Source organism: Macaca thibetana, chromosome 12 (genome assembly GCF_024542745.1).
Source record: "Macaca thibetana thibetana isolate TM-01 chromosome 12, ASM2454274v1, whole genome shotgun sequence".
NCBI lineage: Eukaryota > Metazoa > Chordata > Mammalia > Primates > Cercopithecidae > Macaca > Macaca thibetana.
The window spans coordinates 115,969,169-116,041,257 of NC_065589.1; the positions used below are offsets into that span (position 1 = coordinate 115,969,169).

At 42.8% G+C, this 72,089-nt stretch overlaps 2 long non-coding RNA genes across 2 annotated transcripts; both read right to left on the reverse strand.

Moving 5' to 3' along the window:
* Positions 1-12,340: 12,340 nt before the first annotated feature.
* Positions 12,341-51,085, reverse strand: LOC126933164 (uncharacterized). The gene is made up of 4 exons (XR_007718435.1): positions 50,646-51,085; positions 14,090-14,230; positions 13,785-13,943; positions 12,341-13,484 (listed from the first exon to the last, which is right to left on the reverse strand). It is a non-coding gene; the product is annotated as an uncharacterized LOC126933164 (long non-coding RNA).
* Positions 51,086-57,198: 6,113 nt separating this feature from the next.
* Positions 57,199-60,375, reverse strand: LOC126933166 (uncharacterized). Its single transcript, XR_007718437.1, has 3 exons — positions 59,992-60,375; positions 59,741-59,817; positions 57,199-57,904 (listed from the first exon to the last, which is right to left on the reverse strand). It is a non-coding gene; the product is annotated as an uncharacterized LOC126933166 (long non-coding RNA).
* Between the last annotated feature and the right edge of the window lie 11,714 nt (positions 60,376-72,089).

Consider the following 72,089-nt stretch of genomic DNA (forward strand, 5'->3'; position numbering starts at 1 on the left):
CACTGCTGAAAAGATATCTGAAAATGTGGAAACAACTTTGGAACTGGGTTACAGGCAGAGGTTAGAATAGTTTGGAGGGCTTAAAAGAAGACAGGAAAATGTGGGAAAGTTTGGAACTTCCTAGAAACGTGTTGAATGGCTTTGACAAAAATGCTGATCATGATATGAACACTGAAATCCAGGCGTAGGTGGTCTCAGATGGAGATCAGGAACTTGTTGGGAATTGGAGTAAAGGTGATTCTTGCTATGTTTTAACAAAGAGAGTGGTGGCATTTTGCCCCTTCCCAAGAGATCTGTGGAACTTTGAGCTTGAGAGAGATGATTTAGGGTATCTGGTGGAAGAAATTTCTAAGCAGCAAAGCATTCAAGAGGTGACTTGGATGCTGTTAAATGTGTTCAGTTTTATAAGGGAAGCAGAGCATAAAAGTTTGGAAATGTTGTAGCCTGACAATGCAATAGAAAAACAAATCCCATTTTCTGAGGGACAATTCAAGCCAACTGCATGAATTTGCATAAGTAATGAGAAGCTGATTGTTAATACCCAAGACAATGGGGAAAATGTCTCCAGGGCATGTCAAAGTTCTTCGTGATAGCTGCTCCATCACAGGCCTGGAGACCTAGGAGGAAAGAGTGGTTTCATCGGTCAGGCCCAGGGTCTCTCTGCTGTGTACAGCCTACGGACTTGGTGCCCTGTATCCCAGTTGCTCCAGCCATGGCTGAAAGAGACCAATGAAGAGATGAGGCTGTGGCTTCAGAGGGTGCAAGCCTCAAACCTTGGCAGCTTCTATCTGGTATTGAGCCTTCCAGTGCACTGAAGTCAACTATTGGGATTTGGGAACCTCTGCCTAGATTTCAGAAGATGGATGGAAACGCCTGGATGTCCAGGCAGAAGTTTGCTGCAAGGATGGGACTCTCACAGAGAACCTCTGCTAGGGCAGTGCAGAAGGGAAATGTGGGGTTGGAGCCCCCACACAGAGTCCCTCCTGGGGCACAAATTAGTGAAGCTGTGAGAAGAGGGCCATCATCTTCCATACTCCAGAATGGTAGATCCATTGACAGCTTGCACGGTGCACCTGGAAAAACTGCAAACACTCAATGCCAGTCCGTGAAAGCAACCAGGAGGGATGCTGTACCCTGGAAAGCCACAGGGGTGGAGCTGTCCAAGACCATGGGAACCCACCTCTTGCATCAGCATGACCTGGATATGAGACATGGAGTCAAAGGAGATCACTTTGGAACTTTAAGATTTGACTGCCCTGATGGATTTTGGACTTGCATGAGGCCTGTAGCCCCTTTGTTTTGGCCAATTACTCCCATTTGGAATGGCTGTATTTATCCAATGTCTATACCCCCATTGTATCTAGGAAGTAACTAACCTGCTTTTGATTTTACAGGCTTATAAGTGGAAGGAACTTGCCTTGTCTCAGATGAGACCTTGGACTGTGGACTTTTGGGTTAATGCTGAAATGACTTAAGACTTTGCAGGACTGTTGGGAAGGCATGATTGCTTTTGAAGTGTGAGGACATGAGATTTGGAGGGTGCCGGGGGCACAGTGATATGGTTTGGCCATGTCCTCATCCAAATCTCACCTTGAATTTCCACATGTTGTGGGAGGGACCAAGTTTGAGATAATTGAATCATGGGGGCAAGTCTTTCTCATGCTATTCTCATGATAGTGAATAAGTCTCACAAGATTTGATAGTTTTAAAAAGAGGAGTTCCCTTGCACAAGCACGCTCTCTCTCTGCCTGCTGCCATCCATGTAAGATGTGGCTTGCTCCTCCTTGTCTTTTGCCATGATTGTGAGGCCTTCTCAGTCATATAGAACTGTAAGTCCAATTAAACCTCTTTCTTTTGTAAATTGCCCAGTCTCGGTATGTCTTTATTACCAGTGTGAAAACAGACTAATACATTTGTTTTCAAAAAAAATCCCAGCTTTTCTAGTTGTTCTTAATAGGAAAATCAATCTGTTAAAATTAGGTGCCAGTACTAAAAGTGGAAGTACTTTAAGTTTCAAAATCACCTCATGACTGTAAATGGCTACAAGTCTTCCAGCCAGTTTATGTCCAAGGCCTAAAGCAAGAGGAGGCATCAGATAATGGCCTTCTCTCCCTTTAAGGAGACTTCAAAGAAGTACTACACAATAAGCTGCTTACATCTCATTACCAAAATTTAATCATGGGGCCACACTGAGAAGCAGCAGAAGCCAAGATATGTGGTCTTTTCACTTAGTACATAGCAGTTCAGTTAAAAACAAGGGTGTGCTGCTAAGGGAAAATAGGGGAATGTATACTGGGAGTAAGCAACTAACACTCACCACCAAAAGCAATGCTCTGAAAACACTCTTTGTGGGAAATTTTGAAACTTGGGTTAGAAATAACTGACAAGCTATAAGTATGAGGTTTTTTTGAGAGGGTAAGAGCAGGTTACAATATAAAAATTTACTACATTTATTAAAAATGATATAAATAATGCCTGATTAGCATAACACACAGAAATGCATATCAGGGCAGAAGAAGAAAATATGGCTTTTGGCATATGTGATTGCAAATTTAAACCCTATAACCATCAGGCTGATTATTAAAATGAGTGGAATGCGTGCAGGGTGGAAAATGCTGCATTATTTGTGCTAGTGACTGGGCTGAGCTGAGTGGGGACCATTTTTCCTCAATGAGCAGATGCTCCCCACTTTGCCACAATCTCTAAGGTCTCAGACCATTGAAGCTGGGTCTTCATTTGACAATGGATGCAACTAACAGTGGCAGAACGAAGCCTGGACATTGAGCTGGTTTCCCAAAAAACTATCTTTAGAGCGCTAGGAATAGTGTCTAGATGCTGGCCTGCCAACTGCTTTCTAACATTGAGCATGCTGTTGAACCTCTTTGAGCCTCATTTTCTCTACCGAAAAGCAGAAATAATCATCATAGTAAAAACTTTACAGGATTGTGTTGAAGCTGAAATTAGAGTACAACACTCTTCCTTGCAAGCATCTGCAGCAGGTCAACAGATCTGTCCTTCCTGTGCTTGATTTCATGGATGGGACAGCATGGCAGGCAAAGCCCAAATACCTCCTTTTGAGGGCACTTATTGTTCGGACAAGTGACTGTCACCTGTCAGGTGGTGCCAATCATATGCAGGCTTAGGGATGGCAAACCTGGTGGTCTGGGCCCTGATAAGTCCTCTTTGTTTTACCCTCCTGCTTATGACTCCTCTTGGCTGGTTCCCAAATCTTCAGTATTAGATTGGATAATCCCACTTTTAATAATGCTCAGGATATTTGCCTCCCTTGGGGGACTGTGATCACAGCAGTGGAGGGTATTAAAATGGAGCTGAATGCCATGCGGAGCACTTACCCTTTAAGCCGTGTGTATGTGGGCACAGCGTTTTGCCTGTGTGCACACAAGGGATGTGTGTGTGTGTGTCTACGTGTGTGCATTCTCTTGGCCTTCTGAGATTTTTGTGTAAACAAAATATCACATTGAACACCCAGTTCATTTGCAATATTAAAACAAAGCACTGCAAAGTCAGTTCAAAACTCAGGTTTCCTCAATCAATGAGGTTATTAACTTCCAAATTCTATGTTTTTATTCCTCCTAAATGGCATTAGCTCAGCCTTACCCTTATGGGCATAGTAACACCTCATGAGACCTCAGAAACACTAAGTTAATACATAGTTGAATTTATTCAAAGTTATTTGGATTGTACTTAGTATTTTAAATTTTGCATAAACTAAGTAGTAATCAGGGACATGATTTGCTCCCATTTATAACAATGTTTTGAGGGCCATGTTTTTTACCCCCTTGACCTAACTGTTCCAGTAATCAAGAGGCCACACTAAAAAATAATTGGTAGAGAACAGAGAAAAGAAATATACAGAGTTACTAATATACACCAGGGTTTAAGCTGACATGAAATTTTATCTTAATTATCGGACAAATTTGTACTCCCACTATCTAATTCAATTTGCATGCATCGGTAGACACTTATTAAAGGTAATATTACATCTGTCATTTTAAGACTGGTGAGAATTTTATCATATGAGCTGCATAAAACAGCCACTCTATTATGTACAGAACTCTTTTGTATGGCTTAAAATAACCAGCATTGCATCCTAATTAAGTATTTTTTGTAATTGTCTTCAGGGCAGTCATAGTCTTGTCCATTTTGTGTCCATCTTGTAAGTTATTTGGACACAGAATTGAAGTTTCAGGAATGTACTACTCCTCCCCTCTGCTTCCTGATTCAGAGTGAAAAATGAGAGCTTTACTAATAAAATGTAAACTGGAGGAAAATGTTCAAATAAGGTTTTATGAGAAGCATGCAATACATAAACCCATCTTAGAATTCTCCACTGGAGTTAGAATTCGGCTGTATACAAATATATTAGGCCGTCTGAGGCATTAGCAGTTGAATATGTTGGGGTTATTTTTGAGATGAGTTTATTAGATTTGTATGTTGTATAAAACGAATTGGTAAAGTGCTAATAGACCATTATGAATTCAGGGTAACAATGGCAGTTTCTGAGCATAAAGTCCTAAAATGCCCTTTGATGTGGATATGATATTTTCCAAACAGACCCCAGAATAAGCTTACAGGTTTCTGCTTCGAGCTTCAGGACTCTGAATCCCTCCAGATAAAAATCCACTTCCACAAAGCCCTGCTGTCAATATGTGTTTTGCTCCCTTATTACAGCCATCTTAGTTTCAGAGCTATTTTGTTCCACCAGGGAAAGAAATGCAAAAAAAAAAAAAATGAATTGAGAAATGAAAATAACCATTGACTTGAAAGGGAAAAGAGAAAGGAAAGTCAAATGGGGTGGATGTGCCCAGACAGAGGCTGCCAGTACAGGGCTCAGGAAAGGGTACAAAGTGAGGCTGGGAAACCACTGGACAGCTGGGCCCTCACTCCTCGGCTGCCTTCATTTTTTCTGGGGTCCTGGATGTTCCCAGAAATGGAAGAATCAAGGGTTGCTGCTTTGGACTTGCTCATCTCTGGGTCCAAAAGTGTGTTTGACATGGTCTCAGATGCCTTTATTCTCGGTAGCAGAATTTGGTTTTTCTTGTCCTAACTTTTAAAAAAGCAATCTTCGTGTGTGACTGGGTAAGAGCTCCACAGAGTTCAAACCAGACGTCTCCCACTCACGAAATTGTTGAAGCATTCAGTTGGTTACAACTGCCTTCTTAAACAGGAACTTATTAAAAACTTAAGCCAAAGCATTTAACCTAGGATTTTATTTTTATTATTATTATTATTATTATTATTATTATTTACTGAGACAAAAACCCAGTCTTTAACTGTTTATGAGAGATGGGCAGTTTGACTTGGACTATTAAAGTGCTTTTTTTCATCATTGTTTCATAATGAAGTCTCTGTAATAGGATGCACTTAGTTTTGGACGATAGTGATTCTCATTTTCAACAATCTCAGAATCAAAATATTCTTACACCGCTTCACTGCTTCTTTTCTCCAGCAACCATCCCGTTGCTGATTTTTTAATTCCCCAAATACGTTGCAGTGTGTCTTCCAGGTCTTGGAGGGGAGGGCAGGGAAGGAGTGATTTCATTCTCCCCTCCGTCCTACGGAAGCAGATGAATAATTCATGGAGCCACATGGAGGTCTTCTCTGAGACTTCTCTGGAACACGTCTGAGCAGCCGAAGGGCCAGGAAACTTACAAACAGTCACAGTGTGCCGTGTCAAAGAACAGTCAATCAATCTCCAAAGAAATGTGAAGAGAACAGGTTTTTCATGCCTGTGAGCTGGGAAGGAGCCAAATGTGTGTTGCCATTTGATGGTAGAATCAGTGTACACCTGTTCCGACCAGCTGTCAACATAACCTGTGTCAGAGGCATGTCTCACACCCGCTGGATCCTCACAGCGGGCCATGTCTGTATGACAGTCAGGACAGACAGCACAAGCAACTTGGGGATCAGGAGAGGAGGAGCTTGCAGAGCCATTGCAGGGACACAGATGTGTGAGGAGTGTGATAAAAGAAGGAAACATCTGAGGGAATAAGCTCAAACAAAACAGCAAATGTCATTTGCATTATATAATTATGGCCAACCATTGAGTCCTTTGTAATAACACTCGGTAGGCCGATGTTAAACCTTCAGTGAGTGATAAAAAGGCCTCAGCTTGAAAAAAGGTCAGCGTGAATTAGTATATATTTGCTGATTAATTCAGAGTGTGCCTCCGTAAATTTTATAGTCCAGGGGCCCAGCCTGGTTTGAGACAGCCTCCTATGAAATTCAAATGTGTGTCATTCGGCACAGACTATCATTGCAACCTGGCATTGTGCTTTACGGAAAACTCTATCTAGCAAACATGTAAACATACAGGCCTGTGACAAAGTATAGAGATGGCTGTGTTTGTGAACATGTAGATTCCAAAGAACAAGACGTTCACAGGCACAGACAATAAAGAGGCCAGCTGCGTTAACTCTCTGATCACACACAGAAAACAAGACATGTGACTGTGGACAGCACACACCACCTGACTGCACGTCTGAGGTGACAGGACTGCTGGAGAGATTCTTGCCTTTTCACCAAAACCTTAGTAATCGGGACTGCTAGTGGGAATGTCAGTCTTCTATGATGCTGTTTAGTTGATGCTTAAAGGGAAAAAGCAACTGTTTAGGGAGGTTTAGATAAAAATGCATGTGACAAAAATGTTTAGCCTAAGAGGGGATTGGCCTTCAACTGCTTGGAAGATTGGAAATATAGATTCTGCTTTAAGATGGAACTCTCCTTAATGAACATCTACTATGTGCAAGTTGACTTGTCAACTTCGATTCTCACAACTGCTTCGTGAAATATCAATTATCACATCCATGAAACAACTCTCCCAGAACGGCACAGTTTCCAAATGATGCTGTTTGGATTTGACCACAAGTTTGAATACTTCCAAAAGCTCTGGCTTCCCATTTTACCTTTATTGTCTCTCTTTGCAATTGCTCACTACACACTTGTTGAACTTACTTGCTAAATCTTTTGCCAGATGTTCTGAGTTGGGGACCTGCATTCAGGGCATAGATACTGGCAGATTTCAAACACTTGCTAGTTTATTTCAACCCAGCCCCTTCCCTCAACAAGTTGAGAGCTGCAGCTGGCAGCTCTACCCCATGTGCATTGCTTCAATTCAAGGACCTTTTCTCCTGCCTCCAAACCTGAATTTCCCATTTGCTTCTACATAGTGGCTTTTCTTTATATGAAAAATGAAGACCCCTACTCTGAAACTCTGACTGAGTTCTTCTGTTGAGGGGTCAACAGCCTTCAAACAATGGACCAAGCAACTGGTACTTAAAACTGATGAATCCATTGGTTTCTTTCTCCAACAGAGCCCCTCTCCACAATTAGAGAGGTTTGCTAACACTTCGGGATAGAACAAAGTGGGAGAGGATGGGGGTGTATTCACCCACTGACTCCAGTACCTCATTGGTTGAGGGCAGATCCACAGTATGCTAACCCTCTTACCCTCAGAGCTACTCCTGCACCCAGCCATTACCCTGCTGGGAGCCCCCAGCTGCAGTCACCTGTTAATTCATGGGGGCCAAGAAGAATGATGTGTGGCATGCATAGCACATGCTACACCCTAGGAGACTAGAAAAAGACAAGTCCAGACAGTGAACTTGAGTTAGAATCCAGGAAGGGTTCCAAATATCAGGGAAGCAAAATCCAATATAGATTCAAAGGAACAGATTGAAGTCCAACGGCCCTTATGGATCTTGACCCAGGGTACTGCTGGCCTTGTTTCTCTGTCAGGATTCAGCTCAGGAAACAGAAACCTTCAGAGGATTTTGGATGGAAAAAAATTTACACCATGGAGTCATTGCTTGCAAAATATTTAGAAGGGCTGAGAGGAGCATATGTCAGGAACCACCACAAAACTACCAGTTTCAAGGTCACACCACCCTGGCTGTGGTCCAGAGGTCAGGGAACCAGTGGACTGTTGCTGCCACTAAGTCTGCCTCTCACTGCAGTGGCACTGCTGTGAGATGCTGGAATGCAGAATCGCGTTGCTGCATATTCTTATCTCTGCCCAGCCTTCCTTGCCAGCAGCCATGATGGCCACTGGCTGGCATCTTCCAAATCCCCCATGAATGCATTAGATTAGCAGAACCTATTTTGCATCCAGAATCCTAGCTGCCAGGGTTTCTGGGCAATGTAGATTTTAGTTTTCTAACTTTTCCAAATAAAATGGAGAAAAAATGGAGGTTGAGAAAGCCAATTCTAGCATTTACTAGACCACATACAATCTGAGATGGGTACAGCTGTCTTGACGTAGTTACATTGTACTGTAAGTGAAGCTGACCGAATTCCCATGAGAAACAGAATAAGACCAAGATTTCTTTTTCCTCTATCTTGTGTTTACAGTCCAAATTGACCCATCAAGATAAATGAAGACTTGGAGATAGCAAGGATCACATTTCAAAACGAACCCCACCCTCATGGCCTCCAAGCTGAGACTGACTCCCCTAGTTGCTTTCAAAAAGTTAATAGGGCCCCTCCCCATCCTTTCTCTAGTAAAGCTCTGAGCTCATCTTAGGCACTGCGTGTTTCTCTTCTCGCTTTGCTCATCAGAAGGTAGTCTCCTAAAGGTCAGGGACAGTTCCTACATTGTCTTTGAATGCCCTGCATAAGCACTGGGTGCCCAGCAGCTCCGTGAATGGACATGGAATGGATGCAGCATTTCCTGCCTCACCAGGTGTGTTGGGTTTTGCGGGGGTGCCATCCTTCACTCAGCCCATCCTGTCCTGCTGCCAGCAGCATTCTTACATGGGTCAGAAGCTGGGCATCAGGCTGGACTGAGACAGGACAACCATACAGACATGAAATGGTGGCCTCCCTAGCAGGCTGGATCCCACTGAGCTCCCATGTCTCCAGATCCATGGCAGGCAGGTTTCCAAGGAAGTTGTTGTAAAGCCATCCCTCTCAGCTAGGAGTACCCTGGTAATCAGAACATACCACCGTGGTTTCCTTGGTACAAATCCACTACATTTGAAAGTCAGGACTATCTGTTATATCTGGGGAAACACCCAAGTCCCCACCAGCCTCTCCCTTCCCCATTCCAGCCCACTGTGACGTCTACCCACAAAACCTATGTAAGGATCCCTTTGGCAACCTCATCTTTAGGAAACTGACATCATAAGAAAAGCAGAACCAAACCATACATCCACCAGTTTTGTATAATTTCTTTCCAAATTACTGATCCAGTTTCATATCCATCTGTTTTATCCAAAGAAAATAAAACTACCAATTTAAAAATATATAAAAAATTAGATTTCTACCTGGTTCCAAGCCACCATGCCCACTAAAATGGGCAAATCGCTTTTAACTTTTCTCTCCTCCTCCTCCTCCTTATCCTTCCGTTTTCTTCTCAGAAAAAAAGAAAAAAGAGAGTGGTAAGAAAAAGTGAGTGTTAGGTTATCTCTACATTGTGTGGGAAGCTAAGCTGTTATCGAGTGAGACTGATGGAACCAGATAATACCATTTCATCCTGCAGGCTCTTGTTACTCATTTTGGCTTGGGTTGGGTCTGAATTGTTTATGTAAAGGGATTCTACACTCCCCTTCTTCTCTGCAAAAGCCAAGAGCAACCTATATAAAGTTCTAGCCAGACCACCCGCAGCCCAACCTCTGGTGATTTTCATGTCTGCCCTGGCTCCTTGGCCTGGTTTCTGCCATGCTGAGAATGACTATAGCACCTGAAAAACAGAGGCTGACCAACTGGGCTCCAGAATTCAGGGTAGAGGAGCTTTGCCTATTCCATGGACCTTCCAAAGGCAGACAACAGAAGATTAATCAGTAATACATGAAAAAGCCTTCGTTGCCTTATGGGGTACCTGAATTACACTATTTAAATTTATCCCTTTACATTTCAAAGTCTTCTTGTTTTGAAGGAATCCCTGTTATAATAAGATGTGATTTCAGGGTACCCTAAAAAAGAAACATGCTTTCTGAGCAACCACTGTTTTTCCTCTGTGTCTGTGTACACACAGAACATTCAGGTCAATTTACAGAGGTGTCTAGATTGAAAATGAGGCTCCAGGCATCACTGTGAGTAGAGAGAAACAGAGCTGGCACATCAGCATGGCATGCATAATCCAGTAGCCTTGAGTACTTCTTAGTTACTGACTGAAAAATAAATTCTAGCATCTGCACAGATAGGCTGGCCAGAGAAGGAAAGGAAAGGAAAGGAAGGCAAATATGGAAATTCCTTGAGATGAGCTTTGCTCACTTTAGATCTTTGTTGAGAGTTATCTCTAGCAAAAGACAGTCCATCCTGAGTCACTGTGTATGGTTGTTCAGGTTGTCCTCTATTCACGTGTGTCTGGTCAAGCCAACAAGTTGTGCTGAAATCCAACTCTGTACTTTGTTTGCCCCGATACATTCATTGGTGGTGGGCTGCAATGGCACAGAGGGAAGGAGCCTTTTTTCCAATGCACTTGGAGGTGTCATACACCAGGCCCAGGCTAAGATGTGAGAATCTCCTTTGGATGCTTAGGTTGACACGTGGTCCTCAACATTAGTCCTTACTAAGTGGCACCTGTGGAATTGGGAGTGAATACTTGAAGACAGTCATCACAAATAGGTTCTAATATATTTTTGCATGAGCTTGTTTAAGGTGGGCAGAGAATTATTTTGCTTGGTTCTGTGGATGGTGGATTATAGAATGGAACATGGAGCCAGAAATCTGTAAGAGGCAGAAGGAGATGAAGGCGACGAAGATGACGAAGTAGATGAAAAGTATACAGTACACTCACCCGTTGGTGCAAAGTGTTGGACAACATGACCTCTGCAGTACCTTCCAGATGTGGTTGCTGACCTCTCTGGGTGGTTGTCCCATCCACTTTCAATCTATCCTTGATGGCAGATGTATATTTTATATCATCTAAAATTTACTGGAAGATCTATTCAGGGATGCAAACTCAACTGTATAAGAAGCCAAGTTCAGGCACACAAATGAGTCTCCTTAGAAGCAGCAGAAGTTTTTTGGTTTTTGTTTGTTTGTTTGTTTAAAAAAAAAAGAGAGAAAGAAAAAACACAGTTTTTCTGATAAAATGGCTTCTTTAGCCCGAGTGAGGCAGAGATTCAGACAATAAAATAATGATTTAATAGCCTTGAAGTCAATCAACCAAATACAATAACATTAATTAGCCTTTTATGCCCAACTCATAACTAATTCTGTTGTCTGCTTATTTTAGTTCCAAAAGGATTACTAATGAAATATTTAATATTTCACCAGGTTCTGGATTCAGTTCCACACTGGCTGGTAATTTTCTCTTATATAGCTTGAAATTGTACTTGTGATAATTTTGCCCTAGAGTGTATCTACATCACAAGATCACTGACTGTGCCAGGGAAGGCTACTCAGTCTTTGACAATTGGATAATAGCTTCACTTTTAGCCAGTAGAGGAAGTCAAGAGCAAGAAAGTACAGATAATGTAAGCATAATTCATTATTCAAATCTGCAAGTGATGCACTAAAAACAAAGAGAGAAGAGGAATAATGGTGTCATTATTTTTATTACTCTTATTGGGCAAACCTAGCGTGAAACATTAAAAAAGACGGGGGTGAGCTTTCTGGCTATACAGTGACAAATTAACTCTCAGAGCAATATTGATAAGGGGAAAGTAAAGCAGACAGATTTTTCTGGAGAAGGCTTGCTTTCTTATTAGTGAGCCCATTGGCTATTTTCTTGTTGCTGGGTGCTTATCAAAATTCCCATCGTTTCTTATTCTTTGGAGACCATGCCGTTGACTGAGAAGGAAAGGAGTGTGGTTTCCTGGACTCCTACGACTGGAGACAGAGGCTCTCCAGAGCTGTGGTGCCTGGCGTGAGTGATGAAGGCCAGGTGAGCAGGTATGAGGCCTTCAAGTCATAGACAGCCTCTATGTGAATGAGGCTTTCTGGAGATGCTAATGGGAATGGGAGTACCATGGATTTGTTTTCTCTCACACCTAAAAAAGTCCCCACACCTTTAATCATTTTTTTAAATATCTGTGTTTGTAATTTCTATTTCTGGTTTCTTTCTACACTAAAACATACTCATCACCACTCCACCAAGGGAAGTTTTTTTAAGCTTTGTAAGAAAGCTGGAGGTCTAGATGGGTACATTGGGGATCAAGCTATGGGGTAGGATGATGTAACCAGGTGGGCAAGAGGGAAGAAGGCCCTCATGGGAGTGGGCTTTTTAAAAATGAGGTGTGGGGTTGTCTGATTGCTGTGATTTCAGGGCCATTTGGAAGGGTTCTTATATCACTCTTCCACCTCCAACATGAGTTCATCCTCCAAGGTTCATGGTGCCTGGAACTCAACTATTACATATTTTTCCTTTGGGGCTCTCTCTACAGTGCTTTAAATAAGCAAATAACTCTGAGAAAGTCGTGAGTTAAACTACTGCTTGCTAAAGTTTTAGTGATTAGTCAACATAGCTGATATGGTTTAGGTCTGTGTCCCCACCCAAATCTCATGTCAAATTGTAATCCCCAGTGTTGGAGGTGGGACCTGGTGGGAAGTGATTGGATGATGAGGGCAGATTTCCTCCTTGCTGTTCTCATGATAGTGAGTGAGTTCTCATGAGATCTGGTTGTTTAAAAGTGTGTAACACTTCCCCCTTCTCTCTCTTCCTTCTGCTCTGGCCATGCGAAGATGTGCCTTCCTCTGCTTTGCCTTCTGCCATGAGTGTAAGTTTCCTGAGGCCTCCCCAGCCATGCTTCCTGTACAGCTTGCAGAACCATGAGCCAATTAAACCTCTTTTCTTTATAAGTTACCTAGTCTCAGGTATTTATATATAGCAATGTGTGAACAGGGTAATACAACAGCTTTTCTCCCAACTGGAGGGACAAGGAGAGAGAGAGAGGAACTGTGTGACAGAGGCATTTCAGAGATCTGGGAAGAATGGAAGATACACAGAAAGGGAGGGGAGGTGAGAGGAGACACGGAGAAAATGAAATGTGAAAAGCTGTTTTTAATCGCCTCAGCAGTAAGAAAGCCAGCCAATCTGTGATTCATCCAGCCCCTCAAAACTTGACTGTCCAGCTGATGCAGGGTCATAACAGCAGCAGAGGTGCAAATAAGCCTGTTCGAAATCTGATAAGGAGCTCGCCAACTACCACTGGAGATGGCCCAATTTATGATAGAAAGCTAAGCTCATTAAGCCTTTGAGTAAGCCAGTAGACTCTTATTAGGGGGCCTGGGTTCAGGATAGTTCAGGAGCATAGGTGAGCTTAGGAAACCACTTTACATATCTAAACTTCTCAATTTTTGTCATCCACAAAATGGGCTTATTACATCAACCCTCATAGAAACCAACTCATTCATTCATTTATTCAGCCAATATGAATTGAGCAGTTCCTATGTGCCAAGCACTATCACAGGAACAGTGAATACTAAAAGAAAAACAAAAATCAGGCAAACCTCCTCTCGTCATGGAGATTACTTTCTGGTGACAATGTTTTTGAAAGGACTTTACGAATAGTTAGATGCTGCAAAAAAAGGAAAATTGTATTATTTTGTGGAACCAGAAATCATCTCTCTTTTGATTCTAGTTTTGTGTTCCAGGGTAGCACAGAGCAAGTGTCAACCTCCTGTACAGAACTTCTTTATTCAAGTATTTGAAGACAACTTTCACACGTACCCTAGTTTTTGCCTCTTTGTACTAAACACCCCTGGTTTCTTCCACTGTTGCCCCTGTGACTCACTTTGCAGACCCTCCCCTTCCTGGATGCACTTATGTCCCTGATAGGGTGGGGACCTTGGGCAAAGCACAGGACTCCAGAACGTACCTTGGCAGAGAGTACTGCCTGTACTGCAGATCCCAGAGTAGAAGAAACGTGCTTGCTGAGCAACCGCTGTTTTCCCTCTGCGTCAATGCCCGTGTACACACAGAACATTCAGGTCAATTTACAGAGGTGTCTAGTTTGAAAATGAGACTCAAAGCATCACTGTGAGTAGAGAGAAACAGAGCTGGCACATCAGCATGTAATGCATAATCCAGTGGCTTCCATAATTTAATAGAGAAATAACATTTCCCATTCTCATCACCAGAAAACAATCACCATATGAATGCACTTTAGCTATTAATACTTACTCCTTGATGCATAAACAATCTCATTTAAAAATTCTCGCTCCCAAAGATGCTTATCTTCTTCAAGGGGAGGCATGCAGGTGGGGGAAGGCAAGGTAAGCATGATCCATCACGTGCAGCTGAATTCCCAGCCAAACTCATAGTCTTAAGAAAAAAAAAAACAGTTAATGAGTATCACACAGCCAGCGCCCCAAATAGTGAGATACAGAATTCCATTCACTCTATCATGGCCGTGACTGACATTTAATTATTCTCTATTTTTTGGTGCTTATAATTCCATTCTTATCATTCATTGTAAATCCTTTGGAACCCCTAGAAAAAGTGAGATCGAGTGACAAAACAGAGATAATGAAATCAGAGGCAGTAGAATAAAATTATATCTTGTAGGTAAAGCGATGATTCAGTAGAGCAAGTTATTTCATAAGGTTGCAAAAACTGGGGGAGGGAATCAGAATTAATGTAACAGCCTCTGAGGAGAGCTGAAAGGGAATTCATGGTTGGGGGGTGCATAATAGACAAGACAGCAATGCTGTGGAAAGAATATTTCACTAAGCACTAACCCGGCCGGGCTTCTGCCGGGTCCAGCTATGTGACCTTAGGCGTATCACTTAACTCTCCCTGAGTTTTCATTTTCTCACCTATGAAATGCCACCATGTACTTAGCATTGCTGCAAACCCCCCAAATGATGCACAATTGCTGTACAAATATAGGATTGAAATTATTTTATAACATGAGGCAAAGTTGGAAGGTCATGAACAACATTCAAAGATGAAGAGTATAGTCCAATTTAACCCCAGAGGTACAGGACTGTGGATTCCTCTACTCTCTTCCAGGGTTCTCTGGGACTCAAGCGCTCTGGTCAGCACGCTGTTCCCACTGTCTCTGACTTGCCAATAACACTGGGGACTGGAGGTCAATGGCCTGGATAGGCTCTGCTGGGTAAAGGCAGAAGAGAAAATGATCTCCAATTCTAGCTGTGGGTGCCACTGAACCCAAGAGAACATGCCAAGTTGAAAACCCACCAGTGTGGAGGTACCAAAGTCACTAAACCAAAGAAAGAAATGAGAATATGTCATCATCCAAGAATCACAGTCCAAGGCAATTATGAAAATTTAAAGTGTGAATGAAATCAAGGGATCAAAGATCCAAGGATCAGGAGTGGCAGTGATGGGTGCAGTGGGCCTTTAGGAAGTTAGCCCAGCTTTGCAAGTGGCTGCTTTTCAAAGGCTCAGAGGTTTGGGGTTTTTCAAAGATAGTTTGGTGGACTAGCATGGGGGCATGCTGATTGGTTGAGTCAGAGATGAAATCATAGGGAATCGAAGATGTCCTCTTCTGCTGAGTCAGTTCCTGAGTGGAGGCCACAAGACTGGTTGATAGGTCCATGTGGAGCCATCCGGTTGTCAGAAATGTGAAAAAGTGAAAAGACATCTCAAAAGGCCACTCTTAGGTTCTACAATAGTGATGTTATCTGGGATAGAAATTGGGGATGTTGCAAATCTTAAGACCTCCAGAATAATGACTGGTAATTATTCAGAATTCAAGCCCCTCTCACCCTCCTAACTTGGTGGCCTTTTGTTAGTTTTACAAGAACAGTTTAGTTTTTGAGAAGGGCTATTACCATTTAAACTATAAACTAAATTTCTTCCAAAGTTAACTTGGCCCACACCCAGGAATAAGCAAAGACAGCCAACCTGTGAGGCTAGAAGCAAGATGGAGTCAGCCATGTCAGATTTCTCTTACTGTCATAATTTTGCAGAGGTGGTTTCATTCACAGTAAAAGGGATACATGGGTGGGGCATCTCCACTTAGTTCAAAATCATAAACCCAGTTTCATCAGATACCTGGCACAAGAGTTTACCTTTCTTCTTTGCTCATCTTTTCTCCCTTTTCTCTCTGCGTCTCTGCTCAAGAGGCAGGTTATAGCTTTCTGCTCATTGATTTTCTGTTTAGGAACAGGTTATAATTCAGTCCTACCTTCCAGAAGGATAGGTAACTATTCTTACCCTTCTGCTCATGGGGCATCCAGGAGAAGGCTCCTCTCAGATCCTTGACTTTAGGAAACATAATTAACCCATGGCCCAGCTGCTGTGCCCTGAAATCCACCATCGTTTTGAGTCCTGTCTTCCTACAGCTTCCCCCAGCCAATGGCTGGGCAGGGTGGGAGTACTGCGGAAGGTCCATTCCTGGAAGACAGGGAATGAGCGACTGTGGCTTCGGACTCACTGAAGTCCTTGCCAAACTTTCCTTAGAACCGCTCTGCAGTGTGAAATGCTCCCATTGCCCTGCCTTCTGCTCCTCTCTCCTTCCCTCTGGGTTAGATCTGCATCACAGTCTGAGGGCTCTTCTAGCTTCTGCCTCCCCATTTCCTTACATGGCCATTTCCCCTAATATATTTCTTGCCTGTCTATCCTATCTTGATGTCTGATTATCAGAGGCTCCAAATGTACACAAAATAAGAGTTCCAAGAGTGGTCCCCACTCAGTCTCAGAAATCCCCCTCACCTATGCTCTTTCCCAAGTCTAGAACCCCTTAACACTCCACTCTTCTTTTTCAAGCAAATGTTCCAGGGTCCTTTGAATCAGAATGCTCTCCATGACAGTGGGTTATCAAGTTCCACAGTGGAAACAATGAAGATCATTTCATTCAAAGGGGCTTATTAGAATATTCAAATGCAAGCTAGTCTTTTCTTCCTCTTCTGTTCCTTCCCTTCCTGAGCATTTCAATGCTCAAGCCTTTTGGTTGGGCAGAAGGAGGTAGGTGTTCACGTTGGGGGGTGCAGGGGCAGGGGAGCTCGGGTCAGAGCCTAGCAGGAAGGAAGGGCATCCAGGTTGGGAAACGTGGCCCTGCATAGGGAATTGAACCCAAGAGGGGTGAGGAGGGCACCACCTGGGATTTTATAAGGAGAGAGAGGGGAAGGAAGGGGGCAGCCCATGTTGTTGGCCACCCCAGGGCTCCAGAGACTGAATGGATTTGGTGGGAATCTTTGGTGGAAGGGGTGGCCATCAAGGTAGGAGATCAGTTGTACACAGGAGGAGTAAATATTACATATTGACTTATTATAAATAGGTAAATAGAGTTAGAGCAATAGGATTCTAGCTTCTTGTTGTCAGAAAACAGAGTGAAACATAAGAAAAGGAAGAAAATCAACTTGACCCTTGTGATGGTGGGTTGGAAAGGGAAGATTCTGATACAGGAGTTAAGAAATTACTTAGGCAGATAGTGAGGGTATGGAAGTCTTTGGCAAGGTTTCCCTTTTAACAAAAAGCAGCCCCAAATTATTTTCCTTTCTAACAAAGAGCAGCCTGTAAAATTGAACTGCAGACACAGATGCTGGCAGTTGTGCCCATCATGTTCAAGATGGTGGCTCCATCTTCCCTCCTCTTTGTCAGCCACATGTACAGTAAGGAGCAGACAAGATGGTGCTGACCAAGGGGAAGGTTCATTTGCATAATAAGATAAGCGCAGGCTGACCAGCCTTCCCCAGGCTATGTAGATGTCACACCTAATAGAACCAATCTGTGATCCCTATGTAAATCAGAAATCACCTCCTCGAGCTGGACTATAAAATCTGGGGCATCTGCTGCCAGTCACAGGTCTTTTCCTCTTGGAAGTACCCTCTCTCTCACTGAAGAGAGAGCTGTTTTCCTTTCTCTCTCTTTCTCTTTCTCTTACCTATTAAACCTCTGCTCCTAAACTTGTGTGCGTCTGTGTCCTAAATGCTCCTGGCAAGAAACAACAAACCCCAGGTATTTACCCTAGACAATGTAGCCACTTCAGTCCCATTGTCAATGGGTTATTTTCAATATGTGTAGATAGATATAGTGATGAACATCAATGCAAGTGTGTCTCTGTGTGTGTGTGTGTGTGTGTGTGTGTGTATCGTTCTCCATTAAAAGTAACCAGGGCCTGTTGGAGAAGCAGTTGGATCCAAGACTGAGAGAAGGAATATGCAAGATGATTCAGGAACATCTCACCATGGCGGAAAGCAAAGTGCTCAAAAACTGAGGCAACCTGATGGAAAGGACACAGACACCAGCTTGTAAGGGCTCCCTTTGCCCAATTTGAATAGCAAATAAATAATGATTGTAATGGAATATGACCAACTGAATAAGATAAACATATTAAAAAATCAATAAATAAATACATTGAAAGTCTGATGAGAAACGGGGTATATTTTCAAAATTCCTCCTGACAAAATACTAATTAGGCCTAAGGAGAAAAGGAGTCACTTCACAGTGAAGAAGCTGAACAGCCACCACCTGCATCAAGTGATCAAAGTGAACATCAGCAGTGACAGAACAAGTAAAAACCATGTACTGGGATGCACTGAGATCCCAGTGTCACTTCTGTGATATTCCTGCTGAAGATGCATCACCTGAATCTAATCAGAAGGAAACAGAGAATCTCAAATTGAGGGACATTCCAAGAAATAACTGGCCTTTAACCCTCAGTTGAGGAAAAACTAAAGGACTCTTCTGAAAAGGAGGAAGCTAAAGAACCATGAAAACTAATGCAGCAGTTGATTTCAAACTAAATTTTTTTGTTTGTTTTTTTGTTTTATTGCTATAAAGAACATTGTCGGTGGCCGGGCACGGTGACTCACACCTGTAATCCCAACACTTCGGGAGACTGAGGCAGGCAGATCACCTAAGTATATCTGTGTAGAGGGGGAAGGTATACCTAAAAATATATCTGGGAGAATATTCCAGAAATGGTTAAGAGTGGTTTTCTATTGGGATGGAAAGGGTTATATACCTTTTGTATTGTTTGCATTTTTAAAAAATCATAATCATTTTTATCTTTTGTAAAAACAGTAATTAACATTTGACAAAGGTAACAGGAAAATTTGCCTATAATCCCTGCAAAGAGAAAAGTATGTTTGTAATAAGTGTTTGCCAAACTTCTCAGGTATCCGGATCTGCTCAACCTCTGTGTCCCCTACCCCCTTGTCCCTTGTACATCAGTTCATCACTCAGGCCACCACTGTCCCATCCCATGCCTGTGGCAGACATTGCTAGATGATCCTGGCACTCATCCCACTGAGCCCAGGCACAGACCAAGAATCCTTTCCAGTGCAGACCACCCAGCAGCTCCTATGTGTTCATCAGAGTTTGGTAAGGAAGAAGCTTTTACATCCCTGACCTGAAGGAAGCATTTCACAGAAGGTGAGTCTTCAGAGGATGCTGTGTATTCAAACAGGCCTAGCATGGGTTCTAGCACAGTGGCAAGGGAAAGCAGCAAAGTCCAGGGCCTGACCTAGACATTCACAGTCTAGCCCAGTCCTGCTCACTCACTCTCACCTCTACGCTTCATCTGGATGATATGAGTCCATTCCTTGAACTTGGGAAGAACCTGCTTATAGCTTGGCTCACAGACAACAATATGGATTCAGCAATACCTTCAACCAACAGAGCTGTGTACATCTCTAACTTTCATAGTCCCTTGAATTTCTGGGAATCCTATGAACATGAAGATTCAGAGTTGGGGGCCAGGATAGGACCTGGGATGTTGCGTTTCTCACAAGCTCCCTGGAGATGGCTTGCTGCTGGTCCTGTGCCTGCACTTTGAATAGCAAGGCCTTAGAGCAGTGGTTCTGTTCTGAAAGCTTGGCTGCAGTCAGAGTCACCTGGAAGGGGTGTTAAGACACAATTTGCTGGACCCATCCCTAGAGTTTCTGATTCAGTAGGTCTGGGGTGGGGCCCAAGAATTTGCATTCTTAACAAGTTCTGTGTGCTGCTGCTGGTGCAGGACCTATGGGTTCTGTTCTCCAACCTCAATCTTGGGGAGAGATCCTCCAGCAATGCCTACCCTATGTCCTCTCAAGAAGCCTGTAGACCAAAAAAAAAAAAAAAAACAGAAAGAAAAAAAGAAAAAAGAAAGCAGGGGATTTGGTGATGCTGGGCACACCTGATCTGAAACCCTCATTTGTCACACTAGGAAAGTCACCTCAGGAAAGCCACCTAACTATCCTGAACCTTAGTGTGATTGTCAATGAAATGGGCCTAGTCAAATCTTTTGTCATAGAGTTTGTGAAGGGAAAATAAATCTTGGGATTCTAAAATCACTAAGCCAAAGGGAAAGGTCAAGCTGAGAACTGCATCAGGCAAACCTGCCTCCCATTTTATTCCCAAATAAGATAGCTACGAAGATTAAAAAAAAAAAAAGCTGCATACCTGTCTCACAAATTGTCCAGAAGGAAATTCTTTGTGGGGCTCAAGAGCTTTACCCTAAAACAGTTCTGTTAGATTTCACCCTGGCAGTGTCAATTGCTGGCTTATCTTCACAGGTGCAGGACAAAGGACAGAACTCAAAGTCATCTCTCTGCTCACCTGAGACAAATGCATATGTGATTGTTTCCTATGCCCTATTGTTTATGTAAAAATGCAAATTCACTGAGCCAGACTAAGGAATAAGTAACTATTCCTCTAATCCCTTCTCCCATATAAATTAGGTGTTCAGTGAAAGACTGACCAAAGATTTGAAAGAATGCAACCATTTGCCTCTTATCTACCTATGACCTGGAAACCCTCCACTTCAAGTTGTCTTGCCTTTCCAGACCAAACCAATGTGCATCTTACACATATTGATTGATGTCTCATGTATCTCTAAAATGTATACAATCAAGCTGTACCCCAATCACCTTTGGCACCTGTTGTCAGGACTTCCTGAGGCTGTGTCACAGGTGCCTTCTTAACCTTGGCAAAATAAACTTTCTAAAGTGATTGAGACCTGTCTCAGATACTTCTGGTTCACAAGCTATTGTCAGGACTTAGGGAACAAATGCAGCTGAAGGGCTTAGCACAGTCCTTGGTTCCCTCCCCGACCCTGGGCAGCCATTCTGCAGTTCCCAAGAGTCTGGAAGGACATCGGGTGAATCCTCACCATGAGGCCACACCTCCAAGCAGACCTCGGACTGAGAGTTTCTCACCTTTTGATATTTACCGGTTCCTTGAGTGCTAACGTGGCAACATCAGCTGATTTTTTTTTTCCCTGAAGAGTCTTCCCATTGCTTCCTCCCAGCGCTGTGTCTGTGAAGTGGTGTCCAGACTTTCTCCTGGACGCATGCTGAGGATGCCTCTCCGCTTTTACAAGCACTTGTTGAAGGAAAGCGTTACCACAGGTAACAGGAATCCAAACCTATGTTTTCTTGGATCTTCGCAAAGGATTTCAGGCCCAGGCTCCTGCCCACTCTCACCATCCTGCAACCCCGCTCATAATCAAATCCATAAGCTTTGCTGCCAACTTTTGGCCTCTGCAGCAGAATGATGGGGAAGAAAAGCAAGGACAGGCACTGTCTGGCGTGAGGCGGCTGGGGTTTCAGTACTGCCTTCTTTGTGTATCTTCCCAAGACAGCACCAAATAGAGACAGACAGAACTCCTGACAACATTGCAGCCTCGCTCAGATGCCTGGCCATTCCAGGCATGGAACACACGCCAGAGACCCCTGGAGCCAGAATCTGGTATACCACTAGTGGGAGGAGAGTGCCCAGGGGAAGCCCGCACATTTGGGGGCATTTCAAGAAGACTTTCCAGATAACTAAGTGTTAACCTTTTAAGAACCAAAGGCTGACACCCTCTTCCCTCCGCAGATTCACTCTTTTTGTTAGAAACCTTCCCAGATAGAAAGAATAGGCACTCCCGGCTTCCTTCCTTCAGTAGATGCTACACAGCATCATCTATTTTTATCATAATGGCCCAGGCTCGTCACCGGAACATGAATGAATGCATCTCATTGAACCACTTAAACAATCTTCTCGACACTGGGTCCCTGGGCTCCACGTGTGCTTTTTACTTTGTGCTTTTCTTAAGTCCATTTTTCTCTTGGACCTCAGATTTGACAGCTTGGCTTTTTGAAACAAATATTTGGTGTATCCCTGCTTTGTTTCTTGGCTAAGTCATCTATTCTAACTTGGGAGCCAATTTTTTAACTGTCTTGGATTCCTCTGGATTTCACATTAGCTGAACTCCTGCCAGAGAGGAAGATGGATATAACTAGATTGTATAAAAATATTTGCTCCTATAGTCAATGATCCCTTTCTTCAAGTGCTTTTAAATTCTTATGCCAGCTTCTTAATACTTTTCACCTTTTGCATTTCTACTAGCTTGGTGTCAGACTATCACTTGTGCAGCTGCGTAAGTACCTGCCCTACCTGTTTCTTTCCTGCTACAGGGTTTTCTGCTGCAGGCTATAACATCAATTAGCTGAGCATGTTGGAATTGTACACAAACTAAGAATTAGTAAGGTCTTCTGTTCTTGCGATAGAAGACCTTACTAATTCTTAGTTTGTGTACAATTCAACATGCATGTTCTCACTCATAGGTGGGAACTAAACAATGAGATCACTTGGACTCGGGAAGGGGAACATCATACACCGGGGCCTATCATGGGGAGGGGGGAGGAGGGAGGGATTGCATTGGGAGTTATACCTGATGTAAATGATGAGTTGATGGGTGCAGCACGCCAACATGGCACAAGTATACATATGTAACAAACCTGCACGTTATCCACATGTGCCCTAGAACTTAAAGTATAATAAAAAAAAAAAAGAAAGAAAAAACCGTTAAAAAAAAAAAAGAATTAGTAAGGTCTGAGCAAGAACTTGGGTTCATGCCTGTGGAGATGGCTTGGAGGCCTGATTCCCTGTACCTGGTCGCGGTCTGCATAGCTGATGTGATACTGGGCCTTGCTTTTTAAGTATTAGTTAAATCATTCACAATACATTTTATCTGTATTCCTATAATTCTCATGTAATGAAGAAATATCATCTCATCACTAGAAGGGACACAGATCATCTATTCAAAGCCAAGCGTGTGACAGATGAAGAAGCAGGGGCTCAAGGTGAGGATGAATGGCTTGCTAGAAATCTCACAGCTTGCTAGGACAGATCTAGGACTCTCTTTTATGTTCTGGCTCTCGGTTCAATCTCTTTACACATCACCAGTGGTTTAAATCTTCAGGCATTCATTCACTCATTGTGTATTTGCAGCAGAAGCCCAATATGTATCAATACAATGGATTAAAAGGGATCTGCTCAGACACTTCTTACCCATGGGGAGTCCCTGAAGCATCTCCAAAGAAACTCTGGAGCTTTTCGGACCCAGTCTGAAAACGGATACCCTTGATTATATGCACTATGTAATCCTGCCCAGATTTAGATGAGCAAAAATTATATTATCTATGTTTGGGAAATGGTAAAACTGACCAAAGAGGTCAGGTTGTGTGTCCAAAGTCAAAGAGAAGAGATGGCACAGAGCCTGGAATCTGGCCCTGCCTCTCAGTCCTCTATGCTTTTCATATATTCTCCATTCCTCTCTCCACAGCAGAGAGGGATCCTATATCCCTAAGAGGAGCAAGCCTTTGAAGTGGAGGTGCTAGTCTGGAAATGATGAGGCTTCTGGATGAGCCACTGGAGAAAAGCACGCGGTACCTCTTGCTTTGTTCACATCCTAGTTGGTACCCAGATGCTTGGTATTATTCAGACCGTGGAGACCTGCTGGATTCTAAAGAATGATTTAAACTAACTGACGTAGAGTGCCTAAAACTTCAGGCGTTTCTGTTAATGGACATTAAGAAAGTCATTCACCGCAAACGGCAAAGCCAAAAAATGTAACAGAAGTCAAACAATCTACAAGGTCAAGATCCTCAAAAACTGGATTACCACAATAGCCCCCTAGCTTGTCCTCTGCCTCTTCTCCCTGTCTTTCCCAAATAGCCTCTACATTGTCACAAAAGTAAGCTTTCTGGTGGCACATGACTGTAGTCACAACTACTCAGGAGGTTGAGGCAGGAGAATCGCTTGAACCCAGGAGGCAGAGGTTGCAGTGAGCTAAGATTGTACTACTGTACTCCAGCCTGGGTGACAGAGAGACTCTGTCTCAGAAAAACAAAAACAAACAAACAAACAAACAAAAACAAAAGTAAGTTTTCTCAATTATATACTCACAAACCTCCACTAACTCTCTGTTGCTTATAGGGAAATAAGCGGCTCTACTCTTCATCAGATGTTAGAAGATACACATAGCTTAAACTCTGAACCTGTGCAAATTCATTTCTCAATACCCCTGTTTGGGTAGCTGATTCCAAATTCAGCTACAAACATACCTCATGTTGTGTTGGCTGGGACCTTTGAACACTCCATTTATCTACAGAGGAGTCCTTTCCTTCTGGAGCCAAAGACCCAAATCCTACTGATACTCTGAGTCCCATTGCAAATGCCCATGCTACCAAGAAGAGAAGCAATCGCTGGGTTCTCTAAATCCTTTCATATTTTATTTGTACCTCTCTCTAGGCATTTATCACACTCTATTTTGTATCACTATTATTTATAGATATGTTAAATCTCAACTTTCAGACCATTTTTTTAAAAACTAGGATTCTCCTTTGGTTTATTTTTACATCCTTTGCAGGATTTAGTAGTGCCCTAGTCCCAGTACATTTATTGTGGCAGAGTAGGAATTGCATGGAACTTTGAATCTCAGAGGCTTGGGTTCAAATTCTGACTCAGCTACCTACTAGTTGCATAACCTTTACCAAGTTGTTTAACCATCCTGAGCCTCAGTTTCCTCATCTGAAGAGAGGGAATAATAATATCTCCCTTTCAGGAAACTCGGTGAGAACATAGGTAAGATGCCTGGCATAGTTCTTTGCATAAATAAATAGATAAATAAATGGGCAGGTTAGTAGATATTTTGGGGAAAAAAGTAAATAATTCAGAGAGAATGTGTGAGACAAAGATCCAGCTACATTGGAAGTGACATGTGGGAGTCCTCCTCTGCTGAAATTCAGAAAGCCTGAACAATAGTCTTTCTCCCTTCTGACTAAAACAAAACAACATCCCCAGATAGGAAATCTTGGTTTGCTTGGCTGCTGCTCCTTCCCGAAGCCGACCCTTCACTTCTTCAAGCTTTGGGGTGGTACATCTAGTTCCCCCAGTTCTCTCTCTAAACCTCAGAGTGCAGATATTTAAATATTGCCCCCAGATGGTGCAGAGAAGAAGAGGACAGCATCATCCTTCCCTCCCCATCCTGCCTGCCTCACCCAACAGGCCCAATGAGAAACAGGCAATTGCAGAGGGTACCGGGAGAGGCTTTTGATCTGCCGGCTGCACAGAAGCCAGCTGAGCCCAGAAGAAGCAGTGTCAGATTTATGGCGGCCCTGAGAAGTACAGATATTAGGTTGGCTGTAGCTCACTGACCTCTTCAGGCTTTCCATTTTGGCCCAAGATTTATTACCTCCTTGGCTTTTTAAATTCCCAGGGATCTGTGTCTTTAACATTTCTGCTCGAGCCCCCCAATTCACAAGGACTTCCTGTTTGCCGGGACCACAGATAAAGAAGACACAAACCACAGAACACCAACACTATGTAATTTTTTTGTTCCTGACTCCTTAATTTCTCAGCCATCCTAGGTGTTCTGTCAAGATGCAGTCTGAAAGTCTAGACCAAGAGATATCTAGGATAGAAAATGTACATCAGTATTTCAAGTCCTCTGAATTTATTCTAGCCATTTGACAGTTGCTTGGAGATACAATCTCAATTTTTGCAATGGCCCCTTCAGCAAGATATTTATGGCAGATACAACTGTAATTATTTACCTGTAACAAAGTCCAGGTCTGTCTGCTTCAGGTGATTCAGGCAGCAGAGGGACAGGGAGAACAGATTCATCTTCCTCTTGTCCAAAAGTCGACCTCTTACCCTCGGGGCCTCTCCCCACTCATTATGAAAATGCTGATGCATTGGAACAGAGTTGTTTCCTGTGCATCTTCTGGATGCCAGTATTGAAATACGTGAACCCAAAAATAAATATATGCAAGATACAATGGTGAAGAGATTAATTTCGTGAGCTCCTTGAAGGCAGGCAGGGACAGTGCTGCATTTTCTCCGTTTTCTAGCTGAGTGACTTCCATGGGGTAAATGCTCCATCAGTGTTTAAAGATTTAAATTTTTTCTGCAAACCTATGCAAGTTAATACATAGCAATGAGTGCTGGCCCCCCTAATAGTCTCCTGCAGAGACTGTGCAGTTATTCCAAAGATGCAGCCCTGCAGATCTTAAGCCGAGCCTCGTTTGCAGCATCGCTGGGAGTTGTTTACCAGCACTGAGAGACCATTAGTCTCTGATCTTTCCAGCCACATTCCACTTACATCCGAAAATATTTCCCCAAGTAATTGCCCAGTTTAAGGGCAGACAGGGTTTTCAAACTGTTTTGGAAAATCATAATCCATCTTGAAAAGGCAAAGATTTGGCTACACTCCCCAAATCCACAAGCCTGTGCTATGGATCCATGGGACAATTCCAAAGTGGAGACTAGGACTTTTCTGAGCCATAACAACAATGTGGGAATAAAAGTATTGTCTGTCTAAATGACTTTGTTTTTTGGCAGGACTACCATCTATTTGAAGGAACTTACAAATTCCTGGGTGTTTTTTTTTAAAAAAAATAGGGCACATGAATTTATATTCTTAACTTGTGTCTTTTTGTTTTGGTTGTTGTTATTTGTGTTCTCACGGGAGGCTCTGAGAATGAAAGGCATTTGTGTGACACTCAGGGCCCAGTGGTGGTTGGAGATTTTTCGCTCTTGGCTCTCCTCCTGGCATTTGCATGGTTCAGAATCTTCTTGCCATCATGTTGAAATGATCAAGCTGCTGTGGAGTTTAAACTTGCAGATAAAGCATGCCAGCTTGTCTGTCTCAATACAATGGCCAAAAAAATTATGCTTTTAAAAAAATAAATGTTTTCTATTTTAAAATAACACATGCACCCTGTAGAACACTTGAAAATATATCAAAGTAGAAAGCTATTGAGGATCACCTAGAGTCAAAGGATTGATTTCCTTCTAGCATGATTTTTTCCTAAGCTTAGAGTTTACTTACTTGCAATCAAATAAATATACCCATTTTCATTTGACATTGTAAGACATGTACCTTCAGATATTCTGGATAATTCTTTATGAACACTGCTGTGAATAGCTGCATTGTGTCCCATTAAGTGGATGCAGGCCTGCATTTGCTTATTGTTGCCAATTATTGATGTTGTTGTCACTCTGATTTTCTACTATTTCTTCTTCAGGACTCCAAATCCAGAAGCAACCCAGAGAATACAGGAAGAAGTGTTCAGTGTCTGCGTACAAGAGGATGGCCAGTGCTTTGCTTACTTGAGGTCTGGGCCTATATATAGGACCGGTTTATTCTGATAGCCGCTGCTCTGAGACCCTTGATTTAGAATCTACCAGGCATCTTCACTGCTGGGTCAGAGGATGTCCCCTTAGGGCTTCTCCTGAGTCCCCCCCCCAGGTGACCCAGCTTAGCCGATCATGTCAACCACGTGCTGTCTCCTGCTCAGTCCTGTCTCAAGACAGGATCTCAGTGATTTGCTCCTGGCTCCTTGTAGATTGATCCCAGCCCACTGGCTCCTGCACCAGTGTCCCAGAAACGGAGGTAGAAAAAGCTTTCTACTCCTACATTGTGAGAGAAACCCGGGGCAGGTCTCAGTGACCTGTGATGGGGCCTGGCCTGGGCGAGTGCCTGGGAGGCCCCGGCTCTTTCTGAAGGCAAAACTGACCTGCAAGCTACAGCTGTCTAGCACGGTTATATGATGTTCATTACCTGTAGCTTATTCCCCTGAAATTGTCCTAATAAATGTGCTTGTGCCGATTAACATTATGGATGTTCAGAAACATGGTTATGCCTAAGTAAAAGATATTAATACTTCTTATGATGATGGTGAAGCTCTACAATACCAGGCACCATGCTACATGAGGCAGTGGAAGTTCAAAGATGGAAACCAGCTTCCCCAGGAGCCACAGAGCTGAGTTTAAATCCTCATCTGCTGACATTAAACTCTCTTCCCTTTTCACCGTTCTATTGATTCCAGAAATCCCTGGAATTATCTATTCTTGTTTCAGGAATGAGGAAACTGAGATCTTGAGAAGGAAAGTGAATGCCCCATGGCTACTCAACTTGTTGGTAAAAGAATCAAGTCCCCAAACTCTGTCCAAAGGTGGCCATTGGTAGCAACGGAAAATAGAACACAGTTTCCAGGGAGTATGAGTCTGAGATTACCAAGGAGCAAAGTGCCACCAGGGAGCTGCCTTTGGTTCTTCCAGGCGCTCTGAGCATTTTACACAGTGTTCTGAGCGCTCGTGAGCCCCTTCTCTCCCCAGCCTGCATGCATGCCAGGCAGTTTGTACAAGAACAACACGTTCCCATGAATTTGGGAAAGCGGAAAGCTGCCAATTCACCCCAAGCAGGCATTCCAAGCTGGCCTGGAGACCTGTCAGTCAGTGATCAATTTGCCCGTCACCAGAGCCTCCCTGAGATTATTCAGCCTGGGACAGGTGGATCTGGTTTCCAAGCTATGATCTGCAGTGACTCCTCAGGCCTCGGTGGAGGGTGGGTCCTGGGAGGGGGAAAGCTACTATCTGAAAGCCCCAGCAAATGCTTCCCCCAGCTGGGGAGGGCACCAGACTGTCCGACACCCTAGCTGAACCGATTTGGCACACACACCAGCAGCTGACGTTGCTCCCCATTTTCCACGGTGCATCTTGAGAAGCTGTGGGCCTCAGCCTCCCTGGGTGGCAGGATGGGCACTTGAAACTGGTAGATTTGCTATCCTTTTGAATCATTCAGGAAGAAAATAATAGGATGGCTGCATCTATATTCTGTTTTTTTCCCAAAGTGCGTTCACATCCATTATCTCCCTTTGATGCTCTACTTACACAAGCACTGCAAGCCTATTTGAGGAGGGATTTGGCCGGTGTGACAGGAAAGACCCAGAAGAGAAACGAGTACCTGTGAGTCATGCCCTAATTGGCCCAGTGGGCCCCGGGTCGGCCTTTCCAGGCTGTGGCTCCTGGCCTTTTCCTGCTCTAACAGCATTGTTCTTCTTCTTCCTCTTCTTCTTCTTCTTCCTTTTCTTCTTCTTCTTCTTCTTCTTCTTCTTCTTCTTCTTCTTCTTCTTCTTCTTCTTCTTCTTCTTCTTCTTCTTCCTCTTCCTCTTCCTCTTCCTCTTCCTCTTCCTCTTCTTTTTTTGAACAGAGTCTCGCTGTTGTTGCCCAGGCTGAAGTGCAATGGCGCAGTCTCGGCTCACTGCAACCTCCACCTCCTGTGTTCCAGCAATTCTCCTGCCTCAGCCTCCTGGGTAGCTAAGATTACAGGAACCCCCACCACGACCGGCTAATTTTGGTATTTTTAGTAGAGACTGGGTTTCACCATATTGGCCAGGCTGGTAGCATTCTTCTTAAGAAAGCGCCCTTGGCCAGGTCCAGTGGCTTACACCTTTAATCCCAGTACTTTGGGAGGTCGGGGCAGGTGGATCACAAGGTCAGGAGTTTGAGACCAGCCTGGCCAAATGGTGAAACCCCATCTCTACTAAAACTACAGAAATTAACCCGGCATGGTGGCACGTGCCTGTAATCCCAGCTACTCTGGAGGCTGAGGCAGGAGAATTGCTTAAACCCAGGGAATGGAGGTTGCAGTGAACTGAGGTTGCGCCACTGCACACCAGCCTGGGCGACAGAGCAAGACTTCATCTCAGAAAAAAAAAAAAGAAAGAAAGAAGGAAAGAAAGAAAGAAAGAAAGAAAGAAAGAAAGAAAGAAAAAGAAAGAAAGAAAGAAAGAAAGAAAGAAAGAAAGAAAGAAAGAAAGAAAGAAAGAAAGAGAAGAGAAGAGAGAGAGAGAGAAAGAAAGAGAAAGAAAGAGAGAAAGAAAGAAAGAAAGAAAAAAAAGAAAGAAAGAAAGAAAGAAAGAAAGAAAGAAAGAAAGAAAGAAAGAAAGAAAGAAAGAGAGAAAGAAAGAGAGAAAGAAAGAGAGAAAGAAAGAAAGGATCCTCGTTTCAAACCAGCCTGATTATCTGCATCACTGTGTGAACACCCTGACCACAACCCTTCAGTGGCTGCCATCACCTGCAGGATTGAGTCCAAAATCCTTATCAAGGCAAACAAGGGTTTTGTAACTCACCCTCCCCTATAATTCTTTCAACACCCTAGGGAGCTTCATGCCTCTGTATTTTTCATAAACTGTTGCTTTCTTTGGTGGTACATTTCCTTCCCCCATCTACCTGAAGAACTATTCATCTTTCAAAGCCCTGCACAGGCATTAGCTCCCCTCTGCACATCCCTGAATCATGCTTTCTCCAAATAACTTTAGAACTTAGTTATACATGAATATAAAGCTCACAAACATAGATAGGTCTCTCTCCTAGTCATTAGGCTGCAGAACGAATCTTTTGGTAGTATTTGGAACCCGAAGCATGGCACAGTACCTGACACACAACACATACCGAATAACAACTGGCGTTGGCCTACAGAGCAGTCCATTGGCATGGGTCTTCTGAGGGGGTTGGCTGCCCAGGAACACACATCTCTACTTGGGGCTTGCAAGGCTTAACATAGCATTCCTGTAGGAGTGTGGCAGGCTAGGACAGAGGCTGCTTCTGTAGCTTGGCGTGCTTCTCGGAGACACTCATTCCTGAGCTCTAAGATGACAAATGTCAGCTTGTGTGGCCCTGTAAGTGAGATGCAGCCTGAGTTTCTGTTGCACTGGCCCTGTAAGTGAGATGCAGCCTGAGTTTCTGTTGCACAGCCAGATGCCAGATCCCATGTCCCCGCCAGGCCTGTCTGAGTCCACACTCGCCACTGAACATTGCTCCAGGCATTGGAAAAGTATGGCGTGATAGTGGAGGACCAGCCTTCACAGCACTGACATCCAGATATCTGACTTCACCTTCACTCTGAAATCATTGTCCATTTTCTAGTTTTTTAGTTCTGCCCCCGACTCCTAGCTTCTATCTATGATTTCCATGACCTAATTGTAGACAGTGATGACCTTCTATAAAGGCCCAGTCCCAGGATAGACCTTTCCCAGTAACACAGCACAGGCTAGCTCACTCTCTGTGTTTCCTCAGCCCAGGGAAGCTCCTACTGGTCATGGACCAACCTAGCAAAGGATTTAGATATCATGTCCTAACTCTAAATGGGGGATTCCACTGCTACTATTTATGACCTTGGGGACTGACACCCAGCTCTGGCTTCCCCAAAAATCTAGCCTTGGCTGCAGTCCACCAAGATCCGGGGATTAGCAAAGCAAAACACCCCATTTGGGATCTGAGTCTCAGATGTTTCCTGCTGTCCAGGAAAGATTTCCAGCCTGGGCGAAGGTCCACTGAGCCTGAGAAATTTGTCGGAATCTATCAAAGTCATATTGGGACATAAAACTCAAAACCCTTCTCCCCAGCAGGAAGGCTCCATTCTGCCAAGACACCAGCATGCCATGCCATCAACAATAATTGCCAGCAAGAAGAGAAGAACCGTGATCAAAAAGATTTTAAATTGTTCAGCCATCCAAAATTGTCTGTAGTGATGGCTATCAGGAGTCAGAGGTAAGGAAGGAGTCCTGCCCCTCTGAAATTCACCTACTGCCCACACCATACACACACACTTCCCGAAGATCTGGATTTTTGCTAACTGTTACCCATACTGTGCTCTGCCTGGGCTGTTCCTTGCTCAGCCTAGTTAAAATTAACCCCTTTATATCTTGGCCAACCTGCAAGGTGGAGCCTTTAAAGGGCAGAAGTGGGTAAAAGAAACAAAAGGAAGAGAAGGGCTGTTTATCTTGACTATTGTGTTGCTTTTGAGCTCCTGGAGGAAGCATTCCTCAGTGCTATAGGATTTGCTGGAGTTATTTTAAATGGCTTCTTTTAAAAGACTATTGTTAAACAATAAGGCACCTATTTTTTGACAATGCGTGGGCACTGAGGGCCTGCATATTTAACAAGTACTGTGGTCCCTACTAGAGAAAAGTGAGCCACCTGGCAGACATTGTTGACCCTGCCCCTTGGGCCACTCAGGGCTGGGTGCTGGGTGGAGGACATGGGATAAGGGTCAGGGATGGACAAAAGGTCATAGAAGACAACGGCCCATTTGAGAAACTTAGAGTCTGCTTGGGGAGAAAACCTGGAATGCATGAAAAACTCAACTACTGTAAGCTTCAACAAGCATCTGAGGCTCAACTGTCACCTCCCCCAACAGGCCTGGTAAGGCGGGGGGCTCCTGGAAGAGGTAGGTCATGAAGGCACAGCAGGATCCTCTGGGTAGGGAGGACAAGGAGGCCACTGCCCCAGCCATGGAGTCAAGCGACAGAAGAGAGGGCAGCTAGAGAAAGAGAGAGGGCACTTGGGGGACCCTGCCCTTCTGAGTTGGCCCTATTGAGGTGTTTGCCACAGGCACCATTATTCTATTGCTAGGCTTACCCCTAGGCCCCGCCACCTAAGCTTTATCTAATTTATTTCTTGATATATGCTGGTTAAATTAATCAATGAATTTGTAAAGAAGCAGAGTCTTGAAGAGTGAGTCGAAATTAGGTGGAAATAGGAGAGATGATGCCCCTGGCAGAAAGAACATGGGGTGCAGAAGCCCAGAGGCCAAGCACATTGGGCTTGCATAGGGGGCTGCACAGTCAGTGGGTGTGGAAAGGGACAAGTGGGAGCCCGGATGGTCAGGTCTGGGGCACGGGGCAGGGACCTCATCCTGGAGGGTCTTATAGGTCTTGAAATATATTTTAGCCAATATCAGGAAATATAGAAATATTTCCTTTTTTTTTTCTTTAGTTTCTAAGCTGACTTTTCCTAGCAAGGAGGCAGGATTGGCATGTTAGATTTAGTGGTTGAGAGTGGTTTGAGGCAACAGAGGCCAGATAGAGGCTCCCTCTCTGGGCATGAGTCAAGCAGCCCGATGTTTTGGTATTGATGTCTGCATTGCCTTTTCATGAGTCTCTGGATTCGAGCTGCTGTGTCAGGTGGGCAAAGTATCAAGCGTGGGACTGGGCTTCCCTCCCTCCACCACTGTGACTGAGACTGTGGCTCAGTGGCCTGGGTTCACAGGTCCTGGCTTCCTCCTTGTGATCTTTCTTCATAGGAGACAGGACAGGGTGCCTGGGCCCAGAACACCTCTTTAAACAGAGGACTCTAGGCTAGGGTCAGCCCCAAAGTTCACTCTGCAATTCCCCAGGCAAGGAGTTGATGCCTGTTTGCGCTCCAGCTCAGGCTTGTGGATTTGCTGTTGAGTTTGGCACTGATTTGCAACCTGCAAGTTGATGGATGCTGAGGCTGCTGGCAGCTGGGCGAGTGAGAAGTGACTCTGAGATAAGAGAACCCCTCCTGATATTTACAGCAGGGCTCTGAGAGTCCAGACAGTTTTCTGAGGCCTCAGCCAGATCTGGGAGGGAGGGAGCCAGCAGTGGGTGGGTGGCCCAGGGTCTTGGAATGAGTGAGGACATCTCAGGCAAAGGGTAGAAAGGACTTCAGGCTTGGAGTCCCAGAGGCCTGGGTTCTCTTCCTGGCCCCCTCAACCTGAACAATCTGCATGCCACTGGGAAAACTATTTCCTCTCTCTGAGCACTTTATACCACAAAATAAGGACAACAATTTGGACCCTGGTCTCAGCCACGCAGGTCATGAGGATTAAATGAGATGATATCTGTAAAAACACTATGCAAGAACTTTAAAGATTCATGAAAATATTGTAAAGATCATTAAATTACAGGGATGTGTTCCCTGTCAGCTGACATTGCCAGCATAACGTTGCAGAGCGCTTAGGAAGACTTGGGGAATTATGACCTCTCTGTCCTAATATATATTAAGATACACATGAAATAAGTCTTGCGATTTTTGTGGCCCTTCTTGTTTAGATCTGGTGAAAGCGAAAATGTAAATACAAGCATCTCAAGTGCTGGTGTGGTCAGTATTACAAAGTTGCTCATCAGTGCCTGAAGTTCGGGAAACCTGGGCTGGGCACAGAACCAGGCCTTTCAACATCAGCATTTCATTAAATCTCAGTGTTAGGATGTAGGCATTGCTGGCCCATTCCTCAGAGCCAGGCTGTCAGCCTCTGCCTGCTCCACGATGACTGAACAAGCAGGCTTTGAGAAGCACACAGCCTACGAGAGTTCACCAGCCACTGAGCTGGGTTCCCCCTAGGCCAAAGGGGTTCCCCCTCAGGCTCTGTGCTCTTCCTACTACCCCTAATGGTGATTTTCTTGCTTGTGTGCGTGTACCACAGGGGCTTATGATTAAATGACTCTTGTAGGCTTTATCTTACAGGGTCTTCACCATAACCCTGGGAGCTGGGGGTTGGGGGAGCGGTGTTATTATAATGACTTACAAGTACAAACGGAAAGGGAGATTCTGGAAAAGGAAAGAAAAGAGGATGGAGAAAGAAGGGAAGGAGAAAAAACCTTTGAAGTTTTCGGTGTGTCAGGCACTTCCACATTGACTACCTCATTTCATCCTGTCTACCCATGGGACTGGAATTATTATCCCCTTCTTCAGATGAAAAAGGGAGGTCCTGAGGACGTAGACAACTTACCACAAGCCACATGGGTAATAAGTGGCAAACCTAGACCTCTGAGGCAGATTGCACGACTCTAAGGTCAGACCAAATTAATCAGTTTTGGTTTTTTGGAGTTTTATTCATGTTGCTGGTTTCCCTTCTTGGAAGAAAGAGGAGGGTATTAAAATTAAGAGCAGAAGTGATGCTTTTAAGTTTTCCTCTCTGGAAAAATAAAAAAACAAAACCTTTTGAAATAAATTCAAGGTGTGGGGGAAATTACTGAAGGTGGAAGGAAGATAGCTTTTATTTTTTAAATTATTTTATCATATATATTTTTGTAGACACAGGGTCCCACTATGTTGTTCAGACTGGTTTGAAACTCCTGAACTCAAGTGATCCTCCCGCCTCAGTCTCCCAAAGTGCTGGGATTACAGGTGGGAGCCACTGCACCCAGCTTGAAGGGGGAAGACAACTTTTAAACTGGAAATTGCTTAACGAAAACATTTCCCCATTTTGGTAGAGCCTCAAATAGAAAGGATCAGGGTGTAGTGAAAAGTGTCATCCCAATGCAGAGAGCTTAAGCCCAGAAAACCAGAGAACTGGGGTGTGTTTGGCATCAGTGGGCAGCTCACTAGAGGACGCTGGGCACTTTATGTGCATCCTACACCTTGTTATCCACATCCTTAAAATGCATTTACTAATATTCCCAAAAGCAGATAAGAAATGTGATAACTTGATTAAAAATATCTCTGTCCCAAGCTTTATTTTTTTCATAGCTCTCCTCACCACCTGACATAGCACATAGTTTTCAACTTCTGTTCCTAAAACATAAGCAGCCTGAAAGTAGCCACTTTGCTCTCCTGCAGCCCCAGCACCTGGATCAATGGCATTATATGATAGATACTCTGTAAGCAATTTGTGGAATATAGGAACCAATGACAAATGAATGAACAGCTTGTCCTGTAAGCCTCATGAAAAAGGATCTTTTGTTCCCTTATGTATCACCTAGCACAGAGCCCATACATAGTAAACACTCAACAAATCTTCATTAAACAAATTAATACAAGAATGTGTAAAAATGCTTTTGTAAATAGGAAGGAACACAGACATTAACACATAAGATACACAAATATAAGAGGAACGATCCCATCAAATAGCAGTCTCCAAAGGGAAATGGAGATAGTAGTTAGACACTCGGCACATTTTGTTGCAGCTTCTTACTTTATTCAACCAACAGGTTATCCTGAAAACAACCAGTATGTGATCTCTTAATAACAGTCACTTCTAAGGATGAATTTGGCCGATAGCTTCCAAATCAATGTGCATGCGGAGACGCAGAAAGACTCCAAACCAAAGGAGAAATTACAAAGATCAGCCCAGTGCCCAAGGCCTGCCAGAGAGAGAAACATGGAAGAGACCATTAAACCCTGAGAATGGTCTCTGTGCTAATAATCTAAGCTACCATTAGTGACTTAGAGCAGATAATTTTTTAAAATGCTAGAACACATATGATTTTTATCTTGCCATTATCCCTGTAATCATTGGTCCTGATTAAAGACTTCTGTCCTAAAAGATGGATGGGCTCGAACACTTAAATATATAGTGATCGTTCACCTCTTAAATGCTGTTTCTCCCAAGACATCCTTCCATGCTCTTCAACTTAATGACCAGCAATTGTTTCTCTTCAACTATTTGAAAAACACTGGAGAGTTTGGTTGGAGGGAAATGGTAAAAAAAAAAAAAAAAAAAAAAAAAATTGTAATAATTCTAAGCACCTCCATTATTCCCAACTAAGGAAGTTAACTAAGCAGTTAAGAGACTTGTTAGAATTTTTTGCAATGAAGAGGCATGTATTTGAAAAAAATGCCCAAACATGTTAGCTCGTGTTTCTCCATAAATATGCAGGGCAAGATAGTCATCAAAAAGGAAATGTTAGTGCATCAGTCACTTGACTCCTCTCACATCTAGTTAATGCCTACATGGGCTGGGATTCCCAGGGCATTCCTGTGGCATCTGATTCCCCAAGTTTCCCTTCCCATCCTGACCCAGTTGTCACCTCACTTAGCTCACAGTCCTTCATGTCAAATCGCTTTGGGACAGTTGTCATCTCAAGCTTGGGTTTAAAGCCATAGGAATTGGGGTTGTGCATATCCAGAGAGTAACATGAGTTCTTTGTGATGGATGGGGGTTGAAATATTTTTGTACCGTGTCTAGTAGCAAATCTTGAACTGCAACAGCAACAATCACCTTATCAGTGAAGGTGAAGAGCTGCAGTCTACAGTGTGTATCTTTGTGTAAATCTCAATGTTTCTTTGTCAAGTTTGCCTAAAGCAAGACTCCTCTTCAAAGCCTCCCCGACAGTCCAACTTCAGACTAGAATTTCAGTCTCATGACTGCACTTCTTTAAATAGAACCCACCTGCTAATAATGTGTGGTCATTCACTCTTCCCAGACATGCTGTTCAATATCATCTTCAGTCTCCTTGCTCCTGCTCTCTCTGTTCCCTAGAACATCCTAACCCCTGTCTCTATTTGTCAGGACTGTACTCATTCATAGCCATCCCAGGTAAAGGAGATAATGTATCCCAAGTTTTCTCCGCTAACCAGTCTCAAGTCATCAGCCCTCTTTCTTCTCTCCTTTGTCCGATTGCACTGAGCATGTGGGGCTTGTAAGAGAAGCATTTGGACACATCTGTCCCCCGCAACTGTGAGCTACAAGAGACTAAGGAAGTGATTTTGTTCCTAGCATCCCAGTGCCCAGCATAGGGCCTGGCACAATGTGCAATGTTAGTGTTTGCAGACTGAAATGAAATTCCACTCTTGGAATTTAGAACCTTAGGAAGCAGTCGTCTTTTTTTTGTTTCACCCCAAAAACCTCATCATCTCCCTTTCCAAGCTAAACTCTCCTAGTTCCTTCCAGCTCTTCTGCCACATCATTTCCACTAGGGGAGGGGATGCAGACATGCCTGAATTTGAATCTTTACCTCCTAGTGACTCATTAGCCATTTAGCTTTAACAAGATCTTAGCTGGTCTGTGTTGGAGTTTCCTTAGCTGTGAAATGAGGATAAGGTGGCATAGGAATGCCTAGGAGATGGATGGAGATTAACAGATGTAAAGCACTCAGCACATGGCAGCCACCATCCTGCCCCCTGTTCTGCTCACACCTGGGGGATTTCTGGTTGGCCAACGTCCTTCCAAAGGAGCCCAACACTCCCAATTGGACTGGGAATTGGCAAAACAGCTGTGCTTTCATCTCCCTTTAACGGTTGCATTTCATTGTTAGCAATTCCTTCTAGCTCAGAGAACTTGGGCTTCCGATCTAATGATGTCCCTAAAGGGCTGACAGATAAAGCTCACCAGTGCTCAACTGCCATTTAATATTAACACTAGAGGATCCTTTTTGAGTTAAGGTACTGACAGTTTTAATGAAACATAAATACAAGAGAGTAACATGTACCTTATACGTATCCCAAGCTCACCAGAACATAGTGGTTCCTACCATTCAGTCTGGAGAGCAGCAGACCTGGGCTTAAGTCCAGGACTCAGAAGTGATAAGCTGTGTGGCCCTAGTCGAGCTATTTAGTGTCTCTGAGCCATGATACGCCAGGAGCCCCTGCCTCATCTGATTATTATAAGGAGCAATGCATGCAAAGCACTTAGTACTGCACCTGCCAGACAGTAGGCACTTCGCAGGTGGGGGATACCAAACAAGGCTGTTGTGAGAGTAAAATGAGTTAAGATCTATATGAAAAAGTGCTTGGAAGTTATGACAAGTTTATTCATTGCCTCTGTCTGTGTTTGGGGTCCCAGTGATGCCATAATCCTCAGAGTGCCCAAGCCAGATTCCTGGACCATTCCCGATTTGTTTCTCTCTCACTTTGCCCTATCTTTCCTATCTCCCACCCCAAACCACTTCAAGTCCTGTTGACTTTGCCTCCCCACTGTCTAGCCTTGCTCTCCCTCATAGTCTTTGGACCTTATCATGTGCCCTGCAAGCTCCTTGTACCTCTTGTTCACAGTTGTTTTCACAATTTGTGGTTTTCTATTTATTTCTGGCACTGTATGTTTCTTCCCCACTAGTAGACCAGATGTTTTCAGAGTCAGGGACTCTGTTTTGCTCACCATTATTCATCCCCGGTGCCTAGCACAGTGCCTGTTATATGGTAGGTACTACATAAGGATTCTTGGGTGAATAGACAGATGTATGAATGGATGATTGAATGAATGAATGAGCACTGGACTTAGACCTCAATGCCTATCCACCCTGTAACCAGAGTGATCTTTTTAAAAACAAATCTGATTGTGTCACTCTCCTGTTAACATCCTTCCGTGAATTCCCATGTGATTAGGATGAATTCAAACTTGCTTAGCCAATCTCACCAAGCACTGCCTGCTGAGGACTTGCTTGTTTTAGCCTCTCTGCTGAGCTTCTACAGTGTGCTTGTTACACCAAGCCACTGAAACCACCCCCAAACCACCCTGCTGCCTTTGCACTTGGAGCTCCTGCACCTGGGTCTCTGCATTCCCCCTTCTACGCCAGTCATACTTCACCTGACAAACTCCTAATGGTCCTTTAAGATTCTCTCCAAGGTCCCTACTGCAGGGAGTCTTCCCTGCCCACACAGGCGGGTTTAGGGAGCATTCTCTAAGCCCACACAGGACCTCTTGGTTGCCCTAGCAGAGCACTTTGTCTGCCTGCCCACATCCTCCATTAGCACATGAACTTATTGAGGACAGGGACCATATATAATGTCTTCCACGGGGCTTGCCTCAGAAGAGGATCTTTAATGTCTTCCACGGGGCTTGCCTCAGAAGAGGAAGTTAGTACTTTTTTAGTCGTGATTGAGGGAGTGAGTGAATGAAACCACAACTCCCCACTAACACTGTAGACAGGAATTTGCTCTGTACGGGAGCATCTCATACAGAGTAGCACTTCAGAACAGACTGCAAATCAGCATGGCAGAGAGCACAGAAAGAGGCCCTCTAGGACTGCAAATACAGAGCACCCAGGCCTGAGGGATGCAGTGAGGTGGGGCACTGGGTGTTTAACAGTCTGTGCTGGGAGATGAGAGCAGGACCTTTGGTAAGTCTGAAACTTACCTTCTCCTGGGAGAGACAGACACAGGTGATGGACAAATGAGCAAAACAGATCAATGTAAAATAATTACAGATTACTGTAAGAGTTTTGAAGGAAACAAACCAGGGAATTTGAATAGTATGGGCACAAAAAACCCATCTGAATAGTGTTATTTAAGAAGAAAAGATGAGAAGGAGCCACATGTGAAAAGCTGGAGGAGGAGCAACGCAGGCAGCAGACACAGCATGTGCAAAGGTCCTGCTGCTGACTTGTGCGAGGATCCATAAAGTAAATATGCCAGTGTTGTTCGGATCTAGTGTGATCGTATCAGACACACACACACCCACACACGCACTTGAGTTCAAATATGGTCTCTGGACTTCTCATCTCAGTTTTCTTAACTATGGATGGCACACATTAAACCTAGATAAAATAATCTTCCCCTGGGAACCGTCTTGTCCATTCAAGCTGCTGTAACAAACCACCGTAGAATGGGTGGCTTCTAAACAACAGAAATTTATTTCTCACAGTATTGGAAACTGGGAAGTCCAAGGTCAAGGTACTGACAGACTGGATGTCTGGTGAGGGCCCACTTTCTGGTTCACATAGAACTGTCTTCTCACTGCATCCTCACGTGGAAGAAGGGGTGAGGGATTTCTCTGGGATTTCTTTTATTTTTACTTTTTAAATTTATGATGATGATTATTATTATTTTTTACATAGAGTCTTACATTGTCACCCAGGCTGGAGTGCAATGGCACAATCTCGGCTCACTGCAAACTCCATCTTCCAGGTTCAAGCAATTTTTCTCCCTCAGCCTCCCGAGTAGCTGGGATTACAGGCATGTGCCAGCATGCCCAGCTAATTTTTTGTATTTAGAGTACAGACAGGGTTTCATTATGTTGGCCAGGCTGGCCTCCAACTCCTGAGCCCAAGCAATCCACCCACCTTGGCCACCCAAAGTTCTGGGATTACAGGTGTGAGCCGCTGCACCCAGCAGGGGGTCTCTTTTTTAAAGGTACCATTCATGAGGACTCTGTCTGCACAATCTAATCACCTTCCAAAGGTTCTGCCTCCTAATACTCTTACACTGGGGATTAGGCTCTGACATAAGAATCTGGGGGAGAGGGGACAAATATATTCCATCTATAACAGGAACTGAAATCTAGGCCCGGAGCAGGCTTTTGGTTGAGGTTTGTGGGTAGAGAGTGGAGGCAGTGCTCAGGGAGTGAGCCACTGTCCATGCCAAGGATCCATCCCAGCAACTTCACTGATTTACTAAAGCTGCCTTTTGTATCCCCTATTCCACATGCAAATGCATTTTCTATCTGATAGGTAGATGAATGTATGTGCAAACACAAATACACACGCACATAATCCACATATGCATACTCAGGGGAAATGGGGCATATTGGATCAAACATAACACGGATTTCAACATCCAAAGAGTTTGCTTTACACTTTGAGTTTTTTTTTTTTAGAAGACCCATTCAATAATAACCTCAAGAGTGGAGACTTTTGTTTTACAAGCATCTTTAAGACAAATTCACACAGAGGAGTACCAATAGGCTTTAGCTTTGGGGAATGCCCTCCTGGCTTTTGGAAACAAGAGTCCTGGTTATTTTGATTAGGAGGCTCAGATTACATTGCTTCCACCCTGATCCCTGGGAGCTGAAAGCCAGCTGCTGTCTTGTCACTAGATAGCATGTCCCCATCAATGACTGCTCTAATGACATAAAAGGGCAGAGAGTGGCTGCTTCTCCTGTCTTTTGATTATCTTGCTCGTAAAGAGGCTAAGGGACATGCTTTGCTAAATAATTGGAAAAATGTGCAATGTTCCCCCAACCACTTCATAAAACGTTTGCATCTGTTAGCTAGTGTCTAGCATTCCAAAACTCCCAGGTACCCTTAATTATAGGATCCAGAGAATTCCAGATGGGAACACCCCACTCCACTGTTTTCTGAACTTTCATCTACATGGTAAAGAATGTGCTTTTCCTTATCCAAACCACCAACAGGATAATCTTCTGCATTTTGCTGATTGGTCTGCAAATGTAATCTTCAGTGGCAAAATCCTTGAAGGGCTGCCTTGAGATTTGAGCATTCAATCAGTCTTAGGAATTTCTTTTGGCAAAAATACTTAGGCTTGGTCAGAACTCATGGGGCTGCGGTTGGCTCCGTGTCTCTGAGGCTGGGTATGCCCAGCGGTGTGGTTAAATATCATCAGCGCTGAAGTCTGCCACGGGGTCTGTTGGAGGTAATTACGCTGATGTGATTTTGAAGAAAGGTTAAAGGAAATGGTGCTATTTAGCCTGTAGAACACAAAACTGAAGAGCAACTAGATTCCTGTCTCCAAGTTCAACAGCATCTGTAACGTTTAGCACAGCACGGAACTTACCACAAGATTCTGTAATTGTCTTTTTGCCACTGCACGGGGGGCTTGTGCAAAGTACAACATTCTCTCACCTCCACACCCTTAACAGGCCTGCGAGTGGCTGCTTAAAGGTTGTGTGCCAACTTCAGAATTTGTGAATGGAGAGAAAAAACGATACTCTCTTTTCATTAGAAACTAAACAAGAGGGCACATGCTTAAGCCAAAAAGTGGTTTCTGGTGTACATCACTTAAGCACAAAGTGACTTCTGCTCTACATTTTCTATCTTCACTTGGTGAAATGATGACCAAGTGGAGATAGAAAATGTAAGTGAGATTACTGGAAAAGTTGAAAAAACTCTATTCTTGAAAATATTTTAGAATTCTTACTCATGCTGAATGACTAAGTTTATTTACTTTCATCTAGATAGGAGGCTGGGTATGTCAAGTTCTCTCAAAGCTTTAGCCTCCAATTAGTATAACTCTAAATAAACTCCATGGCTGGATGAATCTATACCTGTGAAATTTTTGCCTGCAGCTCCATTAAAGACTGAATATAGGACAGGCTGTCAGTCCATCAGTGGGGACTCTGGACACTCACTGACAGGCAACAGGCGTTTGGCATCTGAGCCTACACTCTCCCACACAGGGCCAATGGCAGGTGTGGCTGGTCCATCACAACACTCCCAATGAGCCCAGGTGGAGCCTCAAAACCCTTCTTGAGCACTTCCAAATAATGTTGCAACATAGGAAGAAACCTATTAGCTACTAGGTTGGTGCAAAGTAATTGCAGTTTTTTGTCATTACTTTCAATACTTTACATCTAACCTAATTCTCTATGCTTTTGGGAGAAGGATTTGTTTAGCCCCAGGGATTGGAAATTGTGCAAGGGAGTAGGTGAATTTATAGGAGGAGGAAAGAGCTCATAGTAATTAACTTTACTAAAACATTGAAGGGATGGAGAGAGATTTTTGAGTCTCTATGCTTTGGGAATCAGTGAGTGAACAAGTTTGTCTTGGGTATCTACTACAGCAGGCACTGCACAAGGCATGGGGCAGCAGGGTCCTGACAAGCAGAGGCCTGGCCTCAAGCTGCTTCTGTTCTGTAGTGTGAGACAGACAATAAGCCTATAAACAAGTAAGTACGTGTTATAATTTCAGCTTCTTAGAAGTAACACGAATACAATAAACGTGGGTTAGATGATAGAAGGTGGGAACAGAAATAGAATATTGTTTTAGCTAGAGTGTGAAGAAGGCTTACTGAGGAGGAGGTGACAAATGAATTGAAATCTGAATGGTGGGGGAGAAGTGGGGAGGAGTGGAAACAGCAGAGTCAGCCATGCAAGGCCAGAAGAGACGACAATACACAGAAGAGCGTAGCCAAAATCCTGGGAACAAACCAGGAATATCTGAAGAGACAACAAAAGGCTGAGGCAGCTGATGTGGAGCCACTGTTAAGTGGGAGATAACGTCAGAGAGACGGCGAAGGAGGAGCTCAAACAGGGCCCATAGACCCACATGGGCATCTAGTTCTGGGGGTTGTGGTAGTGTTCACAGCGAAAGAGTGATGCGCCATAATTTGCACTTCAGAAAAATCACTCTGGTTGCTGCGTGGAAGATAGCCTCAGGGACTGTGCAGGGATCAGACTGAAGAAAGAGAAAGAAGCTGTGGCTGTAGGCAGAGCAGGAAAAGATGGTGGCTCTTATGGGCTAAATTGTGTCCCCTTAAAATTCCTATGTTGAGGTCTTTACACCTAGTACCTCAGGATGTGACTGTATTTAGAAATAGGGTCTTTAAAGAGATAATTATGTCAAAATGAGGTTCCTGGGGCATGCCCTAATCTAATATGACTGGTGTCCTCATAAGAAGAGGAAATCTGGACACAGATAGGCACAAGGAGAAGACCATGTGACGACACAGGGAGAAGGCGGCCATTTATGAGCCAAGGAGAGGGACCTCAGGAGAAACCAACCCTGACAACACTTTGATCTTGGAGTTCCAGTTCCTCCAGAGCTGTGAGGAAACAAACTTCTGTTATTTAACCCACCCAATCTGTGGTGCTTTGTTATGGCAGCCTGAGCAGACTAATACAGTGGTGTAGGCTAGGGCCTGTGTCCTAAAGCCAGTGAGACGTGACGTAGTCAAATCCAGGATATGTTTTGGAGGAGAGTCGGCAGTTCTTTCAAATGGATCAGATGTGAGATGTGAGAGAAAGAGTGTAAGGAAGGCTACTCCTAGGTTCAAGTCCCAAGTATTTGGTGGGTGGCATTGCCATTACAGTGATGGCAGAGAAATTTCAAGTTCTGTTTTGGCCAGGTTAGGTTGACATACTTCTTAGTTTTTGGAGATCCCAAAGAAGTCTCATGTGCACCACACCTATACACTTTCAAGGGTTACAAGTTTCCTCTCCTCTATCATGAAGTATTCATTCTCCAGCTGAAATGTTGAAGAAGCATCAAAAACAGAAGCTTTCAGTTTTAGGCACCATTCATTTGTTACTGTTAGGATGATTGTTAGCAAGTTATTCGTTTGGTTTAGTAGAAATTAGCTTGTTTGTAAATTCTATTCATTAGACTTTATCTGACCACTGGACAAAACAGAGCAAATCTGCTCTATCACTTAATGACTTTTAGCAGTGACAGAATTCAAAATTAGGACCAACTCTCCTACTGAAGATAGATAGTAAAACTGAGCAAAATGTTTTTTAAAAGGTACTGAGTTTAAAAAAAAGAAAGAAGTTCCAGCTGAAGATCCAGGAGAAAATCAAAATCTGGAGAGGCGATTTTGATAGGGGTTGCTTTTCCCTAGGAGCAGATGTTGATTGTGGGTGAGAAGTAGGGAGGCTGATCAGTACTTCAGCCTCATGGGACTGAGGAGACGAGGGTGAAATTCCAGAGTCAGCCAATGAGTAGTGACAAGGAGCTAGTAAACTCCCCACATTTTATGCTGGCACCTTAAAGGACTCTGCCCTAGAAATGAAGATGTTTTGGAAATAAACCAGCCATAACATGCACAGCTTCAAGTCATCTAAATCAACAGTCCCCAGCTTTCTTTGCACCATGGACCAGTTTCATGGAAGTCAATTTTTCCACAGACCAGGGCAGGAAAATGGTTTTGGGATAATTCAAGCACATTGCATTTATTGTGCACTTTATTTCTATTATTATTACATTGCCATATATAATGAAATAATTATACAACTCATCATAATGTAGAATCAGTGGGAGCCCTGAGCTTATTTTCCTGCAACTAGATGGTCTCATTTGGGGGTGATGGAAGACAGTGACAGATATCAGGCATTAGATTCTCATAAGGAGGAGGCAGCCTAGATCCCTTGCATGTGCAGTTCACAAAAGGATTCCCACTCCTATGAGAATCTAATGTCACTGCTGATCTGACAGGAGATGGAGAACAGGTGGTAATGTGGGCAATGGGGAAGGGCTATAAATACAAACGAAGCTTCGCTCGCTTGCCCGCCACTCACCTCCTGCTGTGGGCCTGGTTTCTTTTTTTATGAGACGGAGTCTCGCTCTTGTTGCCCAGGCTGGAGTGCAGTGGTGTGATCTTGACTAACTGCAACCTCTGCCTTCCTGGGTTTAAGCTATTCTCCTTCCTCTGCTTCCTGAGTAGCTGGGATTACAGGCGTAATCTCACCACCATGCCTGGCTAACTTTTTCGTATTTTTTAGTAGAGACGGCATTTCACTATGTTGGCCAGGCTGGTCTCAAACTCCTGACCTTGTGAACTGCCCGCCCCAGCCTCCCAAAGTGTTTGGATTACAGGCGTGAGCCACCGTGCCCAGTGGCCTGGTTTCTAATAGGCCGTGGAGCAGTACTGGTCTACGCCCCAGGGTTGGGGGCCCCTGATCTAACTAGCCCTTATAATCTCAAACTATAAGACTGAATTAAAGTGGTCCTAATTGTTAGTGCCCTTGGAGTCTGGCAGAACTAACAAAACCCTTTCTGGAGGAAGAGAACGTCATCTTTGGTCTCAACATCTTTTCACAAACAATTTTTAGTACAATGTAGAGTACACAATAAAAAGAAAACCAGGTATACAAAGATATAAGGCAAAATGATTGATAATCAGTAGAAACAACAAATGATAGAATCAGATCCATAGAGTGTCCAGATATTGGAGTTATCAGGTAAAGACTTTTAAATAATTATGCTTTTTATGTTCAAAAATATAAAAGGCATAATTGAGAATTTTATTAGAGAAATAAAAATATTTTTAAAAACATCAAATCTAGTAGAAGTTCTATAACTGCAAAACCATGTAATAGAACCACAAATGAACAGCTTTAATAGCATGATAGTTAATTGAAATCCTAGAAGGAGAGATAAACGAAAGAGATAGAAGCAACATTCAAAGACACAAATAGCTAAGAATTCTTCACAATTGATGAAAAATGATGTCATTTCATAAATTGAATTGTAATTGAATTGAAATTAAATTGTAACTGAAAGACTGACACTTTACTTCCTGTAAATGTCTCTTCTCCATGCACAATAGTTCTAGTATCTTCTCTATATGGCACTGTGCCCTGATTCTTCATCTCTGAAAATTAGTACGTCTGTATTCCTCCTCTAATGTGGTATCTATGGTAAAATTTACTTCATCGGGTGCAATTTGACCATCATAAAGCACAAGATGGCTAACTCACCCCAACAGCAATTGTAAACTTCTGTTAAGACAGTATAATGTTGCAACTATTTTGTTTTCGAAGCCCCATCTTTTGTTTCCACACTACCTTTTATCCTCACATTACCTACCATTTAACAAGTTGTCTCCTACCTCCACAGACAATGCAAAATATTCTAGCCAATGCTTTGCTGAAATCAGAGTCCTCCTACTGTGCTCAAGATGTACCATTTGTGTACCATTATTTTTTGAATAGAAAGGAAATGCATTAGTTTGGTGTGCTGTGTTCCTAGTGAACACGTGCTGAGGACTAGAGGGCACCATATTATTTTCAAAATGCCAACTAACCACCTATTTAACAACATTGATTTGGCATTAACCAAGGCTCAACACAATTCTACTAGTATGAAGTTTCTCGACACCATTCTTACCTCATTTAATAAAAATAAGTATGTAATTTGCACATCTCATATACTCTTGAAACTTTTCAAGCAGGACCGACAATGAGAAAAATCACATGCTGGGATATAATTCATGTAGCCCTGACACTCAAAATCACCTACAAGGGCTAGAAGCTCTCCTACTAACTTATCACAGATCTTGTGCTCACGCCACATCTCTGTGAAGGAAGACGCCTTCCATGCTTGACCTAGGTTTTCTGAGCTGCTGCAACAAATGAGGTAGCACCAATAAGTGGGTCATCCTCACATCTCCTTTGGAATATTGTGAAAACTGCTTTTCATATGCCGGAAGTGACCCCCTCTCCCTACCCCACCCCCCTGCAGGTTCCAGCTGATGATAGTCATTGCTCCAGGTGCAGCATACGTGGCCCATCAGCTCTCTGAGCAGCTTCTTTATCTACTCAATCTGGTTCACAACCTGCTCTCTGGAATCACACAGCACTCAAAGATGGTATTGTGATCATCCTCCTCTCGTTTGTATTCTCAGATGAATTGCGTGCAATTTGAAGGCAGGGACCAGCTCCCATGCATTGTATCTTATGCACTAGTGTATAATATAATGCCTGGTGTGTGTAACAATTAGGAAACTTGTTTTCGACTTAATGCTGAAGATGTTAAAAGCTGGATGGCTGCTGAAATTCAGTAAGGAGGAGAAACAATGATGAGTGCAAAGAGAGATAGTTTGCAATTCCAGGAAGAGAACAGAAATATCTGAGGTTCATTTTCATCAACTGCGGGTTATGGTTAAGTCTGCATCAATGCAGGATCTACCTGATTTAAAAGGTCTAGGAAATGATCGTGGATGTGCCTGATGAGTTAGTCACAAAGATGCTAATCTCATTATGATTTTGAATGTAAGTATTTACTTAATGTAATACTATTTTACTAATTGCATAATCATTGTGTGCTGATATACAATATAATGATAACTGACTTGATTAATACATAAAATATTTTAAATATTTTCATTAATTAACATGATTTAAACATCTAACACTAGGGGATAGGTTAAATCAAACTGTGTTAATACAGTAGAATAGTATGTGCATGCAGTCTTTAAAAATGATTATATAAGTGTCTATTTATTGATGTCTGAATATTTTCAGAATGAATAATAAAGAATAAAAAGCAATACATTGAAATTTGTAAAATAGTACACATAAGTAAAATATAAAGTCGTATATTAAAAGGGAATGATACATAGCTTTACGATAGGATTATAGGTGATTGAATTCTTTTCCTTAACATCTGTATTTTCTGAATTTGTTCAGTAGACACAAGATTTTTGCAGAAAGAAAGAATTACAACTTTAAAAAGTTTCAGGGTCAGTGCCTACTGTATTTCCTGTCTACTGGGTTAGTGCGAGACTCAAATAAGATATATGTGCATGAAAGCACTTTGCAAACACATTTTAAAAATGTTTTTTGAAACATTTTATTAACATTATGAATATGACAAATAATATTTTTGGTGATTTGGTCTCAGAGAAAACAAATCCTGTAATATAAAGGTGAATGTGCGGCAAAAGTTTGTTGGATTCCTAATGCAGAGATAAGAAGAAAAATGTAGCCACCGAATAATTGCCAGCTTCTGCTCCCTGAGCCTGCCATCTTGTACCAGTGGCTTGGGCAGCAGCCACACACATGCTCCCAGCCAATCTGCAGATAGAACTTTTTCTGATTCTGTAGACGCCGCTCTTCTGTCAAGCTGACTTCATCTTCAAAGGCCAATCCCTTGGATTTGCTCAAAGATGCATCACTTTAAAAACCTGAGCCCACTTTAGACAGCAGCCTCTCTTCCCTGGATAGGCTGATCCATGGCTCATTTACGCCAGGGGAAATTTATGCATCTCTTCTCACCAGCTCACTTCAGTCCTTGCTAATTCCCTAATCATATTGAATTATTTGGAGTTTACTGTGTCATCCCTGGTCACCTACAGATTCCCTCACTTCATTACTCCTTGGCAAAACTGTCTTAGGAGGGCTCCCATGACAGATTTATATTCTGAGCAACAGACAGGAATGTGTTTCTCTGCTTTTCCTTTGCCTCTACCACATAAACATGTCCAGGGACACTCCTGGGCAGGAGCCATGGATCAGACCTTGATCACAGAGGGACTCTCGTAGAGGAATCTTCTGAAAGAGGAGGGTGAGGCCACTTACCTCAGTGAGTCTTCCATGGAAATGTAAATGCCCACCCAGGACCTCATTCTAGAGAGGTGTGTTTAAACTTCAATGTGCCTTTGATTACCAAGATATTTCATTGTCTTGCTTAAACATCTATTAGTTAAATACATCTATTGGAGTCACTGATATCTAAAAGAAGCTATTTCAACTTTTAGATATCAAACACCCTCGAGCTAGATTTATCACATGGAGAATGGTCATCATTGCTTAGTAGTTTAGGAGAAATACATGTATGTTGAAAGTTTTCTAGCACGTCCTTATAAAATTATTGAACCTACCAAGGTTGTATATGGTTACTATTTTGTTATTGCTGTTCAACAGAAAACTCCTTCTTCTTAATTATAAGGAGTATTATTGATGTTGATGTTCTTGCTGCTATTGTTTCACTGTACGAAAGCTTGGAATAAGACATGGTCTTCACCTTGAGGAGTTATAGTCTACTAGGAAATACGGCTATATAAATAAATACGTTATAACATTCCATGACAAACATGCCATAGAATTCTAAAGCATTATGGAACCACAGAAAAAGCAGTAACTAAAGTTCCAAACAGTGACTAAAATACCAGCAAGACTTCCACCTGTATAGAAAATACTTGTAACAAATCTTAAAGTGTAAGTGGAGTTAGCCCAAATAAGGAGAGGGAGAAGGCAGCCCCAGAAGGAGGAATCATCACAAGGAAATGCATGAAGAAGTCAAGGGGCAGAATACTTTTTGAGAAATGTTGAGACATTCCACTCATTAAGGACAACAGACAGTCAATAGCAGTTGTTGCAAAATAGAAAGATGGAACCAGATTCCTTTTCTAGGTCAATAGCTCTGGCATTTGTGTGAAGGTTGCACTGTAGTTAACATGGAGACTGGTGGAAAGAACATTTAGGAAGTGGTTGCAGGATAGTGAAAATAAGGACCTTAACTAAGACCAAACAGTGGGAGTGAAGAAGAGGGCTGGATTCAAGCCAAGTTTAGGAGACAGACTAGGCAGGACTTGGGGCTAATTAGAAGCAGAGGAAAGGGGGAAAGGGGCCTATGATGGCTGAAATAATTAGTAGAGCGAACAAGAGAAGCACATTCATTGGCCACTCACTCTGTCCCAGTCACTATAACTGGACTCAAGAATTCAGGAGAAAGAGACAGCTTGGGGTTTATGTAATGTGTAAAATTAGTTATGCTAACTTGGAAATGGCTAATACAGGCAGTCCTTCTTTGTATGGTAGCACAGGGCTATACAGATGACTGCAAAGTTGAAATCATGCAAAACAATCTAAGTAATCAATGGGGAAAAATTACATTTGTTTAATGATCTTTAAACATTTTTATCAAAACATTTAAAACATTAAAAACTCTTTACTGTCAGCTATAACTGTATAACTGTATAGAAAAATGAAAAGAAGTTATATAACTAATACTTAATACACTGTAATTTGCACATTTGAAGCATTAATTAAAGTGCTTTCATTTCATTGTAAAAATAAAATCCTACTGAGAGTGCTTACCTTATTCTAGTGAAATAACTTGGTACAGGGGATCATCTTTTCTGAGCCTTGGTGAATTTTCGTTTGAATCAGTGTCCAACACTTTATCCTTTATGCCTTCCATGTTGTGAAATATCTCAGAGCATTCCTTAAATGTGAAGCTCTTTGCTTATGTCACTTCCTCTGGGACATCTTTATCCTTTTTGTAACAGCCACTTTCCTCATGTATGATGTAAGTCTTCACTAAGTTCCTCTGGCTGCACTTTTAGAGTCTCTTGCAAAGCCTCAGTGTCCACATCCCAATGGTTAACTTTTTTTTCTTGAATCCCATTTACATTTAACTAAAATTTCATTTCCAGCATGATCACATTTTGGTTTTTCACTGCACTTTCATCTTTGTTGGCCAATTTCCTCTTTTGATTATCTATTTTTATCAAATATCATGTAAGTTTATCATTGGAAAACAAGCAGGCAACACAACTATATGTTTTGCTGTCTGTGCAGTGACGAATCCCCTTAGATTTCAAAAGAAATGGTATGCGTTTCTAATCATGGTCATGTCTGCTTTTTATGTAATAATTTGTGGAATGTTGAAGTAACAATGATGTTTGTATTGTATGCGATCAGTCACAGCCAATATGTCATAGGAACTAAAATTTAAATTATGTTTTTGAATCATGTTATCATGTTATAGGGATTGGTTTTATTTAGCTAAATTGTGGTAACCAAAACCTGTGTATGTTGGAGCCATGCAAAGAGAATTGCCAAGAGTCACCCACGTGACACAGGAGTGGTTAGGCCTTTGGGAGCAACGTAAAAGTTTTAAGAAGTATGAATTCATCATCAGCATCAACTACTGACCAAGGAGGTCAAGGGAATGAGTCTGGAAATATTTTCTTGTTTTGGCCATTGGTCATTGGTCATATAGATAATCTTGGTGGTCAAGTTATGAAGCAACAATCTAATTGAAGTAGGTTAAATAGAAAGTCACTGAGAAATTTAATAATATTTTATAATAAAAATAATCAACTGTTTTAAATAAAATTTTCAATAAATAAGGGAGGGAGTTAAGATATCAGGATTAAAGGAAGACATTTAACTTTGGAGGTTAAGAACTTTTATTTTCTAAATGTTCAGGTATGATTCTAAGAGATTTAGTCAACAACTTCCTGAAATTCAGATATAGCTCATCTATAATAGTTCCCATTTATATAAATCCCTATGAGTTTAGTAATTTTAATCAACAGAAAGAAATGAGACCCGGCCTGGCATTTTTTCTCACCCTCACCATGGATCCCCTTCCTCAGAACTCTTAGGTCTTATTTTGCCAACAGTAAGGTCAGCATTGACCAAGAAGGGGGTCATTGTTTTAATTAACTTGATGCTTGAACATAACAATAGCATTCTGCCTGTTTTGAGATAATTCTAGGTGAGTCGTTAAGGCACTTTTCTAGTGGAATACCAGAAATCAATTAAAACGAAGGCAAAGGTCTCAATGATGACAAAAGAGACACCATCAAACCAGAAATAATATGAGATGAAATATTTATTTACCCTGGACCACTGTTCAATTCCCGTTCTCATCACTTCAAATGAGTGATGAGTTTAAAAGGATTACTCAAAGTCTTTAAAATTTACATATCAATTCTACCACTTAGTAACTGCAAAATTCTAGATAAATTATTGAATATCCCTCATCCATAAAGTTGTATACTAGTATCTACCTTGTAGAGTTGAGATGAGAATTAGGTGACATTACATAAGAAAAAGTCTTGATTATTGTATTGCATTATCTTGAAAGTTAAGCAAAAAATGTCCCTTCCCTTCCCATTGATAAAAATAACAAAATAGATATTTGAGCCCAGCTCTCAATGCATGCATTAGAATGACAGATCTACATGGGAATATGACTGGAAGATCAATGGTTTTAATGCCATTAAAGTTGAAACACGTTGCACATGCCCAGATTGTTTCCATAAAATACAATCACAATAGATTCCACAACAAAACTGGTACAGACATCTTATTTTTGTTTGTTCTTCCTCACCTTTAGAGAGTATTCCATCAAGTTCACTTCTGCACACCAGGATTCGAAGAATTTCCTCATCCAGCTGCTCTCCAATGACATCATGGCAGCACTGTACATGGGCACAGTCATGCCCCTAATCTGTTCAGAGGTGCTCCAGAGTTGCAAACTTACTCTGTCCTCACCATAACTGCATGACACATTTGCTCACTTATCGTCTCCCCTGCATCCACTCCATCAAAGATATGCTTGTGCAAGTAGGGACTTTGCAGTGTTCTCTGCTGTACCACAAGGTATGTGGACGGAATCAAAAATGAAATGAGAAACTCTGTAAAGAACACAGAACTCTTGTAATGTCTTCCCCATTTGAGAAATCAGGAATACAAAGCAGAGAGGATTCATAAATTGCCTAAAGCCTAGACTTGAGCCACCTGGCTCCTATTCTAGTGCTTTTCAAAGCTTTAGACTCTCTTCTACCTGAAGAAGGTATTGGGCAGGGCACAATGCGTCAGCACCTCCATGCAAGGCCACCAGCTGGAAGAAACATAGCCTGCTCTGCGGGTGCTGCCTTTAGGCTGGAGAGCACATCAGGGCTTCTTTGGAAGCTTGTGCCACCCCTAGTGATCACCTTTACCAAGAATGTGCTGGAAGCTAGGGGTGGTTTCTCCTGCCACAGAGAGGAAAGCCAAAGGCTCAGGATGAAGCCTGGAGAGACTAAATTTCCAAAGGCATAATGAGTGTCTTCTCCTCCATACCCCCTCCCCACCACTATGAAGTATTGCAACTGGCCCTGTCAGCTTGGTATTTGAAAAGAATGGGTCAGGCAATGGGGCTGAATCAATCACAGCAATTTGAAATGTCACTTTGTTCTCCTATTGTGTTTGAATTTCTTCCATGTTACAATAGATCTTCTCTCCATGCCCAAACTCAGTTGAATCCCTCTTTTTGTATTGTTAGAGAAGCTTGGAATAAGGTTTCAGGTGCACTAATATTTGGACCACTCCCAAAAGCTTTCTCTCCACTCCTCCTAACTCTCCAGCAGTCTCTGCCTCTCTTACCCATCACCAGAAAAGGCTTCGGAGTTGTTACCAGTTTGCAAAACATCTGCTTTTACTATTTGGCATAGTGTAGGGTTGGGGTGACAGGGGATTTGATTGGTCTCCCAGGACTTATTATATTTGATACATTGCGTGTCAGACTGGGGACCCCTCCCCTCCCTTGTTCCTATACTCTGTGCAACCCTGTTGGTTTGTTGGTTTGTTGTCAGCTTTCTTTTTCCAGGGCCCAATTCTAGGACTAACTGTCCTTTTTCTGCCAGAGCCTCCTGGTCTCACACTCTCTGCCTCTTAAAAAATATGAGAAGCTGCCAGCTTCTTTGTTCTTGGTCCTCTTCTGGGCTTGAGTGGAAGAAGTTGTCCATAAAAGAAACTTCTGATTTACAGACCATCTCCCCATGTGCAATCAGGGCCAACATTCCTCAGCACCGTGGCCACATGTGTGCTTGACTGGCCAGATGTCCATCCAGACAGCAGGGGTGGTGGCTCTGGGATGCAGCATAACCAGCCACTCAGTGGCCTGGAATGCCCTTCTGCTTCCCCGCCACCCATCTGTGTCTAAGACATCCAAATGTTCCTACCCAGCCCAATACTCAACTCATCCAGGAGGCCATGCTAGCCCTCACAATTTCCTGCATCAAATCTAATCACCATGCACATCACTCATCTGGCTCCTGCCTAACTGCCTCCCACATCTCTGGCTAATCTTTTCCATGGTACACAGAAAGGACCAGCCAGGGCCTTGGAGTTAGTCACACCTGGGTCCAAAGCCCCACTGTACCTTGTATTAATAGGACTGCCATAAAAAAGTGCCACAAACTGGGAGGCATAAACAAGAGATATTTATTTTCTCACAGTTCTGGAGGCTGGATGTCCGAGATCAAGGTGTTGGCAGGGGTGGCTTCATCCTGGCCTCTCTCTCCTTGCCTTGTAGCTGTCCCCCTTCTCCATATGCCTTCATACGGTCATCCCTCTATGTGTGTCTGGGTCCAAACTCCTCTTCTTGTAAAGACACGAGTCATACTAGATTAGGACCTACCTTACAACCTCATTTTAACGTAACCATCTCTATAAAGGCCCTGTACATTCTAAGGTACTGGGGATTTGGACTTCAACATGTGAATTTGGTGGGGGGACAAATTCAGCCCATGATATACCTTTGGTTAGAGCAGGGGTTTACAACCTGAGGTTAACTTTACGTCATCTATGAAATAAAGTTGAAAATCATTCCTAGGATTATAAGTACTAAACAAAATCCTGTAGGTCAAGACTCTCACACTGAATAAAATTCTAGAAGCCTAGTTTGTTTCCGACTGTCCTCATTCCACCTTGACTCCCCCACCCCACAGCAGTGGCTGTGCCTCCTCATGTCAACCAACTAATAGATATTTGTTCCCTGATTTCAATGCAGACAAATTGAGTAGCCTATTGATATCTGGGCACCTCCCTCTGCTCCCAGTGAAACATAAAAATGAGGTAACACAGTGCAAGGAAGGCAGGGAGCAGAGTTACTACGGGAGCCAATGCTGGATGGAGTCAGCCTTCAGGCAAGTCGCTAAAGCTCCCTCTGCCTCCATTTCTCCTCCATGGAAGAAAGTTAAGAGTAATGCACGGCAGCAGAATTGCTGCATGGATTACATGAGAAAACCGTCCTATGGCCGGCACAGAGTCCGTCCATGAATACGGCTGTTACTATTGTTACTGTCTGGATGTGTTCAGCATTGTCCACAAAGATGGGACAAATGTATTATCTCAAATATTTATGACTTTTTTTCTAGTAAGAACATTTAAATCTACTCTCAACGATTTTCAAAATACAACACATTGTCATTCATGTTAGTCACCATGTTGTATAACAGACTTCTTGAAGTCATTCCTCACATCCAGCTGAAGTTGTTTCTTTAAATCTATCCCTACTTCACACTGGGACCTGCAAATGTTAGGCATGTTCATACTGATACTACTGATGTAGCAGCACCATTCAACAGTCCATTTTATCATTAAATGGGTCAATTTGTTTTATTTAATAAGCAAAAGTGTTTTTTGGGGTAATCCAACCAAACAAGGGACGTAGATAATGCTTTTGCCTTACAGTCAGGGTGCTGAAGGCCAGCCTACCTTGGGTGAAATTGACAACTATCTACCCATCATCATATAAAGCCTCTTCTGTGCTGCTTCTCTCATGGCCAAGCATAGACCAATAGCCCTACCCTCAGTCTCTCCCTTGGATTGAAGTCACTAAGGCCTTTGTGAAGTTTCAGTAACTGGCCTGGAACAAAGGGGAGTCTGTCAGCTATTAACTTAGCTCTAGCTGAGAGCAGGACCAGAGCAGTGGCATTCAGGATGGGTAAATTTCAGAGAGGGGAAAATTGGATTGCACCTATAAGTTAGGGAGTCCCCAAACCCACCCTCACCTTTGACACCAACTTCAAGTTCTGAGGTTCCCAAGACTTTGATCATTCATTAGAAGGACTCACAGAATTCACTGAAAACTGTACACTTAAAGTTATAGTTGATATGGTGAAAGAATGCAAATTAAAGTCAACCAAGGGATGAACACACGGGGCACAGTCCAGGAGAGTTCCACATGCAGAGTTGTTCTCTCCCAGTGGAGCCATGAATAGCTAGGCTACTCCTGAGAACTGTGTAACAATACACACCAAGAGCTACCAACTGGGGAAGTGCACCTGTGTCTTAGTGTTCAGAGTTTTTATTTGGATTTGGTCATGAAGATATGGTTGATTATGTGACTATCAGGTACTGACCTTCAGTCTCCAGCCTTTCTGGACATCAAATTGATACTACATAGCTCAAAGTCCCCACTTTGGCCAAGACTCTCTTGTGGAAAAATAATCATATCTGTTTTACTGTCTGCGTTTGTTACAGCATTTATATCACAGATACAGGAGTCATGTCAGTATGAACATGCCTAACATTTGGAGGCCCCAGTGTGAAGCAGGGATAGATTTAAAGAAATGACTTTAACTAGGTAAGAGGAAGGACTTCAAAAGGTCTATTATACAATATTGTGACTATCATTAATGACAATACATTGTATTTTGAAAATCACTGAGCATGCATTTTTTTTTTTTTGAAGTGGAGTTTTCACTCTTGTTGTCAAGGTTGGAGTGCAGTGGTACAATTTCAGCTCATTGCAACTCCGCCTCTCAGATTCAAACAATTCTCCTGCCTCAGCCTCCCAAGTAGCTGGGATTACAGGCATGCACCACCACGCCCGGCTAATTTTTTGTATTTAGTAGAGATGGGGTTTTACCATGTTGGTCAGGCTGGTCTTGAACTCCTGACCTCTGGTGATCCACCCACCTCAGCCTCCCAAATTGGTGGGATTATAGGCATGACCCACCTCACCTGGCCAAGAGTAGATTTTAAGTGTTCTTACTACAAAAACGTCACACTATGTGAGATAACACATATGTTAATTAATGCAATTGAGCCATTCCACAATGTATACATATTTCAAAACATCCTGTTGTTCACAACAAATATATAAAATTTTTATTTTCAATTAAAATTAAATTTAAAAAAAGAAACAACGTATCTGTCTAGGAAGTCATTGCATACATTTTTGTATTTTTGTCCTGATATGATGACTTGTTCTACTACCATCTATATCTCATAATACACTTGTGCAGAACTATTGTTTTGTTTTGGTTTTAGAGACAGGATCTCTGTTGCCCAGGCTGGAGTGCAGTGGTGTGATCACAGCTCACTGTAGCCTTGATCTCCTGAGCTCAAGCTCAAGTGATCCTCTCCTCTCAGCCTCCTATGTAGCTGGGACTACAGGTGCACACCACCACACTTGGCTAATTTTATTTTTCAGTTTTTCAGTTTTTGTAGGGACAGGATCTCACTATATTGCCCAGACTGGTCTCTCAAACTCCTGGATTCAAGCAGTCCTCCCATATCAGCCTCCCAAAATGCTGAGATTACAGGTGTGAGCCACCGTACCTGGCCAGAACTATTTAGTATAGCAATTAGATGATAATTAACAAAATCTAGTGTTTCCTAAGGCCAGTCATTTTCCATCAGCATTATATCCTGAGGAGGCTTTCACTTCATTTCCTGATATATTTGGTCATCAACAGCAGTACCATCATTAGACTTATTCACATAAGGGGACTGAATCTTATCCATGATGCCAGTGCTACACCATATTGAAGTATGGTTGCAGATGTAACCTGAAATGTAAGCCAAAAGATACAGGCATATTACTAAAATCTCACTCAGTCATTATCAATTTGGTCCAGGTCATGATCACATTATATGACCAAAATGTCTCCCAGAGCAATGCCACCCACTCAGGTTTGCAGGTTTCCATTCAACATTGTCAGGTTCCCAAAAACAGGAGTGGTCTTTGCAATACATGGCTTCATCCTTTCAGGCATTTGCATGAAGCTAAAAGACAATATCATTTTTATAAAGGCACCATTGTAACATTGGAATTCCCTTGTTTCATAACCCATCTGTTCATTCATTTACCCTTAGCTACTATTCTTCCTTCTATCCATTTATCATTGTTTTTCATTTTGTTTTGTTTTGTTTTGTTTTTAAAATAGGATGGGGTCTCTCTGAGACTTGCCCAGGCTAGTCTCAAACTCCTGGATTCAAGGGATCCTGCCACTTCAGCCTCTCAAAGTGCCGGGATTACAGGCATGAGCCACTGCACCCAGCCTACCATTGTTTTTTTTCCAAACTTTTCTACCTTTAGAAGGGCTGTTAGTTTTGGCACTGTTCAGATACACACTGCTGATAGCAATACTGGTCTAGCAGGTGCTTCTCTCTCAATTCACTTCCGTTTAATAGGGTGAGTTTACACACATACAGAACTAGTGGGCTGTCTTGACCACTAGACAATAATATATCTGCATTCATCATCAAGACCAATTTTGCCAGATGGGCTGAAGGCACAGTCTACCCCATCAGGTGTTTGGGAGTTCTGACATAAAAGTTCAAAAGTATAGTTACAGTTTCCTGCTTAGGGATTATCCCTGCCCTTGCATCCAGTTGCAGCTCTGGTTCTGTGATCACTGAATTAGGTAGAAAGAAGAGTTAAAGTTGTGCAGGGAAAACAAAGTTGCAGTGATGTGAAGAAGAATTGTATGGTCATATTAGCATTGTCCTCCAACCCCTCTTCCTGGATGGAACCCCAGAAATGGTCTCTGCCAATGAGAGAGCTGACACAAGTAAATACAGAATAACCAATCCTTTCTTGTTCCCCTGTTGCTGAGGTCTTAGCTGATGATAGGAAAGATGCAGCATTTGCCAGGAGTGTGTTTGTGCTGACCAGATGTTGGCCTCACCATTTGTCTTTCTATAGTTATCTCATAAGGCAGGCAAAGGCCTTCACCCCCATGGGAAGGAGAATGTCCGAGGGCAGGAAGTGGGGGGCTGTCATTCACCAGGGCAAGAAGAATTCCTTAGGGAGAAAATGGGGCCTGAGTGGGGAAGAGATTCAGCCTCTTTTGATGTGGATTTTGAGTGGTCTAAATAGAGAGTTCCTAGGAGGTGAAGCTTAAGGATAGTGCAGCAGACAGAATAGCAGCCTCCCAAAGAAGTCCATGTTCTAAACCCTGAAACCTGTGAATCTGTGAACTTTTATGGCAAAAGGAACTTTGAAGATGTGATTCAGTTAAGGCTCTTGAGATGGGAAATCATCCTGACAAATCCATTTAATCAAAAGAGCCCTTTGAAGGGAAAGAAGGAGGCAGGAAAGTCAGAGTCTGAGTAGGAGATGTAACAAAGGAAGCAGAGCTCAGGGACAAAGGTTTGAAGATGTTGCACTGCTGTCTGTGAGGGTGGAGGAAGGGGCTACAAGCCAAGGAGTGCTGGCAGCTTCCAGTAGCCAGAAAAGGCAGGGAAAGTGTTCTCCCTTAGAGCCTCCAGAAGGAACGCAGCCCTGCTGACCCCTTGATTTTAGGACCTCTAGCCCCCAAACTACAAGACAGTAAACTTGTATTATTTGAAACCACCACGTTTGTCAGTAATGTACTACAGTAGGAACAAGAAACTCATACCAACAACATCAGCTCGGGAAGTCAGGAAGCAAGCTCCCCTACATGACTATTTTCTTCTTTCTCTGGTCCCACGGGGTCTGTAAATAAAGAAAACAAGACCAATTTTAGGACTGCTTAACCTGGAATCCATATCCCATAGAAAAGATTTGAGGAATCCTCATACCCCATGAAATTGTAAAATTTTACATGGCCAGTTTTGGTGAGAGATGGTCCAGGAATCCATGAGTCCTGAAAGGTTAAGAACTACTCACCTTAAGAAAGAAAAATCCAAGCCGAAAAACAGCCCCCCAGTCAATATGGAGAAGTGATGTCGGGAGTCAGATGAAAGAGGATATAGAATCTCTACACTCCAGGAGCAAGGTGAAGGAAAGATCCGGATGACCGGGTAAGCCTCAGGTTGGTGACGAGGCTGAGAGTCATGGCAAAGGTGGCCTGCTCCTCTTTGGGTGTTGAGGATATGATCCTGGTTTAACAGAGATTCATAAACAAAAATAAACAGAAATTCAGCGTCAGCCACCCTGAAAAAGGAGAATTTGCCTAATGCACCCCACTATGCAGAATAATAGACACCTCAGCATTTGCAGGAAACATAGAGAAGTGGCTTATGGTCTTTGGTTCGTCTTTCACTCTTGTCCTATCCCAAGGCAGGTCTCTGGGCTGGATCCAGGGAGGCAGGACATTTGTGCTGAGAAGTCATCCCAAGGAAGCCCTGCCAGCCATGGTTTCCCTAATCCCATTAGGACCACACCTTCAGGGATGGGGGCCAGGTCAGAGTCAGTGTAGAGCAAGTTACTGCTGTTAAAAACGGAGGCTCCCAAAAAGTTCCTGGCCATGAAAAGAAGGTCTTTTTCTTTGCTCATTAACTGCTAAATTATCATTTCATGACCTAAGAGTAAACAAACCAAAACCACATGTCCCTTTGTAATTCAAACGAATAGAGTATTCCAGATTAGAGAAAATCATGCCTGAAGATAGAGAGATCTAAAATCCAGTGTGAAAAACTTCTAGTGATACCTAGTGGATCCCAGGATTCAGTGGAAAGGTCACTTCACTGGGTGTCTCTGTCTAGCACATACCCAGGCAATCTTGAAAAAGATGAAGATAGGTCACCCAGGGAAGTGACCACATTAGAATCTTCTAATGTAGCAATCTCAGGACCCCCAGGAGTGCATGTGTTGAGGGGAGAGGGGAGAGTGGCAAGTGCCACTGGCATTATTCAACCTAGGCTACTTGGACAGTTGTTAATGCATGACCCTGACTCCATGGTTGTGTTAAACACATTCACAAAATGTCACTTAGAATGGTTCTAAAACAAAGACAAGTGAAGTATGTGTGAGTGAAGGGAGTGGGGAAAAAATGACGTGAAATATGTGAGAGGGGAGTGTGTGTCTCAGCCGCAGGAGTAAAAATGTGTTTTCTCCATTAAAAAATAGTGTTTCCATAAAGTCACAAAAATGTTAGCTTGGAAATCTTGTCCAATGGACTCACTTTATGGGTTGGTGAGGACTCCTAAGTGCAAAGAGAAGAAGGGCTCTCTTAGGTTGTCAAGGGAATGTGTTACTAGCCCAGCACTGGCTTTCTCACCCCAGGGCATTTGCACTGGCTGTTCTTGCTACGTTGACTACTCTTCTGCAGCTATTCTCATACCCCATTCTCTTATTTCATTCAGGTCTCGGCTCACAGGTCCACTTATCAGAAAGGCCCTCCCTGACTACCCCTTCTAACACAGACAAGGGCAGTGAACAGTGTCTTGCAGGCAGTAGGCACTCAATTCATGTCTGCTGAAAGTGATTGACCAGCTAATGATGACTCACTGAGGCACCTTTCCAGGATACATGAGAGTTGGAAACTCTAGCATCTTAACTTGACATCACCATGTGATAATATCTGCAAGACATCAAGATGGGAAGACACTGGCCTATATTCAAGGTCTATACATCTAGTGATATAAGCATTGCAGACAGGAAACCAAGTTAACACAGCCTTACCCACTACACAAGCAAGATTCTGTAGGGGTGATAGAAGACAATGCAATTATGGGATAGTTGCTACAGATGGGAAATTCTGTAAGTTCAGAGAGAGAGAACAATGTGTGAGACTGGCAGGCTGGTTGATTCCCTGTTTTAAAATAATCTGCAGGAAAAGGATCAAAGTCCTTCACTCAAGCTCTAGCTTTTATCTAACTCTCAGCCAATCAGTAACGAGAGACCCAAGAAGCTGTTAACTGTAAGCTCCTATTTCAGGCAGCTAGAGACTTTTCTGGAACACCACATACCAGTTAGACTTCAACTCTAACCTAAAGTTACCTCTTCCTCATTTTAATGCTAAAATTCACACCCAGGGCTGGAGATTTACAGTGCTAATGCTACACGCAATGTATGAAGCAGCATGTTGAGCCACAGTGCAAGCATTAGAAAACTTTCTTCTACATATGCCCTGATGCATTTTTTTCCTATGAAGAGACCCTATAAAACTAATCCATACACACACTACCCTTGGGGAGCAACCCACTCATTTTTCCTCTCTCAATGCTAGCTCCCTTGTGCACAAGCTGGGATAAACTTAAACGGACCTTTGCTGCTATGTTTGGTGATATCTCTTGATTTCTCTCCTGGGAGACTGCCAGAACTCCAGGCACCAGTGACATGTGGACAAGAAGAGTCCTTTCCATGTGAGCTAAGCACTGAAAGAAAAAAATAACGAACTAGTCACATAGGTACCTAACCCAGGGTAAGGTATGGGCCAGTCGGCACCTGCTCAGAGCACCCATTTATAAAGAACTCTAAACAATCACTGGAATAAGTTGGAAGTATGGTGCCGTTAATTTTAATTCTTTAAACATGGCAAAATTTCCATTGGCTTCCACTCCTTTTCGGTGGCTAAAAAAGCTCTGTTTTTTCATTTGAATATGTAACAGGAAAATAATTATTTACAGTCTTCCTCCACTTTCTATGATGCTTAGAAAAACTTTTTTTTCTCATTCAGTCTGTTAATAAGTATTTACTAAGTGTCTTTTCTACACTCCAGGACATTTTTCTAGATCCTGGAATTACACCTTGAACAAGAGAGCTAGAACTTCACCTTCCGGGCTATGTTCTCACCACCAGTGGTTCACAAGGAGCAAAGAGTCCACTGAAGGCTTTAGTGGGTACTTCTGTGAGCATGCGTCCCAAGGATCTACCCTTGGCCTTCAGGGACTCAAGATTTTTGCGTTTGGATCTATGCATATTACACTTTAGTTAAATGTTTATATAAAAAATAGATTATAAGGGAAAAAAGTTAATGTTCCTTAATTGTCCCCAAAAAGGGCTGGGGTGCAGATATCCCAGGGTGTGCTCAAGGTGACAGCAGTCTATTTAAAAAGACATTTGCTAGAGGTTGGCATTAGGGGAAGCTGGGAAGGTTATATATAGAACTCTTTGTACTATGTTTGCAACTTTGCTATAAATCTAAAATTGTTTATTTTTTAAGACATTTGCTAAAAATCGTACATGGAAAAATGCAACTGCAGATGAATTGCCTTGCCCACTTAGAAGACATCCTCTTTAAATACTTTATTAGCACTTATTCATTCAATTATTTAACACTTAAACAACTAATGTTCTGCTTATAAACATTCCATGTAAATAGATCACACCACTGGAAGGTGGGAAGAAAATATTAGAACTATCTGTGTTAATTTTTTTCCCAAACATATTCATTTCTTTTGTGTGTGTTTCATGATGTACGTAACATCTTAGTATAATAGTTCAAATATATCATTTATATACAAATAAATACACACATTAGAAGGATACACTCCCAAACTTTCTGGTAGAAGTACTTAATTAAAATAATCAGGAGACCACTGAAAATGTTATTAATTGCATAGCATCCCAAATATTTGTCTGCTATCTTTCCACTTTTCCTTAAGGGAAGGAATCCCGGTTTTTCATAGGATGACGCACATAGTAAGTATTTGGTTGTATTTATAGAAAGCCTGTACTCTGTATCCTCCTGGCTACCTTTGTGTTTTGAGAGCAAAGGAAGTGCAGTCAACCTGGGGATCAAGTACAGAAACTAACTCATCCCAGGTATTTAGAAAGCCCATCTCCTCTTTTATAATCACTTTCTATTGCCTTTTATTTTTCCTTTTTTAAATTTTAATTGCCATGGTTTGTATGTGTTTTCTGCGTTAAGCTGCCTCAAATCCTTTTTTGGAGGAGACAGAGCATAAATCATAAATAGTTACAGGAACATTCTATGAAAAAGCACTAGCTAAACAACTGGAAAGGATAAAGGCAATTGCAAGAGGATTGCTCAACCTATTTAGCAGAAGTAGTCCTTTTAAGCACTTTATAAGCAAGCATTTACATTTTAAACAATTAATGTTCTAATTACTAACATTCTATTCACATAAAGCCAATTCCTTTTGGCAATGATTTGTTAGCCTAATACATAACCATTTATGTTTGAACTGAATGCGACAGCAGATCTTCACAAAAACACTGACAGTGTGCACTATAGTATGAGACAGTATATGCCTTTGCAGGACCCAAAACACTGCCCTGCTCAGGGCTGGTGCTTAACAAATATGCAAATGATAGACCTTGAGAAGGAAAGGGCTCTTTATGGAATTTATTCAGAATGCCACATTTTGTAAGTCAAGAAATGTAGACATATAGAGAGGAAGAATCCCACCTAATATTATCCAATAAATGAATGACAAAATTTGATCTAAAATCTGGGTTTTCAGCTCCTTGTCTAGTGCTCTTGTAACATCAAACTCTCTTTCAGTCGTTGAATTGGATTTAATTTAATTTAACCCTTTTGGTAATTTTCATTGTCTGTAAAGGTAATTAACCCAAATTACTACAGCTTTAGAGGGATTATGATGATTTCATCTTTGTTCATTATTCTGGGGCAAGGACATCCTGTCCATGTGGAGAAAGTGCCCATTCTCTATTTTCACCCAGTTTCTGATAGCTCCCTGACATTTGGAATGGGGAGAAGTTACAAAAATCTTACCCCCATCATGGGAAACTCTGGCCAAACTGAGCATCATCCTGGGAGCCAACTTCTTCATCCAATTGTCTGTGAAGAAATCAACAACTACTGTTTTTCTGAGACCCGTCATGCTACTGCTGCTCCTCCTCACCCACCACCAAGACAGACTCTATGATGAGAAAGCCCAGGTGACAACTGGTAATAATGCAACAATGGGCCTTCATCTCATCAAGGGTGGCTCCAGGAAAAATAATTACAAGCAGGGATGCTCTCCAAAACCCACAGATGGCTCCACCAGCTCTTTCCCCAGAGTTAAAGACAGACCTGACAAACACTATCAACCTCAAGGATATCAAAAGTGGAGAGAACAGGAGAAAAGGGGAGAAGATGAAGACATCGCTAGCTGGACCAAAAGAGACTTGGAGGCAGTGAGCGGCAGGAGGGGGGACTCTTGAGGGAAACAACATCGCATCTGACATCATCCAGGCAAGGCAAGCAGAGAAACAGCTGAGCTAGCAAAACAAGCTCCCAGCAGGCTCTAGAGACAGTACTGCAGCACAAAATAATCCTGCAATAATCGTTCTGCAGCACAGGCAATTCCAGCAAAGCAGGGGCGGGATCCCAGTCAAATAAAATATTTCTTAAGACAAAGTAAAGCCGTATGGAGACATTTACTTTCATTCTTTTATCTGGATGGGTCCTACCCTCATTCAAATGATCTCAGAATAATTAATAGTAGTCAGTAAAGATAGGGAGACCTGAGTTCTGAGTCTACCACTGGCTACTCATCTAAATGCCAGGCACTCATTCCAAGTCTTTAGACCAGTTATTCTTATTTATTTAAAAAAAAAAAAAAAGAAGAGTTGGGTCAAATCTACAGTTTTCAAATTTAAGCATGAAATCTTTTTTTATAATTACTACATAACATTTTACATGGAAGGTCATGATTAAACAGATCACACGAGAGCCTTCAAGTGGAAATGGAAGTGGAAAGTATAGAGCTTGGCTCAGAGGTCCACCCATCATCACCACACTCCTGAGGCCCCTCCTTAGACCCCAGTCCTTAGGGGGTTTGAAGCTACTGGACTAGAAGCTCAGAAATGTTTTCCAGCTGTCTGGCTCTGTGACACCATGTCCCTGAGAACCTGCGGATATTGGATGATAGTAAGACCACTGTGAGCTACATGAGGTGGACTTTGAAGAATAAGCCAAGATGGGGTAACAAAATGAGAGAGGAGGAAGTGTCCTAGGCAAGCAGCAAAAACATCAGGAAGCAGCAGAAGTGGCTCTCCAGCTTGAGTAGAGCATTTGGGCAGCTACTATAGACTCAACAGTGCAGAGTGAGTGTGGGGTCAGTGCTTCCCAGGAATGTTTGCAGTGGGACCCTACTTCCACTAAACCCGACCCCAGCCTATGGGAAATGCTTTCTTACGAAGTCACAGGGAACAGCTTGGCCAACAGCGAGATAGCTCCTTCCACCTCAGGTGTGCATGGAAGCCATAGCCTGCCCACCTTCTCATCTGAGAGAGAAATGGGGCACCCATGAAGGTCTGGTGCTGCCTTTGTATCAAGGTTACACAAATGGCTGTTCCCATTTAAAAATCATACCAGCTTCCTGAAATAGGAGCTGTGGCTCCTTTTCTTGGAGAACTTCCAGTTTGTCTAGAGAAAACAGACATATATTTCTGGCAAGAGAAAATCACAGAATGAACTGTATAATAACGTCTCACATATGTGATAGAGTTTGCAGGTGATGTGGATGTGTCCTTGGGAAATTGGCAGAACAATATGAATTGTGAGGAACAGGGGTACAACTACCACCTGATTGTCTTCATGGTAACGTACAAGAAGAAATATGTTAGAAAATAGATTCTTGAAAAGAAAGGTGTAAATGCACAGGGGATGTCCCAGGAGCTCACTGCTCTGGATAGTACAACAGGATTACCCTTAATACTGATGAGTCATCTTGCATTTTACAAGAGCCTGGTGGTAGAATGTCTTCCAAGATGGCCACCAGCAATCCTGCCATCCCAGTATGCATCATAGCACTCCTCCAATCCAGACACAGAGTTTATCTCTTTTCTCTTTGAATCTGTGCTGGCTCTGCAACTTGGTTTAACCAGCAAAACGTGGTGAAGGTGATACAGCCAGTTCTGGGTCTAGCCCTTAGGAGACCTGGAAGCTTCTGGCTCATCACTTAGAAGTCAACCACTTGGGCTAAACTATTGATTCATGAGAACCCACACGGAGAGAGATAGTCCTCTCTACATGGAGAACTAAGCTACTTCAGGTGACAGTCAACACCAGGTGTTCAGACATTTGGATGAGATAATCTCAGATATTTCAGCCCCAGCAGAGCACCTAGGCGAGCTCCCCATTGAATGTAATTATATGAGTAATCCTGGCCAACACCACATGGAATAGAAACATCACTCAACTGAGTCCAATCTACACACAGAATTGTGAAGAATGATAAAGTATTGTTGTTTTGAGTCATGAAGTGTTTGGGTGACTTGTTACACAGTAGTAGACAACTGTAGATAACTGATACACTTGTACTAAATGATAAGAGGCTGTATTTAAGAAAGAAAGGATACAGTCCCTACTCTCCAAGGCCAAGGTACTGAACTGGAAATTCATGGGCTTTTGGGGACTCCGAGGATAGACTTCAGGGAGTCCACAGCTGTCTCTGAAACTGCATGCAGAATTGTAAGTTCCTGTGCATATGTTCATTTTTCTAGGGAATGAAATCACAAAATAAATCAGATCCTCTCACCTCATGAGTTCCCAAGCTAGTTGGCCCCTGTAAGGAGCAAAGAAGACAATATCGCCTCACTGTGACTCCAAATATTGTTTCATCTGATTTAACATATTCACACTTTTTTCAAGTATAGAACAAGTTTTTCAAAGGAACCAAACCTTCATTCATAAAACAGATAAAAGTGAAGCTGCTCCAAGTGAAGTAAAGGCTTAGATCCCACCCAATGCTACTTTACCATCATCTCCCACGGAGGCCCCCAAGACACTCCTGAGGTTAAAAGCCACTTGTAGTGGGAGTGATTTTTCTCACTTTACCTTTTCCAGAATACCAAGTAAATGGAACTGTACGGTGCATAGCCTTTTGAGTGTGGCTTCTTTCACTTAGCACCATGCTGCTAAGGTTCATCCATGTTGTTCCATCTATCAGTGGCTCCTTACTTCCTATTACTGCATCATAATCCATCCTTTGGACAAGAATGTCTTTATCCACTTACCTGTTAACGAACATTTGGGTTGTTTGCTCATAAGTTTTAAGTACTGAAAGAAGTTTCCAGGGAAATTTGAGAACTTCCTTTCCTGAGCTTTAAAATTTGCTTGAGTTTTCTGTGAGGGTGACAAAGGCAGAGGAAGACCCCCAGTGACCTGGATTTTGCCAAGGTCAGGCTAACTGCGTCACTGAAATTGACAGCCTAGCTTCCTGCTGCTGATTTCCGCCAGCATGTCATTTGATGGTTGTGGGAGTTCTACACAGCAAAGCAGGGGAACACGAACCAGTCTGATCCCTCCCTCCCTGTGCCCACCCACTTTGGGGTAGTTTGGCATCATTGCACACACGAGGACACAGATGAATTCCCAGACAGTTGTGTAACAGCATCAGTGTAACAGATAGGCGGGTGTCACAAAGCCTGGGCGCCCTCAACCAAACCATACCGGTTTTATCGCATTTCACAGCGTGTCAGGCCTCCCCTTTCCATCCGCTGTTCCATACAGGGCCCTGAAATCGATACATGATCTGGGGATCCCAGGAGAGACCACATCCAAAACTGCCTCTGCAGGCTGTGCCTTAGTCCTGCTGCCTGAAACAGGCCTCCCAGCCACCAGGACACTTGAGAGACAATTGCACTTGGAGGGCATTCTTTTCCCCCCTGGTGCCAGTAGTTTTACAGGCATCTTTTCCTGCTTGGAAGCCCCCAGGAAGTGGAAACAACATAGCGTGTGAATTCTGCCAGTGGGATTGTAAAATACGTGCTGTCACTTGTAATGGGACAAGGAAATATATCAGCCCCCAAACATCATTCCATGGGTTGGCCCCAGAAAGGAGAATCTCCCAGTGGAGATGAGGCTGCAGTTGGAAATTCACCATTATCTGGATTCCCTCCTTGCCTGTCCCTGCTGCCACCATTACAATGACCTCCTGCTCTGCCAGTCTGGCCCCAGCTGAGCAAACAACATTCCTAATGCCTGCCCCCACTAAGATCCCACTGAGCAGCATGGAACTGAAAGGTGTGTTCTGCAATGGACGACTTCCTGCTTAGCTCTCCCAAAAGCCATCTTAGCCACAGCACCCAGGACGATGTATAGACATCTCTTGATACTTGGAGTCTGTATCAAGAGTCAGACGCTGAGCTTGTTCCCTCAACCTGCTAGGACCTGCAGGCTTCAGGGTTCAAGTTCTGGTCTCAAAATGCACCTGTTACTTAAATGAGTTCCACAAGTGAGGCTGCATTAGCTGTGGGAAACCCAACCTCTGACTGGCAGAGGCATGGCTTCACTATAGTATTCCTTGAAGAAAACCAGCCTGTCAATTGTGCAACATGCTCAGTTATGACATGAGTGGGATTGGGAGGCCAGCATGGCAGAGAGGTTAAGGACAGGGTCTCTGCGATCAGACTGCCTGGCCTACCACCTCTCCATTATGAGGCCATGGGCAAGTCACTCAACTTCCTTGAGGCTTAGTTTCCACATCTATAAAATGAGGCAATAGTAATGCCTATCTCCACGGACCGCAATTGAGTAATAAATTTATCAAAAAATTACATATCTTAGTGCCTGTCACATAAGTAATTAACCTGTAAAACATGCTGTTCTCGATAGGTTCTTACGGTGCCCTCCTAGGGTTAAGTTTCTGGTTGAGTGTAATGCTTCCACAGATCAGGCTGCCTTAGCCATCCGGCACCCTCTTGCTTTCAGGCTGAATCTTGGGACTCTGAGTCTAGACTCTGAATAAAGGCTGTCAGAGCAATGGGGGATCGCTGACCCAAGGCACCACGGGGAGCTACATGCAGCACAGGGGCAGAGGTGGCTAGCCAAGCTGTCCAGGCCATCACATTGGAGTTTCAGTCCCAGGACCTGAGCAAAGAGGGCATCCAAGTACAAAGCTGAGAAACTAAAACAGCCACCGCAGGGGAAAGTTGCAGCAGCAGGAAGAAAGAATTCGTCACCAACCCCAGGACCTTCTCCACCTGTTAGATGTACAGTCACTGACATCCCCCAGCCCTTCCCACATGCTCTTGCCTCTGCTGCAGTGCTCCCCACATGCTTCCCTTGACTTGCACCAATGCAGGTGTCTGTCCACACAGCATTGATCGCGAGGAGCCCGCCTTGGTTTCCTCCATTATTCTTTTGTTGCCCCCAAAAATTCCACTGGTAGTGTTTTTCACACTTGAATTATTTACTTATTTGAACGTCCATTTGTCTGCTGCCTTTTACTCTTAGATCTTAAGCTCCAGATATTCTTGGTTTATCACTGCACCCTCAGCATCTGGCAGAGCAGTCACTTCATTTGTTAAATAACTGAGAGAATAAATGAATGAATTCCAGAGTGCTATACTAGCATTAGCTTGCATCATATAAAATTGCTGTTATTCAACCATTTTTGACCTCCAAAAACAGCAATTTCATGTTCTAACCTAATATTTACCATCTGGGGGATTTACCTTCATTTCTCTATAATAGATGTATAAATGCATAGGAAGCTGTTACAGGTTCACCCCACTGACTGGGTCGCCATACCCCATCTCCAGAAATGTCACATGTAAAGTATATATAGCTATCCCTGATTCACACATGATGAAACTGAGCAGAGTAGTTAAACGGCCTACCCCAGGTTAGTTTTGCTCATGGTTTAGATTAGATACATATCTGTTTACACATACTTGCCCTTTTAAAGACCACATTCAGGGGCAGATAAAAAAAAAAAAGTCTTGGCAAATTGGCCTAAGGTTGGAGAGAAATGTAAGAGAGAGAACAAAACAACCGAGGGGAACATATATTTTTGAATTTAAAACAACACAGTTAATAAAATGCTTTCACTGTTTTTGAACTTAATGGCAAGTGGGGCTTTATTGATTTAATTCTTTATACTCACCATTAACTCAATAAAATTGCTTTTTAAATGGACTCAAGTGCTTTTAGCTCACAATTTTTGAATTCAATAAAAGTCATTTTAAAATTCGCTTTATTGCTTTGCACATTCTGAATTAAGCATTTCTCTGAACTTGAACAAGACCTTTTGCAAATGGACAGGTTTGTAGAAATATGATTTCTCATATGCTCGTTGCCATCTGCTATAATTAAAATCTGAGTGCAAGTCAATGGGCACAATCCCCAGTGATTAGTCAGAAAGTTGTGGCTGATAGCAAAGCCTGGTAAGAATAGAAGCTATGTGATTATTAAATTTCGACAGGTATTCTTCTAACCTTCATTGTGATAGTAATTGCTGTAAGACATGTAATTTTACTCAGTGGTGTTGAAATTGTTAATTGACATCTAGAACCTCAGCAGATGTAAAGATTAACTAGTTACTGTTAACATTAGCATTATCTTGGACTTTGTTCAGAGTACTGGGTTCCCTCACTCCCCATCTGCAAACTCCCAAGCTAGCAGTAATAGTCTGTAATCGGTTCTGACGGAAGCTGCCTATGTTTGCTTTAGGAATCTTCTTTAGGCACTCCAATGCAGCGATTTGCCCTGAAAAGCTTAGACTTGAGGTTACAATACAAGTTCTACAAGTGGCATTGTTACCACATAAAAACTTTATTAGCAATTTTACAATCTTAAACCTTTTATAATACTAAAAATTCCTCAATATTGACATTCCTATAAGCAATGATAAAGAAAAAAAATTTGTCACTCCTGTAGCCTGCTAAGTGCAAACATATTTTCCATGTGTTCTTCATCTTGCCATTCCCATTAACTCCTATAAGAGGCAATGGCTTTACTTCCATTATAGAAAAAAAAAAAAAAAATTGAAAAGGAGAACATTTCCTCTTTTCTTGGGTTCTGGTGTAAAGGCCAGCACACATCCATTTTGTGAAATCGTTGATTATTAATGCATCTACCTGCTTTCCCCACGGTGAGAAGTGACGTGTTGGAGTGACATTTTTCACTCCATTTTCTACCAGGCACTCATTTTGCGTGAGGCAAAATGATTTTGTAATGATGACTGTGAAGTAGAGGATTAAGCTAATGACATTTGTTTGAACTCCAGCCACAGACACTCAACCCCCTCTCAACACAGCTTCAGTTTGTCCCAGGCCCCCAGCTCCCTTTGTACTCGGAAACTCCTGTTTCCCCAGGCAGAAGACCTGGAGGGAAATGCTGA